Source organism: Micrasema longulum, unplaced genomic scaffold (assembly GCF_059751315.1).
Source record: "Micrasema longulum isolate JH-2025_06_02 unplaced genomic scaffold, ASM5975131v1 h1tg001142l, whole genome shotgun sequence".
Taxonomy (NCBI): domain Eukaryota; kingdom Metazoa; phylum Arthropoda; class Insecta; order Trichoptera; family Brachycentridae; genus Micrasema; species Micrasema longulum.
In genome coordinates, this window is record NW_028278330.1 from 74,011 (window position 1) to 146,099 (window position 72,089).

Here is a 72,089-nt window from a genome sequence, read left to right on the forward strand (position 1 = left end):
GATAAAGTGAGGTAAAAAAAACCCAACAAAATATAAACACTCGTTCAGCAACACAAATGAACTGTATTGTCACATTTGTATCATCCGCTTTTGGTAAAAATCAATATGATGTAATTGCCCCAAAAATATTGGATGATTTATTGCCAAATATAAAAGAGTTAAAATGTAAAACAAATTTTAAAATGAAAATAAGTGCATATATAAATATTGTAGAGAGAATTTTTTTTGAAAGGTATTTGTAAATCAAAAAACTTAATACTTTATATAATTGGTACACATAATATTTATATTTTTATGTATTTCATTGCTTTATATTTGTTCTTATTAAATATTATACTTTATTATTTACGTTTAAGTATCATGTATTTTTGGCACAAAGATAAACTCGTACTTTTTATTTGTATAATAATGATTTTTAATTTCGTTCGTTTGATTAGCTAGGCATTTATAATTAAGAATTTTTTTTATATATATTTTTTTTGATGTTATTGTTTTATAAGTAAAACACTACTCATGCTTTTAGATGGAAATTATCTTAAACAGAGAACACTCTCGTTTTATATAGATTCCCTGTTATTAATATGTATACTCATTTTATGCCATAAATTTATAAAATAAATCAGATAATCCAAACGCAAAAAAATGCAAACACCAAGAAGTACAGATCTTTGTACTATTTACATTTTTTGTAGATAAAACAACTCCACTGGCGTTTGGGTGTATCCTGAAATATCAAACATAATTTTTGTTTATCAATGTACATATTATTTACGAGGATTTTAATAATTTAATTTAATAAAAATAGCCCAGATCTTGTCTTTAGTTAAAAATACAACAGAGATGGGTAATTGGAGAATTAAGGTCATTTTTTTTTATTATTTTAACCCTTTATATACATATACTGTTTATATACATAAAGGGCGGGCAGATTGCCTCAAGTCAATTTCTTTCTACCTACCCAAACCGTTTAGTTTGAGAAAATTACAAGTACATGGACATATTTGATGTTACAATTTTAAACAAAAATTATAAACAAAGATTAAGAAAATAAAAATACAATAAAAAAAATTACAGTCTACTATGAAGAGAGGAGAGGGGATGGGAAGGAAAGAAGAAGGATAAAGGAATCACTTAAATATTTAGATAGTGACATCTCAATATTGACTTAAATGTAAATAAAGAAAAGGCGTCTCTAACATTAGTGGGTAGATTATTTCACAATTGAGAAGCTACTACTGTGAAAGAGGAGGCAAGAAAATTAGAGCTATGAAAGGATATTGAATGGGTTCTCTCGTCACAAGAACGAAGAGATTGTCCGTGTTGTGATAGAGGTTGGAAGAGATCTCTCAGATAAACAGGTGAAGTGGGATTGTTTAAAATATTGTGTCTTTATCTTCTAACAAAATGACAGCCTTACTTTATTTTTATTTCAAGTTTCATATCCGTGTTCACATTGATTAGAAAAAAACCCTTTTAGTCAACTCTTTTAAGGAATTACCGTTAATCATTTTCTGAAAGAAAAAAAAACTTTAAAATAAATCATTAACATTGATTCTATATCAATATATGAATAGTTACCTTTCTCTAGTCCAAGCATCGACGCTACTTTTTGAAACAAGCAATGTTGGACTAATTTAATGTGATTTATACGGTTCACATAGAATGGAGACCAGACCGCGTAAGCATATTCTAGAAGAAGGCGAACAGTTGAACAATAAAGAATTTTGATAGTGCGGACATTAGTAAAATCAGAGGGTATTCTGTTAATGAAGCCAAGTAATTAACTTTATTATCTATATGCCTGTTGTACGTATGTCATTTTATAGTCCAAAACAAATCCTAAATCATGGATAGACTTAATTACATCAACTTCAGAGTTTTGTATTGCTCGGTACTCGAAGGAAATTGGTTGTTTTGTTCTATGAAATGTCATTATTTTGCATTATTTTGCATTTTGCATTATTTTGCACAAAAAAGTTGTCGCAGAGCGTGGTTCGAACCTTGCTCCTCATATCCGTAAGACAACGTCACGATCAAAGGACCATATTCTGATCATTAATATCTCTTTTAAAAATAACGTTGTGTTGTTTTGTATAAATTTGATAGAAAGCTTCACAACAAATCCGTGAGGGTGTCATTTGGGAGGTATAAATGTGTAGGAGCAGATATTATCATACATTTATACCGTAACGTTAAAAGTAGCGATTATTTGCCGTAAAACCATTTTAGAATATCAATTTATTCCGAGGATGGTCACCCTAGTGTGTTAAGCATATAAATGGAAAGTAAGTAGGGTTATTTTATATTTTGAATATTTAAATCTCGAATATAATTTTACCCTTTGCCGCCCTTGTTAAAATAAGTATCTACAAACTATAAAGATCATATTTTTATTTTATAGTTTCAGAAGATCCAAATGTTTGAAGACAGCGTCAAAATTAGCTGTGCAAATATTGATTTATAATTTTTATAATCTGTAAGCGTGTTTTCTATATAAAACTGCTGTTTTATAATATTTACATGTACTACCTACATAATATTATGGACATTAGATGTCAACATAAGATGTGTCCGTTTTTACAAAATTTAAAATAAAACAAATAAGAACAAGCCATCCGTCATTCAAAAAAAATTTTTCTGTTCTACGAGATACTGTATTTTTTTTAACGTTACACATACTACTGAACTTGAATACAAGCATCTACAGGGCTTATGACCTATCATTGGCTGGTTTAATTGGCCACTTTACACAATGTTTAACATTTACCATTCAGCCCATATTTGAACATCTTTATGTCTTTAATTATTTTAACTGTTGATGTTTGTGAAGTTAAAGAGATGAAACCTTTAATAATGCGGGTGAAATTCTTCTAATTGAATTATTTCACCGACATACTAGGCGACGCCTGAATGTTTTTTTTTAAATTTATATACTTCTTCATGGACCAGGTGGATTTATCAAGAATATTTTGAGTATGTCCAACTTTTTGAAAACAAATTTGGATTTGACTCTCCAGGGAGTTGTTAATATAAAGACGTTACAAATGAGATGAAAAACATTTTAGAGAAGGTAATATATAACTTCAACCAGCCAATGACAGGTCATAAGCCCTGTAGATGCCTTGACTTCTATATTACCTTATTACTTTCTCTTAAATATTCTTCATCTTTGTTGTAATATGTTAGTATTAACCAGTTGAATTAACTGAGTTGAATCCAGCCCTTGTGTCCAAAAATTTTGACAAACTCAAAATACTGTTGGTTACAAGCCTTCAAAATGGAATGTTAAGTGGACGAAAGTGAGCATTTTCGACACCTTCTTCTGTTCACGGTCAATCTGGGAAACAAAACAACTGGCGAAGCTGCTCGCGATATTTGTGCAGTGACCTGTAAAGACTCTATGAATAATTGACTTATTTGGTGTAAAAAAGTGCAGGAAAAAAAATTATTAACTAATTTTTTGGTTTTATTTGGGTATTATCATAAGTTGTGTCCATTTTTTTTCCAAATAAATAGAACAAGTGGACAAAAGATTTTTCTTTATATACTTTTGTCTGCTTGACATTACATTTGAAAGGGTCGAAATAAAAAATAATAATATATGTTACCTAAAAACAAATTCGCGGTAGGCAGAAAATTTTCTTTTGAATGACTTAAACCATTTTATTTTTATTTTAGATCCTCATTTTTTAATCTGCAAAAAAATGGACACAACTTTTGTTAACACCAAACACTTTTTACAGTACTGAAATTAAATTAGATTTTATTTATTTTTTTACTTTTTTGTTTAGAGATATAAATAAATAAATTTTTTAGAAAAAATTGAATATTTTCTTTCTTAGAATTTACCTAAATATTCAATTTTGAGGATCATTTTTAACGAGCTCTAAATAACTCAGTATTAGAAAAAGGGAATCAAACTGGGGTAGAGTGAAACTCAAACCTAGCCACGGGACTACAACCCGATTCACCCGACAATTATTTCTAATATTTCTCAATCGTGAAAATCTTTTTAAAAGTTATTTATCTTCTTTTATTTCTGGATGCATTTTAATAATTTAAATAAAAACTTTTATCACCGTGTACATCGGTTTTTATTTTTTATTATTGAAGTTTTTCACCCATAAATTTAGAATGCAATTTATAAAAAAAAAATGTTATTTTCCCAATTTTACAAAAAATAATTTAAAAAGAATCATAATCGCAAATCTATATATATAAATCAAAAAAAATACTGAGGATAAAAAAATAGCGTTCAGTGCATCGAAATATTTTAAAAGACCACCATTAAGAAATGCGAAAATAAATTAATAATTTTCAGAAGTTTAAAACAAAATTATACTTTATTAATAGTATTAATATAAATGAAACTTTTTAAGTCGGAATCATTATTTATTTCACAAATTATGGAAGAGTTTAATAAATCTTCTTCTTTGATACATAAAACATTTTATTGGCTTTTATTACCGTACTTTGCTTTCGGAAACTTTCCGAAATACTTAAAATATCACTTTCCCCGGAACTTAATAAACCAAAATAATTCTCAACTCAATTAATTCCACATAATATTCTTATTTAATTCAAGATGAAAAGATTACCAAAAGTTCTCAAATTATCAAAGAAAATGATTTGAATCAAGTCCTTTAATAATAAATATCACTTAAACAACGACCGAACTCCAGAATTTAGTCTAAGAAGCTTAATAATTAGGGTAAAATCACTAATATTATTTCATTGATTTTGTTTTTTTATTTTATTTTATTCGTGTACACGGCACAAATGCTTGTTATAAGCATGAGCAATATGAACATAAATACATTAAACATAACAGTGTTCTGTAGGAAAATTTAAAAAATAATATAATAACATTTTATTTTTACAGTTTTATGCATTGTACTATATAAAAACGATGCGATTCATTATACTTTAGATACTTAAGCAAAAAAAAAAAAACATTTAAAAAAAGATAACGCAGTTATTTAGAAATAGCGAACATCATTTATTCTTGATTTGTTGGTATTGCTGCAATTTTTTTTTAATGCCCTAGGTATAATACTACGGAATAAGAAATAACTTAGGAGGAATATCGGATTTAACCTACTCTACAGATAAAATATTTTTAAGATTCTCCTAGTGTTTACATAAACCATTATAATTAATGTTTTCATTCATTATTTTCGTTTTCAAAAAAAGGTCTTTCGAAAACGATTGTTTCGTTAGTTGGTAATAAAATTTATCACAATTATACCTCGAATTCATTCATCAGACGTACCTGTAGAAATTATAACGGACTCAGTATTGATGTGCATTTTTAACTGCACGTTGCATTTGTACAGAAAATTTCTTCATGGGGTAGATTATTTGGGATAGTTGCTGAATGTGCATCTTGAGTGGTTTATGCTATGTATATGTGCCGCATGTAATGTATATGTTTGTGTATATTTTATATGTGCGTTCATGTGTGTGCGTGGATGGTTCGGAGTGTACATCCGGTATTTTTATTTATTACCTCCATGGAAAACGCAAATGTCAACAATTATTCTTTTCTCACTTAAAATTCTTATTTATTTTATTTTTTTTGTCACATTTAATGTTTTTATCTTTTTAATTAATGAAAACTTAATTGGTCTTTTATTTTAAAAAATTGTTGTTTTTAATACTTGTTTTGTATGACTGTATGTTTTCTGAATAAAATAAAAGAAAATAAAATAAAGTTTCTCAAATAATGCATTCATTTTAATGTTGGTAATGCCACAGGCCACATAAAGAAATATAAGGAGAGTTGTCTTTGCATATTATCTTAAGCCCCCCCCCCTTACCCACTCCAGTTCCAGGCACTGACAGATGAAAGTGAAAACGGATTACATCTTACATCTCCAATTTTTTAAAGTATTTCATGGTTTTCAACCTCTTCTAAATATTGATTCATTATGATAATGATAAATTCAATTATCAATTTATCATACAATTATAAATCACACTTATAAAACATGGCAAAGCAACAGGTCTGGACCTAAAATAGGGAACTATTTTAAAACACTTGAATTTAAGCGGCGTTGATCTTCTTAAAATTTTAAACAAAATATTTGATACAAGACAGATACCATCAGAATGATTAAAATCAAAATTCATCACACTACTAAAAAACTAAATGCTAAGTCATGTAACGATAACAGATTAGTTTAATGAGTCACGCTTTAAAGCATCTTTTCTTGCACAATTGGCTTTGGAAAAAGATTGATTTGCATAAAAGTGAGACGCAATTTGGTTTTCGTAGAGGTTTTGGCACAAGCGATGCCCTTTTTTATATTTAAATGCTCACTAAAAAATGTCTTGATCAACAAAGAGATGTCTACATGTGTTTATCGACTATGAGAAGGCAATCGATAATGTACGACATGATAAGTTTCTAGACCGTCTTTGGTCTTGGATGGAAAAGACATAAGGATTATCTATAACCTCTATTGGAACCAATCTGCACACATCCGTATAAATGAACTTATAGATGATAACATACATATGCTGAACGGTGTAAGGCAGGGTTGCATACTTTCGCTAATGTTTTTTCACTTATACTCCAAATTTGTATTGATAGAAACCTTGCAAGATGTTGACATAGGAATTAAAATAAATGGTTAATAAATCAATAATATAAGATAGGCTGGTGACACTGCTATTATAACTGATACTGCCGATCATGTACAGCAACTTGGATATTTGCAATTGCAATTGGGATACTTTTTGATAACAAACTTAAATTCAACTCATACTTTGGTCACATATTTTACAATGAGAAATACGCCTTTATTCAACTACTATGGAAGGAAAGATAGAGGACAGGCGGAGTATGGGACGGAAAAGATCATCATGGCTCAGAAATCTTAGACAGTGGCTCAGTGTGCCGGATGCAAAAGCGCTGATTAGACTGGCCAAGATCGTGATGGATCCAGAACGAAGGTCGTCAATCTCCGGTAAAAGCGGAAAAAAAGAAGAAGAGGAAATAATACAAACTGTCTCGTGATCAGAACTCGGGAGTTTTCAACAATTTTAATACATGTTAAAAGTCAAAATAATCGTGCTTTCATGAGAAAATGTATTAATGTAGAAGAAGCAAGGTATATTTGCAAAGACAAACTAAAATGGTGTTTTATCATCTTTTCTCATCCCTATCTATCCTCTCTTCCATTTAAAATTAACAGAAATAAATCAACATAATTTATTTGTTTATATAGCTTCCACTTTATCACCATTCGCTGCACTTATATATATTTATATTATAAGAACGACTATACGTACACTCATAATAAATATCTCTCTTTTTCACTGAGAGAAAATCTCGTAAAAGTGGATTTATGCATGGTTCAGAAAGACTAGAAATATTTACGGCTTCAGGAGCCATGTGATACAATAACCTTTGCTGTATCAACATTATACGGCGTATTATTTTGCTTAGGAAGCACTATTCTTTATGGGAAAAATGCATTCCGGTTCAAATTTCACGCCATAAAACTATTACTAAAACTAGCGGGAAGAAATCTGCATTTTAAAATACATTTATTCATGCATGATTTTTACCGCTTACGGTGAGAGATTTACCGATGTTTGTCGATACAATCATAATTTGTTTATTATGACAACAATGCATCTAACCTCACTTCATCGATGGTGCAATAGTGCAAATTGGACGTAGTTATGAAAAAAACAGTCAGTAAATGAAATATTTGTGGTACCGGGTCTAGAATGATCGATTCTATGTTCTGCTGAAAATGGCTAGGCCGCTTTTATTCTTAAAAAAATGTAAAAATCACCTCCTGAAAATAGTGTTGATCACAAACAACACCACAGAAAATTGTATGTTTAGGGTTGATAATAAACAAGCGCCGTGGCGCAGTTGGTTAGACAGCCAACTTTGAAACTGGCGTCGTGGGTTCGATTCCCGCCAGTTGCAAGAAAAAAATCCAACAAATATATTTTTCTTAATTGGTCTGGGTGTTGTGATGTATTTGTCCCTACCTTTTTTTATATCCCCTCTATCCCACCTGCTGACAAGCCTTAAAATAGAGGCTTAGCGGGTTATTCCTTTAAAAAAAATATATAAAAAATGTTAAAAATGTACACAGGGGGGGTAAGTTGGTGTGGTTCAGAATTTCAGAAAAAGGTGGGAGGGGTTTGACATTGAGTTTAAGGAAACATAATATATTTAATTATTAGATTTTTTGCTTAAATAAATTGAATTTTTAATATTATAAGAATAGTTATTTGCTGTTTTTTTCATTTCAAATATTTTAACACTATTCATTGTATTTTCTTTTTTCATCGTTTGTAAAATTTTCAAAAGTAAATTAATTTTTATTTGAAAAATGTGTAGGATTAAGTAGTTGAGAGTTTGGTTGGAGCTCCTACCCCAGTTAGAGATTGATAGAGAAGACAGAAGGTTGCTGTTTGATGTTTATTTATTACATGAAGAATAAATAATGAATTATGTCGGACGAGTGTTACGTCGATGATGGGTTGAAGAGACTGCACTTGAACTATATGTTAAAGCTGAGTGAACTCCACTGAACATGTTAGGCTGATTAACTGAACGGACTGACTGATGTTGGCTGCGTCTTGTGGTCTCTTTATAGACCAGATTCCTTTGTAGTTCATTTTTTCATGGTGGAGACGATGTGAATGTACTGCAGGGCGACGATCTCGGCTTTATGTGCAATATTGCAAGAGTTGTATTATAAGTTGTATTGGATTCGATAGAAAATGATGACATTGCACGTCGGTCATTAGTCTTCTTCAGGTGAACCAATTTAACACGTGTGTGTCATCGACTATGGACTATGGACCCTACAAATGTGTTTAGCAAACTCCAAACGATATTTTTTTTTGACATTTCAAATTTTATTTTACTTTTAAATGTCCGTCATGTTTTTCGAATGTTAAATAGGAAAAAATCATTTATTTTCATTTTTAAAATCTTCGAGTTTTAAAATTACAATTCAAACATCCTTCTGTACTTAAATAAATAAACTCTGATACCAAAGATCCTTATAAAAATATTCTTACCTTGCATTTCGGGAATTCCTCTTCTATCCTTTTCGCCCTCCACCCCAGCAACGGGGGTATGCAGATAAGTGCTGACATAAGCCACACAGCCGCTATCATGAACACAGCCCGGGCAGGAGTTCTCTTTTTAAGATACTCAACAGCCTGAAAAAAACGAAATTAAAATCACGTGACTGAAATAAAAATTTCATGGTTGAAAATTAACGTAACCGTATAATCTCTAAGTAGCGTTTACAAAAAGCAAATACAATATTTTCCATTCCAGAATTGTAACGTCCTCAGATGAACATAAATTAAGATGGTGGGACAATGGATTTAGACATTGTCCTAGAGGTACGCAAACAGAGAGCAGAAAATAGAAAAAGAGACGCTCGCTCGACGCGTACGTCTCGCTTTCGCGCATTTTTTATGTCGAAATGTATTCTTGAGATGGTATCCGAAAGAAATTTTGAACTGAATATTTACTTCATTTTTATTTATTTATCTATTAGAAAAATCACATAAACAAAATTATAAACAAATATTTAACCTAAACACTAAAGTTAAATCAAGCAAGCAAGAGAGTGCGGCATAACGGTGTACTTTAGAGAATTTATCTCATTTAATTTAAATGCCCTAGCGGGTTTTAACACTATAAAAATACACAAATATAGTAATTTAAAACTACATAGTGATAGCGAGTATACAATAAATGAACACAAAATGGCTAAATGATTTGATAAATTATTCTATCATAAATAAAAGTATTTATTTAAATTAGAATATTGAACAGCAAAAGATATCAATAGAGCTAAATTTATTGAAAAGTTTATGTAGTTATTGCTCATGCTCATTCCGTTTACTTGACATTCTATTTTTAGGGTTTGTAATCAAATGAATAAATAAATTGTTTGGTTAAAGCAAACACAATATCTAAGAGATCAGAAAATTTCCTTTCGAATAAAGTTAAATCTTTAGTATTTTTTTTATACTATTGATTATTTTAAATTCAGAAAAAAACAAACACAACTTATGCTCACACCAAATATAATCATTTTCCAAGATTTAAAAAGTATTTTCTAAGCTAACCTCTACTTTGCTTCGAGTATTTTAAAAATGGCTTTTTTAAACATTTTGAAATACAATTTTAGTAAACACTTAATTTCCTCATGCTCATACCTAATATAATTATTTTCCAAGATTTAAAAAGTATTTTCTAAGTTTATCTTTAGTAAACACTTAGTTAACTCATGCTGCCACCTAATATAATTATTTTCCAAGATTTAAAAAGTATTTTTTAAGCTAATCTTTACTTCGCCACGAGTATTTTAAAAATGGTTTTTTAAAACATTTTAAAGCACAATTTTAGTAAACACTTAATTTCTTAATTTTCCAACTATGATGGTGCGTTTTTCGATACATTTTGTTTTAAGTATGGATTTTTACAACCCTCCGTATTCTGAAAAGTCCGCATCGTAAAAGTATGAAATAGAAGAGGCGAACTTATAAGTAAGATGAAACGTATTGGCCAACTTCCAGAATTTTATTTCACTGCGAACAAACGAATTACTGACAGAAGAAGGAAAACATCGTTAGTATCGACTCAATATGCCAAAATATTTGCCTGAGTTAACATGCGACAGTTTAATAAAATAACCAATTCATTGAATGTTAGTAAATATTTGTATTACCAACTTTTTTTTATCTGAAAGGTCGTATACATATATACAATTCGACAGATATGACAATCCGTTTAAAAAGTCGTTTAAGTATCAAATAGACGAACACGATTGCTGTCTACCTCTGTTGTAATAAATTGATAAAATGAATGTTGTTTGATAAAATTGTCAAAAAAAGAAAAACGCTTACGTTAGGTTTAACAGCGCAAGAGTTAGAACGCTTTCAAGGGAGGTATTTCAGGCTCCAAATCTTGTTGGAATTAATATGAAAAAGAGTCTCCAAGGACCCTTAATAATGTCAATAACCATAACGAAGTATCGGAATAAGAGGTACGAGAGAAAACAGGTAAAGGTTTCTAAACTTATCTGTGAAGTATCATTTAACTTCTCAACTAAAATGATCTAAGATCTTAAATAAACGAACCAAAATGATTGCATTAGCTCTTTCATTACGAATAATTTCACTACATAATAATATTGCATTAAATAATAATAATAATTATTATGGATAACTTATATAACGCCATTTTCGTAATATAATACCTCAAGGGCGCTTTACAAAGTGATTATATAAAGATATAAATTTAATTTTAACTTTTAATTTAAGAAAAATAATGTACTTTTTCATATTACTTTTCCACCACATGCTAAGAATTTATTCAAATGATTTAGAGAACAAGTGGGTTTTAAGTTTCTTCAGAAATATCACTTCATTCTCACAGTTTCGGATTTCTGCTGGGAGAGCATTCCATGCCGTAGGGCCTGCGACCGCAAATGCACGTTCGCCGAATTTAGTGCGCTGTTTGCGTAGAGGTATAATAACGCTAGAAAATATAAACAAATAGCTGAATCTGGCAATTCTTTGCTATTGCTAGATTTGAGTACATGCTCGTTTATATATATTTTATATATTATATTTATTTATAAACACAATCGAAAGTTTGATACCAATTATTGTATTTAGTCCAAATTAAATATGTACGTTTACATTATTATTTTTGTGTTTCGATTTACATAAATAGATGCCTAAGTACTTGTTTATGATTGAATTTCAGAACCTCAAATAATTAATTTTCAAATATAAAAGTATTTTTGCGTATGTCAAACTACATTTTTTATTATCATTTTGTATATTGTTTTGATTATTTTGTATAGTGTTTAATATGTTAATAAGTGTTTTTGATTTAAATATAGAAAAGTCCCGACTTAACACGGAATTTTCTAACATGTAGGGACTTAAAAAATATATAATTGTGCTCAATGATAAAGATGTGTATTTTGTACATTAAATAAATAAATAGTTTCATCTAACATTTTTTAAATTTTGGATTTTGCCGGGTGAGCAAGTAAAACCCTCAAATTTAAAACATCATTACATAGAACTGTTTAAACACAAAAAAACATACACCGATTTGATCAAAAAAATGAGAGATGAACTAAAATGGTTATCTGTAAGAAGGAGAATTAAATTTAATATGTTGATATTTATACATAAAATTTTTCACGATAAATTACCAAAATATTTTAAGAATAAAGTTGTCTTAAACAAAAATTGTCATGAATATGCTACTAGACAAAAGGATAAAATAAGACTACCATTATTGAAAAGAACTGAGTCGCAAAATTGTTTGATGTATAAGGGTTTAGAAATGTATGATGAGATGCCTGAATGTATGAAGAATGAAAAGTGTCTGAAAGAATTTAAAAATAAATGTATAAGTTACTGTAAGGAAATGTAAATATATACATATATAGAAGATGTAAATGTACATAATAGTTAATATTAGTTTTAATATAAGCTAACTTAAGAAATAAATAAAAAAAATAAAAAATAAGCATTTGGTCCAAGAAAAGCGTCGAGATAAATTTATCGGAAAAGTTTTAAAAAACTCGAACAAGATATCAAATGTTTTTTTCTCTCCCAGTCATACGAGGAAATATAATAAAATAAATGCCAAATATTATTACTCTGTTGCTTAATTTACCATACAATTATAAGAGAAGGAAATTCAATCGATTGTTTGTGCTCTTAAAATCAGTTTACATAAATCAAGAATTATTTATTACTTTTATAAGGGATTATCTTAGGCTTCTCAATTCAAAATGGTGCTGCAGCAAGTATTAGTTTCGTTTACAAACTAGAGATATAAATTTCAACTCGAGTAAAGCGTCTTACATCTAATACTGTTTATATTTCAACAATGTTTTGAGTTTGTCCAAATGTTTTCAGACAGGCTGGATTTCCTCCCTGGGGAGTTGTTCAGATCTAAATTTGTTGCAACCAAAAGGAAACATTATTGAGACGTAAATATGAAAGTCTAGGCATTAACAGGGCTTATGACCTGTCGTTTGCTGGTTTAAAATGGCATTTTACACAATCTAACATTTACCATTTTGCCCATGTGTAAACATCCACATTTCCTCAACTCTTCTATCTGTTGACTTTTATGAAGTAAAAGAGCTGAAACCTTTATAAACGGGGGTAGATTCATCCGGCTGAATCGATACATCTACTAGACACCCTCTTCTAGAATTTGCCTCCGTGGTCTGGTCTATATTCTATGTGAATCGCATAAATTTTGCTTCGAAAAGTAGCGTGGGTGCTTGGACTAGAGAGGTAATTATTCTTATTCGGATATAGAGTCGATGTAAAATATTTATAATCTACAAGAACATAAGACAAATATTGACTCCATATACATTTTCAGCAAATTAAATGGTAAAATCGAAAGGCCATCATTACTGAGACAAGTAAAATTCCATATTCTTACGTGTAGGTTGAGAAACAATTAATTACTTTTCATCGATAAGGAAATAACAAACTATGGCCTTAATTCTCTAATGACCCGTTTTTGTCGTATTTTTAACTCGAAACAATGTCTGTACTTTTTTTATCGTTTACAACGATTTAAACGAGCACTAAAAAAATTGTCCAGGGTACGTATTTTGATGGAAAGTTAAATTTTATCATAAATTTTATCTACAAAGTAAAATTATGTTTTCTGTATTAAAAACATAATTATTTTACATTTTTTTTTTCTAAATATATTCAATTACCGGTAACCGACGAAGATTCTTTGAATTTCCAATCAAATATACACACGTTCATGCATAAATATCGACATTAGTTTAGACCGTCTCAGTATATACCGATGAAGATAGCCGTTCATAATCGCGGCCCAGATCTTGTTTCAATGTCCCTAACGATTTTCAATGCTTCTCTTCTTTTATGAAATAAGGTTTTTACCATTCTTATATCGTAATATTAAAACCATTTAAATTGTATTATTAGTTAATAAATAAATAAGCAAAGTCTAAAAACAGAAGAGTTGAGGATATGTGGATGTTTAAAGATGGGCAAAATAGTAAATGTTAATCAGTGTCTAAAATGACCACTTAAACCAGCTAACGACAGGTCATAAGCCCTGTAAATGCCTAGAATTCCATATTATCTTCTCAAAAATGTTTTATTTTCCATACATATATTATTTACATAGAAATATAATTACAAAAAAACAATTTGGAACAATGCATCTTAAAATAAGTATATTGTAAATTGGAAAAAATGCCTACAAAGACTGAAGTCTCCACGTATACCTCTACGCAAACAGCGCACTAAATTCGGCGAACGTGCATTTGCGGTCGCAGGCCCTACGGCATGGAATGCTCTCCCAGCAGAAATTTGAAACTGTGAGAGTGAAGTGATATTTCGGAAGAAACTTAAAACCCACTTGTTCTCTAAATCATTTGAATAAATTCTTAGCATGTGGTGGAAAAGTAATATGAAAAAGTAAATGCCTACAAAGACTTCAGCGTCTGAGCGTGGACCATTCTTTTTTTTAATTATTAAAAAGTTTATAGCATATAAATATGGTATGACATGACCATGAAAAGAAAAGAAAAGAAAAAGAAAAGAAAAACCAAATTAACATATGCTGATATTACGAAAACATGATTTATTTGCAGTGTGCATTTATGTTTAATTTATTTTTAAAGAATGTGTCTATCTATCAGGGGCGAACCGTGTATTGAAGCGATTATGCGCAGCTTACCATCATCTTTGACTAACCATAATAATGTTTTATTGTAACTTTATTTACAGAAAAACAAATAAATAATTAGCATTTATTTTAAATCATTTCCACTGTTTGTATTTTCCTCCTAATATAAATATATATTTTTATAAAGCGCGCCCAGCGCCTGCGGTGAGCCAAGAAACTAGCCGATTATTCCAGCTTATTTTTTCATACAAATAAGTCTACTATATTTTGAACGTATTAACCCCAGTGCGGTTTTTTTTCCTAGACTTCTAGACTTGCAGATTACACAAATTATTTGAAGATTCTTGATTTGGAAAACAGCATTTCAAACATTGTTTCCCAAGGGCTATTTTTCTTTGAGATGGTACTTTTGTCATAGACCATAATTACTTTCATGCGTCATTATGTAGGACATATGGCGCTCAACGCGGCCGTTTTTAACACTTTTAATTTCTAGAACAATTCGGCCAGTTGACATTTTAATTGAATACCTAATATCGACTGAATTCATAGTGCTATTTTTTATTTATTCTTTAATGAGTTATGTGTCAAAGTAATGGATAATATATCTTTATAATATAATATGTCACGAAATCGTTTGAGTTGATTTCATGGATGAGAGTTGTTGTATCACACAGAACCACAGAAAAATATTAATTTATAGTTTATATTACTTACATTATATTATGTACCTACCTCATATGTAAGTACAAATATATGTTTTTTGTTTACAGCTTACCTGTAAATAAAATCACCATTCGCCACTGCTATCTATTCTCTCTACTGCAACAAATTTAGATCTGATTTTATTTATTTTATCGGAACTGTTTAACTCAAAAACAGTTTATATTTGTTTTATCGTTTATTTCAAACAAATGAAAAACTATTTTTTTATTCGTGGTAAAATGAGGTGATATTTGAATGTACACAACACTTAAGTCATAATATATAGTAAAAATATTTAAATGCTCTAGTCTTAATTCTTAAATTTTTCATGATGATAAGTAAGTACCTATAGTTATAATTTATCTATTTTATACATAAACATGGTCATACATATTTTACTGTAGGAGTATTTGCCTCTTAAAAATAGTTTCACTGATGTGAAAAATGTCGATCTCTAACGAAAAAATGTTCAGCTACCTGACTGCTCTTCAAACCGACATAACTAGAGGTAGGTTGGTTCAGAAAGCTGGATGATTCAACAGTCCGTGCTGAATCTTTAAGGTGCTGAGTTTTCAGGTGTCCAAGTGGTTTTGGACAAACTCAAAATAGCATTGTTCAAGAAATTCCTCATAATAATATAACATCACTATTGACCGCTTTGAATCAGCAATAATAGCTTTCACAATCTAAAGGTCAAACACTGTTCCTCAAAATTTTGTAGTATCATTGTCTATAGCAGAGGTTTGCAATTTTTCTAAAAAAGGACTAAATAAAAAAACTTACAAAACGAGCCAGGATAAAAAATACTTCAGTTTTTTTACTATCATTTTTATTTTTTGTTTTTCTTTACACCATAGCAGGTCAGAAGACCAGGAACAGGAGTGGTGTATGGGAGCAAAGTATGGACTTGGAAAACAGGGATGAAAGTAGGCTGAATGCTGTTGAAATGCGATCTCTCAGGCGAATGTGTGGTAAAACTACGTACGATAGATGCACAAATGTTGAGATCCGTTATGTACGGCTGAGATAAGCATTATCGTCAAAATCGAGAAAAGAGCTCTGCATTGATTTGAACGTGTAGAGCGAATGGACAGCGAAAAAACTGCAATTTTGATGGATGCAGAAATAAAAGGAAACCGAGAAAGACATGGCATGACTAAATCTAGCGAATACCGGAATATGGACATGTTAAAAGTCGGAATCATCGGCGCGCGTGCATGAGAAGATGTATGAATGTAGAGAAAGCAAGATATGTATGCAAAGATAGAGCGATCTGGCGTTCTGTCTTGTCTGCTCACCCTTACGGGGAAATGGCGTGATAGTTTGTTTGGATTATGGCATAAAACCCCTAGGCTTGAGAAAAACCACAGTTATTTTTTTAGTTCTCAACGGGAATCGAACCTGGAACCTTTCATGCGTATGTCAAGTGACTTAGCCAATGCAATGTAAAGGCCGACTGTTTGCAGCTTGTTACTTGATTTCGACTTGGGACTTTGACAGATGGCATTCGGACGCCATTTCAGCCAGTTTTTTCAAAATGGTAGCCCACCCACGACAGCGCCGGGAATTTATTATACAGAATGACTTCATTTTTTATTATTTGTACAAGCTTTTTTGCTCATTTTTATGTTTTGTGCATATTTATTAAAAATAAAAAAACAAAACCATTTAGGGGTTTAAAAGGATGGGGATGAAGTGTCAGTCTCTTTCCAAACATCTTTCTTACCTCTCATTGTCTGCATAAAGTTTTTATTTCTTAGGAATAATTTAGTTAACCTTCCTCTATACAGAGTTGACACAGAGTCCCTTTATATTCTATATATCACAGTTTCGGTTGGATAGTGCTCTTTTGGGTCCTTTTAGCCCATTTAGTCCAAACTTTTTTCGCATTTTGCGAGAAGTAACGAGCTACTTTAAGGACCTTTCAGCGTCATCTAACCTTAAAATACCATCCGAGCACGTAATGTAAATAGTTTTCCAAAAAAACAATTAAAAATTATATCTCAAAGCATTGTTATTTTACTGAAGGAAAATTTTATTTTTGTAACTGTCCCGACGATCTCATTTCCTGTAAATAAAAATTGTATTTTCAAAAGATTTTGATGTTTTTAAAATATATATATTGATGATAACAATTTTATACCTAAGTCTTTTGATGTAACTGGCGTGGCGTGGCGTTGCAATTTGCCTTTAATTATTTAATATCTCGCCAACTGCTTTGAATAAAAACACGTTTTTTTACAATCTTTGAGTGAATCTCAACAAATAAAAAAAATAATTCATCAGATATTTTGGTATATTAAATAATTTCTTATTCGAAAAAATATTGAGTACCCTAGGACAAATACATGAAACGTTTACTTAGAGAAAAAAATGTAATCTAATTAGATCACTAGGCAAGACACACACATAATTTTAATAAGGAGACTGTGATTATCCGGTGATCATTTCCTTATCTATTATATTCACCCATTCTCCTCGACGGATGCGAATCGTGGCACCTTACTATAGTTTTAAACAGAAAAACAGTTTTGGGAATAGGTTTCACATAAGAATCTTGGGTATGCGGTGGTTTAACTTTGTGAGGAATGTAGTAAAAAGAGAAAGGACGCAGTGAATTCCAGTGACAACTGTCATCAAGCGAAGGCGAAACGGTTAGCTGGCCATATACTGCAAATGCTTCCTGAGAGCCTTAACCACGCTCGCCTATTTTACAAGGCAGCAGGTTCTCGACGTTCTAGACGTCCACTGCTGACTGTTAGTCGGCAGTTTATGTCAAAATTTTGGGACGAGAACCTAAGTTGGGAGGACGCAAAGAAATTTGCCGCCGATGGAGATGCCTAGAGGCTTTTGGTGGATACCATATGCTCAGGCTAGGGAGCGGACATGGAATGATGATTATGATGATTTTCTAACCTGAAGTTACTTATGGTTAACCTAAGGTAACTCTAGGCAATGTTTCACACAGTGACTAAGAGGGTTTGTGCACACATTGAGTTAAAGGTGTAAAAAAAATAGATGTTATCAGATAATGGTATTGACTGATGGATTCTTAAGAAAACGTTATACTTTAACAAGTATATCGATTCGAAAAAAATGCAACAAGTCCATTTTTAAGCCCGTTTAATGACAACTGATAGAACCAAATGCGTGATATTTACATTTTATAGTGAAAAATAGCCAAAACCGTCTTAAAACATAGTTTTTAAACAACATTTCAGTGTTATAAAAAATCGTGAATTGATTTGATAAATGATGATTGATGTATCCCAAATGAAAACATTTGAATCAAATGAAGGGTACACTGCAAAAACGGGCTAATTAAAAAATAACGAATTTTACAGAAGAGCTGGTGTACTCTGTATCGACGTTTCGCATCGCATAACAGCATCCATTATAATGTTTGATGTTATTTGTGTTGATCTACTGTGAAATGTTATGTATTTGGGATTTGTACCGTGAGGCAGTCGTTGCTGACTACAGCTTGTTGATTTTAAATCAGCGACGCTTAATAGTCTACGCCTTAGAAATTTAACGTCATATATATTTTTACATTCATCCACAGAAAAAATTTCTTCTTTATATTTTAATTATTTCTTGAACTGACAAAACGAGTTTATGTTTCAGCGCTGCGGAACAGCGTTTTCTGTGTATTTGGTAAAATGTTATAATAAATTACCTACTAAGTCTAGAGACTTTCCGATTTGTCACAGCAATTGCCACATTTTGACGTTTTTTCGCCGTTACCCCATATTTATTTCCTACAATTCATAAGACAAAATGTCACATTATGTATGTTTCGAACATTTCATTCTATTAAACTCATTCAGGAGAAGAAAATGACATCAATATTACGAGAATCGAATAAATGGAACGAGCCTGTTTTAACCGCGTACTATTGAAATGCCTTGGACCAAAACAAATAAAGACCTCGATTGAAAAACATAAAAAATTACCCAAAACTATATGATTATAGTGTATTATTAAATACCCTCTGGTTTTACAAATGTTTACATTAATAAAACTTTTTTTTGCTCAACTGTTTGCCCTTTTCTAGGATATGCCTCCGCGGTCTGATCTCCATTCTATGTCAATCGTATAAATCACATTGAATCAGTCCAACATAGCTTGCTCCGAAAAGTAGCGTGGATGCTTAGACTGGAGAGAGGATACTATTCAATTACTGAAATAAATTCAATGTTTAATATTTCTTGTCTACAAAAATGTAGAGCTAATATTGTTCTGTATAATCGATGTGCCATCATTACTGGGACAGGAAAAATTCTGTTTTCCGACTCGTAGGTTGAGAAAAAATGAAAAATTGTTCATTGATCAGCGTAGAATAAACCATGGCCTAAATTATCTAATGACCCATCGTTTTCGTAATGTTGACTCAAGACAAAATCAGGATTTTTTGCTTTAAGTTTACAACGATTTAAACGAGCACTAAATAAATAGTCCAGATCTTGTTTCGATGTCCCTTGTGTTTGTCAATGCTTTTTTTTAAAAATGTTTTTAACTGTTCTGATGTTGAAATATTTATCCCCATTCATTGCACAAAGGGACGATGTCCGTGAATAAATAAATAAATTATTTGAATGGATTATTTTCTCTCTATTCGTTTATACAACCATTCTAATTTTTTTTATTATTCAGTCTTAAAAAAGTACAAACATTATACACGAATGTCCTAATATTAAGTTATATCCGATATTCATTAACATTTTTAAACAATATACAGTAAAACCCCGTTTTTACGTTCCTCAATTTAACGTTTTCCCGCTTTATAAGCCGAAATGTTTGGGTCCCATTTTTTTTATAGATTCTCTTTCAAATATTTCCTGTTTTCCATAACCTCGGTTTTACATTGAAAACTTTTCGAAATTCATGTTATCGGTCAAAAGACGCGAAACTTCTAAGTTTTCGTAAGATTTTTAAAAAACCCTGATAATTTTTTTCCAAAAACTCATTTAAAAAAAAAAAATATCATTTCAAAATGAATTACCCAAATCTTTAATTTCTTAGATAAGCATCACTTTCACAAATCCCTACCCCTCTTTAGTAAAAAAAAAATTGAGATAAAATTATTTTTATATTTTTATTTTGTTAATCTTTGTTTTTAATTATGTATAAATTGTAAATATTTTTTAATATGTCCATGTACTTGTAATTTTCTCGATCTGAACGGTTAAGGAAGGTAGAAAAAAAAATATTTATAAAAATATGCCCGCCCTTATGTGTACATAAATTGTATATGTTAGTGTTAAATAAATAATCAAAAATATTTAACCAACGAAGCGATACGCACAAGTTACGGACAAGTGAAACGAGTGAGTAAGAGAGGGGTAGGGGTTTGTGGATTAACTGCTTGTCCGAGAAATTAAGAATTTACTATATTTTGAGATCTAATTTTTTTTTTAATGACTTTTTGGAAAATATTTACTAGGATTTTTTTTAAGTTCACCATAAGGAATGTTTCTCTGAAATTTCGCGATCTGCCCCTTAAAAACCGTGTATATTGCTAGCCCAAAATAACGGTCAGATAAACCAAAAATTATTGATTTTGAGATACACACGCAGATATGTGAGTAAATTAAGAAAATCAATGTTTTAAAACGATAAAATATGGAATTTAGATGTTTTGAATTTGTAAAAATATGGTTTTCATAATCTACTTCAAATAATTCAATTAATTACAATATTTTGAGTTTGTCCAAGTTTTTGTAGACAATGACTGGATTCAACTCCCTGGGGAGCAGTTATTATCATCATATTACAACAGAGATTAAGAACATTTTAGAGAAGTTAATATAGAAGTCTAGGCATCTACAGGGCTGATGACCTGTAATTGGCTGCTTTAACTGGCCACTTTACACACTGTGTCACATTCACCATTCTGCCCATATTTAAACAACTATATTTATTTATTTATTCATATTTTTCGTTTACAAACGAAACTATATTTAATATTAAAAATAATGTGACCTCACAGGGGTTTCCTGTGCCGAGGACACTTAACAATTTAGTTTTTTGAAATTACATTTGAGAATAAACTAAGACTAACTTAAAAAACAAACATAATTATTAAATATTCAGACAGTTTTAAAAACAAGGTATTTATGTACATCTATATTATTTATATTACAAAACACACAATGAAAATAACAAAAACCTAGCATAAGCTTTACAGTTGTGGAGCAGTTGATTCAGTATTGGTATAGGCGAATGAGAAAATCCATTTTACTTCTACCTAGCTCCTCTATCCAATTTTTTATAGCCTTTTTAAACATTTTCTCATTACTTATTGCTTTAATACGTAGTGGAAGTAGGTTATAGATTTTATCTAAATAATACTCAAAATCCCTTTGTCCGAAAGTGGTATTAGTTTGTATTTGTTTAAGTTGTCTATGTGTTGAGAATCTAGTGATTATATTATTTGTATGTGATGTATTGTGGGAGTCATGTCTTTCATTTGAGTAAGAGTAGTTTTTGAATCTTAAATGAGTATTGTTTTAGCGTATAATTGTTTTGGTGTCATAAGTTGTGATTTATGGAATATTTCTTAAGTAGATGTCTGTATATCCTTTCAAATCTTTCATCTGTTGATGTTTGTTCACCTGTAGATGCCTAGACTTCTATATTACCTTCTCTAAAATGTTCTTCATCTCTTCTGTAGTATGTTAATTCAATTCTCTTTGCACACCTCAAAGTCCGATTATGTCAAAATATTTAACTTTGGGCTAACGATACGAGGCCCAGTTCAAGACCTCACACACATGTTTTAAATACTCCCCATTGGAGGCGCCCTATGTACACTAATATTTTATTGAATTTCTAGCGGACCCGACAGACGCTGTCCGGTCCAAACGTTGGCTTGCCTGCTATTAGCTTGGAAAAAGACTTGTCATTGATAATTAGGTACCTCGTTACTTTAAAAAATAAAAAAATAAAAAATAAAAAAGACGTACTTGTAAATTATTGAATCCCAAAATCAAAAATCATTAATATTCAAATATTGAATTCTTTTTGCAAATGTCAAACTCGGCTCTTCTCACTAACAGGGGGGCATATTTTTCATTAACGTGAATTTCAAAAATGTATTAAATGTCAGTTAAGATTATTTTAGTATTACCAAAAATCCAGTTTTAAAAATTGAATGGATTGAAATTATAAAAAAATTTAAAGAAAAAATCTAATTGAAATCCACAAAAAACAAATGCTGTTTGTAAACAATGTCCTTTCATTTTTTACATTTAATAATAATTTATATTTACAATATTTTCATACAGTTTTACAGCAGTACATTTCTATAAAGTGCACTTCCATGATTTGATTCCAATTCATATCAACAATTAAATTTGCTAAGTGGCGACATTATCGAGTCTTTTTTTTAAATTAAAAATTTTGTTCCGAAAACGGGGAAAATTCCAATGAACAAAGCTTACGTAAAAACTTAAATATATTATATGCAACTACAATAGGAAACAGGAAATCAAAATGACATAAATAGACTATACAGATAGCAGAATAAAATATTAAAGTTAGTATTTGACATTCCCTATCTAACAGCAACTAAAATATTGTTTGAACAAACCAAGCAATTAAATGTTATTGAACTCTTTAAACTAAAATCCTTTAAATTTATTCATTAACTATCCACTGATGTAATTGTAGACGAAGAATCAAAACTTGAAAAAAACTGTTATCAACATGGACATAATACGAGAATATCAGAAAAATATAATATCAGTCGAGACTTATAAACCAGGGACTAAAATTATAAAATTAACTACCAGACAAAATATTAGTGCTCTATATTAATTTGTTAACTATTATAATATATTAAAATTTAATTGACTAGCTTGGAACGGGGTATGTACCCTTGTTAGCTGGGCAAAGTGAACATGGAATTGTATTTAGATAAAAAAAAAAACCTAACAAAAGACTCAGACAACCTTTACAAAAGATGTTAAAAATATTATCATTCACAGTAGAATATGAGTTTTAAAAGTTAAAATATTTTGTCAAATGTATGTAACCCGTAAGGGTTTATCAATATTTTTTTTAATAAATAAAGGGTAAAATCCTGGTATTCAGTTTATACACTATCTTAAAAAAAATATGCTTTGTCACATTTGAGGTTATAAAACAAGGTTTTTAGTAACAATCGCGACCTATTTTTGTGCTCGTTGCCTAACTTGTGACTTCAATCCAATTCGTAGATATAAATATACTAACGTACAAAAAATAAAATATTCAAATGGGATCAAAATTTAATAGACGGCCCGTGGGCCGCAGTTTACCAATTCCTGGTACAGAATTGTGTCAATTGTATGACAAATGATCTATGCTTTGTTTGCGTTTCCTGTAAATCATCTTTCGTGCCCAGGAATCAAAGATTCATATTATACATAATAATATATGTATGTACATTCTTATTGAATATCCGTCTTCAGTTCAGAAGACTACTGAATAGGCTCAGAACACAATGATAAATACTTGTACCATGTTTCTTTGTTGCATTCAAAAGACCAGTTGAGAGATTTTCAATTCGCCAAACGATTATAATATTACATTCAGACAGAAATTAAGTTAGCCCTTTGTATGTTTAACATGAAATATTTTCTGTTTTTTCGCAGCAGAATATTTAAGGAAAAATCTATAAATATATTTTAATATGCGTGGGCAAAGAATACCTACAGTTTATTTTAATTTAAAAAATAAATTAAACTTCAGCTTAATGTTGGAAAAACAAAATACATGGAGTTAGGAAGAAAAAAGCCAAACCCAAGGATGAATGTACTTATTGATAATGAAACCATAGAAAAGGTTCATGAAATGAAATATTTGGGGATAATACTTGATTCAAAATTGACATTAAATGCAAATTTTGAACACGTTAATAAAAAAATATCAAAAAAAAATTTTTTCCTTAGTAGATTGAGAAATAAATTAAATAAAGATACTGCAGAACTAATTTACAAAACAATCATTCTTCCACATATAGATTACTGCTCAACAATATTATTGTTAGCAAACGAAGGAAATTTAAATAAACTAGAAATTTTACAAAATAAAGCGATGAGAATAGTTCTTAAGAAAAATAAATATAGCAATGTAAAAAAAGTGAGAGATGAACTAAAATGGTTATCTGTAAGAAGGAGACTTAAATTTAATATGTTGATATTTATACATAATTTTTTTCACTATAAATTACCAAAATATTTTAAGGATAAAGTCGTCTTAAACAAAAATTGTCATGAATATGCTACTAGACAAAATGATAAAATAAGACTACCATTATTGAAAAGAGCTGAGTCGCAAAATTGTTTGATGTATTAGGGTTTAAAAATGTATGATGAGATGCCTGAATGTATGAAGAATGAAAAGTGTCTGAAAGAATTTAAAAATAAATGTATAAGTTACTGTAAGGAAATGTAAATATATATAGATGATGTAAATTTACATAATAGTTTATATTAGTTTTAATATAAGCTAACTTAAGAAATAAATAAAAAAGTATATATACATATATAATGCATTAACTTTTGGGTCAAACATTTTAATAAATGTTTTTAAATATTTTTTAATGTTTGTACGTTTGTTTGTTTGTGCAAATAATGAAGGGTTAAAAGTAAATAATATGGAAATATTTCACATCAGGAAAGCTTTAAAAAATAATGTTCCTTTGATAAATAATCCAACAAACTTCCAAAATAGTCCTTTATACGATGTTCCACTGTAATGGTCACCCTATTAAACCTATTAAACTAACCCTCTTTCTCCATGCCTTCTACTTTTTTTATTAATTCTTAAACAACATAATATGTTCATATTTTAATCAGTTCATGTTTGTCCTAATCAGTGCATGTGCTTATTAAAATGCATGTCGTGTTGGTTTTATATTTTTGTGCAACAACTTTGGTGAAGGTGTATAGGGGGTTTTGCATGTTGATTTGCATGTTGGTTTAATTGGTGTCCTGACAAAGAGACGGGTACGTCTCGAAACCGGTAGACAAAGAAAAGTCGGGAAGTGGTTATATACAAATATTCAATAACATTTATTAAAAAATAAATGTTTATACATTTAATGATTCTGATAAAATTATAAGTAAAGTTATCAATTAAAATTCTTGGTTAAGATTAACTTTTTTTTTATTTTTATTATTTATTAACCAAGAGCTATAATTATCTCATATGTATATAACAAAACAAATAACAAATAAGCCAATTACAGGTTTTCACAAGTAGCATCACGGTAAGTTAAAAAAGATTCTCGAACATAAAATGAATAGTAATTAAATGTAAATTCAAAAGAAAAGAAAAAAATACTACGAGTTATTTCGAAAGCAAACGCCGCACGTTATTAAGATTATTTGCAAATAAATCAATGTTAAATGATTTATTTATTACATTAAAATCATTAAAAGTTCGCCATAAATATGAATTTTGCCTACAATTAGATGAAACAAGAGGTATGTGAAGAAGAGGGTTATTTCTTAAAACTTTGGAAGGAACATTGATAGAAAGTTTGCAAAGTAGTTCAGGACAGTCAATTGAACCAGAGGCAATTTTATGTAAATAAATTATATCCGCTATTTCGCGACGTTTTTGCAGAGGCAGTAGGTGATGTTTTTTACATATATGAATATACTGGTCAGATTTAAACTCAAGTTCCGACCGGAAACACATGAACTTTACGATTTTTTTAAAAATATTTTCAATGCGTGATATCTGCACATTGTACATAGAATTCCATATTTGTGATGCATATTCTAAGTTGCTTCGCACTAATGTACAGTAAATGATTTTAAGTGTCTTTGCCATAGTGAACGACGTAGAGCTACGCATAATAAAGCCAAGAGCACGCAATGACTTTTTTATGATGCTGTCAACATGGCCGTCAAAAAGTAATTTACCATCATGGAAGACACCTAGATCCTTTGCACATAATGAGCGTTGGAGGTTTTGACCCTTAAGCACATAGTTAGTACGTAAAAATTTTACTTTGCGACTAAATGTAATAACTGAACACTTGGAAGGATTAAGGTCCAAGCAGTTGGAGTTGCAGTAATCCTCTAGACGGTCGAGATCTGACTGCAGATCAAAGGCGTCAGCTGGGGTCTTGATTGTTGCAAAAATTTTCATGTCGTCAGCAAAACAAAGCAAACGCGAAGAGGTTAAGCATTTATCAATGTCGTTTACAAAAATTATGAAGAGCAAAGGTCCCAGAAGAGACCCTTGAGGCACCCCGCTGGGGACCCGTACCCAACTAGAAATAAAATCATTAACCACTACCGCTTGCGACCTGTTGTCTATATAAGATGAAAACCATCTGAATTAAATAAGATTAGAACTAACATTCAAGTCCGAGAACGGACGCAGCAGACTTTTTTAACAAACGTCTTGAGGATGCAGTGGAGAACCTATACCCAAGTGGCCTCTTCCTTAAACCTGCGGGTCAGGCCGTCCTGAAGGGCTATCGATAACGATCGTTCGATTTTATTCGGTGGAACTTAGGAGCGCCGGATTGACGTGGGGGGAGGCGAGAGTGCTGGCTGGCAAAATGCTATCCTGGAGGCAACTGGTGATGTCGACATAATCCACTTAGGAGCCGATGTGGAAAAGAGAAGAGAGAGACAAAAATTGTAAGTTTGATTACGAAATGTACATAAATAGTTCATTAAATAATTAACACCTTCGCACGAATGCATGCTTTGAATAAATTATCCTCTTTCACGACTACCGAGTTTTTTGCTCGCATACAAAATTGCAGAATTTTTATTTCCATGTAATAATAATTACCGCTTCAGGGCTCCACTCGCTCGAGGGCGTGGTAAAAGTATGCACTCTTGTTATAACTTGAGAATGAAACACGTATGTCCCTCATACACTTTTCTCTCCATTATGCTTGTTAAGAATACTTAGTTAAAATAAGGAAATGAAAGCATCGGAAGCAAAAACAGCAACATCCAAATTGTAATTTTGGAGACAATCATAACCTCCATGGAAACGGAAATGTAAACAATTATTCTTTTATCAACATATTACAACAGAGGTGAGAAACATATAAGAGAAGGTAATATAGAAGTCTAGGCTTTTACAGGGCTTATGACCTGTCAATGGCTGGTTTAAATAGCCACTTTACACACTCTGTAACATTTATCATTCTGCCTATATTTGAACGTCTATATTCCTTCAATTCTTTCATCTGCTGATGTTTGAAAGATCTGAAATCTTTATTTATGCGGGTGAGATTCATATAATTGAATTATTTCACCTACATACTAGGCAACACCTGAAAATGTTATTTTTTCAATTTCTATACTTCTTCATGGACCAGGTGGATTTATCGACAATATTTTGAGTTTGTCTAAATTTTCATTGTCAATGACTGGATTCAACTCCCTGGGGAGCTGTTAACATTAACATATTACAACAGAGATGAGAAGGATTTAATATAAGGTAATATAGAAGTCTAGGCATCTACAGGGCTTATGACCTGTCAATGGCTGGTTTAAGTGGTTAAGGGACTTTGTTCCAGTCTTTGTCTACAAAAATTTTGACAAACTCATAATATTGTTGAATTATTCTTTTCTTACTTGAGTTTCTTATTTATATAAATTTTTTGTCACATTTAGTGTTGAAATCTTATTAGTCTTTTTATGTTAGAAAATCGTTCGTTTTTTATTTTTTAAGTACTTTTTTTATAAAAAGAAATATTTACGTTCTTATGATTTACCCAAATATTTCATTTTTGAGGGCCATTTTCAACGAGTTGTAGAAAATAGGAACCAAGTTAGGGCAGATTAGGATTCGAACCACGGACCTTTGGTCCGTGAGTCCGAGACACTAGCCCCAGGACCATAACCCGATTCGAAAGTATGACTTTATGTTTTCTGAATAAAATAAAATAAATCAAAAGATAAGTCCTGTAAATGCCTAGACTTCTATATTCTCTTCTCTAAAATGCTCTGCATCTCTGTTGTAATATGTTAATGTTAACATCTCCCTAGGGGGTTGAATTCAGTTCAAGTCCGCAAAAATTTAGACAAACTCAAAACATTTTTGATATGTGGTTGTCAACAATATTTGGAATATGTCTAAATCTTTGTCAACTGGTTGTAAATTTAACCCTTCCTGTTAAGATATCGACAAATCACAAAAAAAATTAAGTATTAAAAAGTAATGTTAGAGCTAAGGAAAAACTGTATTTCTGGAGGTTGGTTGTTTTGCTTCTAATGCCTTTAAAGGTTGAAATTTAAATGCATTTTTTAGACTAAAGTTTCAAGCATGTGGTTTCGTTTTTTTAACTTTAAAATAAAAATATATACTTTGTGAAAAAATCACCTCACAACTTCAATTATTAGATTCTATGTTTTCTTAATATCGCCCGGGCACGGGCAAAATACTTTAACATTTTTCAACAATATTTTGAGCTTGTCCTAATTTTTGTAGACTTAGACTGGATTTGACTCCATAAATAGTTATTAAGATTAGCATAATGCGACAAAATAGATAACAATTTTGTAGAATGAAATATTGAGGGGTTTTGCCTTGTCATGTTGATTAATCCAACTGGTCAATGAATTTATTTTTTTTTAATTTCAGGGGTCGCTTAGTATTTAGGTGAAATACTTCAGTGAGATGAATTTTACCGGCAACAATAAAGGTTCTAGTTCTCCTTTTTCACACCGTGAAAGAATCGAAGTAATGTAGATGTTCAAACATAATCGAAATTGTGAATGTTACACTGTGTGCAAAGTTGCCACTCAAACTAGCCAATGACAGGTCATACACCCTGTAAATGCTCGAACTTCCATTCTGAATACTTTTTTAATGATCTCTTTTAAATGTGGATGATCTAACCACAGGCGCCGCCGCTAGATGGCTCTACATATCAACGCGAAGTTGCCATAAATTAGAATACTACGTATGGTTTATATTTTGCCGCCTTTTCTAATAAAAATAGCGGCGCCTGGCGGTCGTGACCCGAACCAGACAGATATTCAAATACTCTACACTTGGACTAAGTGCTAGGAAATATTAACGACACTTAAGAAATTTTATTTATTTATTTATCGACCTTATACCCCCGGAGGGCTTTTATATACAAGGTGTGAAAAATAATATCAAAGGCTTTTATGGTCAAACAAGTTTATATATAAATACAAATTAAATAAACAAATATAAAAATAAATTAATAAAAAACGTATTTATTTACTTCCATTTATGTATTTATTTACGGTTCTATGCATTTTTTACATGATAACAATAAAATCAGTTTAAAAAATATATAGCTGCCAACTACTGCTTTACAAAATTATGACAGGAATGGTTGACTGTACAAAGCTGCTTGGTTTAATAACAATACATGTGCCAGCCAGGATTTGTAGACGGTACTACTTGTTTCATGTACCAATAAGTAAAACATCGTATGTTAAAAATGCTTTTTTTCGTCGGACTTTTTCAATGTACAATACAAAATTTAAAATTAAAGATTACACAAACATCACTCTGTCAGATTTAAAATTTACACTAAAAATGTATTTCTTAACTTAGTAGACATTATAATAATAAATATGTACATCTCCCCTCCCCTCCTTATCCTCTCCTCAAGCATTTTTGTCTTTATCCCGCCTTATTTACAGTAACTTAATGTTCTTAAAATAAATATTTTTAAAATCTTCGATTATTGAGTACATGAATATAACATTTTTATATGTATAAATTGTATGTATTTATTTGATATGTAATATATTTTATTTACTAACTTTGTATACTATGTAGAAATCTGTTATTATTTCTGAATTTAAACACTATATCTGTTTGTTTACTAAAAATTTGTATGTAGAACTGTTGATTTCCCAAATAAAAAAAAATAAAATATCGAAAAATAGCATAATATTAAAGAAGAACAAAAACATCGGCAAAAACGTACAATAGTAAACAGTATTTATAGAGAAAAAGAAATATCACATCTGTAACAAATATAAATATTTACCTGTATAAAACGTTTTTTTTTTTTTAAATGCCTTGTAAGCTTTTACATGTTTTACATATATTTATATGTAAAAAACAGACATGTGTTTTACACAGAAGTATCAAAAAATTGAAATGAAGTAATAAGAATAAAAAAATAAAAATATATAAAAACTTATCTTACATATAGTACATACATACATATATTCCAGTAGAGAGAACAGAAGTTCATTTTTCCCATCGGTTATATTAGAAAAATTTTAAAATTAGAAGAAGTTAAATTAGAAAAAATAATAATTAAGAATACAGATATCAGTTGATAAAAGGTATACAATTTTAAACTACATATTATTTTTATTTAAGTATTTAAATTTGGAGATTATAAATTGATACACTGCCTTTCAAAATTTAAAAGTGTTATATTAAATATATTTATATCATTCGCGTATTCATTCGCAAACACATGAATTCTCCTTATGGGCGAGTGTGCACTGTAGTTAGTTGTGGTACATATGTGGTATAATGGTAAGCTGCGCATAATCGCTTCTATACACGGTTCGCCCCTGGTGGAGACAAGTCCACCTTGTTATGTAGTGGTTGACACGTTTGCCTACCATTCTTGAGGTTCTGGGTTCGATTCCAGACAGGGTGGACATGAAATATTGATTTTTATTTTTTTTTTTAACTTAACGCACTTAAGGTGTGTGTTAACTTCATGTAACAGATGATTAAACTTCGCTTAATTTGGTTTACCAATGCAGTGTCCTATGCACTACCGGTACATTTATATCGAAGAATTTATTAAATCGAGTAATCCAGACGGGCACTCGCAAGTTAATTAAAACAGTCAAATACTGAATTTCATGTTTTAAATATAAATAACAAATCATTTAACTTTCTTCTAGTTTAAAATAAAGGTTAGTTAAAGAAAATAGCCGGAGAGTCAAAAAATTTAAATCATGGTTTATGTAAATATTAATGTTAAAGAAAAAAATATTAAAAAAAATAATTAATAACACGTGACTAAAGAATTTAAACATAAGTAAAAAACTGATCATTCTTCAATTTTCAATTTTTTTTTTGAAATACGGTATTTTATCAACATTGGCGTGGTATAAAATAAATCAATTTAATTTTCTACCACGCCACTGTCAAATCAAATTTTGTTTTAGTAAATAATCGTTTAGAAATAGAATCCAGATTACATGTCCTGCAGCTACAGATCGCAAGCTTTCTTAATTATAAATAATCACTTAATTAATTTGTTTTAATAACTTTCAAAATAATTTTATTATTTTGTTGTTTTTTTTTTTATCTGGCTGACGCCACAACTTAAAATATGCATTTTGCAAAAAACAGCCAGATCTAATATGGAATGATACTTTTTCAAACTTTAAATGTATACGGAGATATTCTGTATAAAAACATGTATTTTCATAACTGGTATTTTCAAATTAATGAATTTACAAAATCAAAATAAGAGAATTTTTAGGGGTGTTAATTTTCCCATCAGCAATAATACCGTAAGATTTATTCTAGTGCTGTGGGTGTTTTCTGCAAATTGAGAAATGCCGTGTTTGTGATCAACACTGTTTTCAGAAGGTAATTATTGCATTTTTTGCACTAAAGTGACATGACTGTTTTCAACAGAATATAGAATTAACTTTACAGCACTTGAAAACACAATATTTCTACTATTTTGATAGTAAAAGAAAACATCAGAATAGCATATCTGGGACAACTGAAGTTTTTTGCATTAAAACAAGGCGGACTTTTAAGATTTTTATTTCAACCTAAAAAAAAGCATTATTATAAAGAATGTGAAAATGTGTGTGTTATTCACGTATAAAATGGCTTATTGCGATGATTTCAGCGTTTTAATTTTTTTTTGTTACATGAAGGTAAGATGATCAGTATTACGCTCTAGGTTCCAGTCCAGGGACAATGAAGTATTCTCGTGTAAAAATCACCTTTTAAATAAATATTTCATATGTCGGGAATCGAACCCGAGGCCTCTCGCATAGTTGGCAAACGCGCTGACCATAACACCATGAGGCCGACAAATTAAAAAAAAAAACGTATATAGAGCCTAGTATTAAACTGGGATGCAACATATCGGAAATTGGAAGCATGTATATTATTGATGAATACTAAAAATAAAAAATATTTCACAAAAATAAATTTCACGCTTAGTAATATATAAATCTATGCAATGGTTTCTTCCCTCAGACAAAATCCAAACTTATACACTACTCCTGAAAAAGGCCTACGTTTTGGAGAAATTAATATGTTTATCCAAGACATTGAACTCTGTTGTTCATCTTACATTCATGTAAAAAAAAAAGACCAAGATTCGCTGCGATTGGTGTACCAATGCAGTGCCTTATGCACCATTAGGTGCGGAAAAATAATTATTATGATGATTATAATGTAGGAAAACAATGATTTTATTAAAAATAAACTACTTTGAATGACGTCACGAGCTCTTGTGAATCAACCAAAAATAAAGTGTTTTATATTATTTATTGTTTCAGCATTTACTTTGTGGAAAGACATTTTGAATTTATTTAAAATAAAACACTTTGTAAAGTTTATATTTACACCTGAGGATGGGTAATACTGATTACCCGAAACTAGTCGTGGTTTTAATGTAATAAACTCTTGTGTGGTAAATTTACAAAGTGTTTTATTTTAAATAAATTTAAAGTGTTTTGTTTGTGTTCCAGTTCACGAGAAGCTAAATCACCAATCAGCAGAACTCACCGATAAGAACTTGTGACGTTATAGGCAGAGTAATTTTAAAACTTCGAAAACTTATAGCACTGATAAAAGGAAACATAAAAAAAAAAAAATTTTTTGCGTAGTTTTAGTATTATCAAAGAAAAAAAAAACTAAAAAGAACAACCTCCACTGTTCATAAAGTAAAATCATTTTTTCCACCGAAATTCGCATATTAAAAAAAATATATACGAGTATATCTTTGTTGGATGTTTGTAGTAAGACGTGTTTAAAAATACATTTTATTAATAAACTTAATTTTTTAACAGAACATGCGATTTTACTGTTTAGACAATTTATTTTATTTACTCCGTTCACATCCTATTATTATAAGGACTCTTGATGGCGTGATTTCGGAAATACTGTTTTATATCTAAAAAGAGATCAAGAGGGTTTAAGTGAAATGAATTTAGAAGTCTAGACATTCACAAAACTTATGACCTGTCTTTGCCCTTTTTAAATGGCCGTTTCACACAAAGTGTAACATTTACCATTTTGTCAATGTTTTAAACATTTTAAACCAGGTGTTTTGTATAAAAAAATCATGTCTGTTGTAATATGCTATGTACGTATGTCAAATGTGTTTTTATAATAAACTTTATTTCTTATCTTTTAATTTTATATATTGTTGCTTCTCATCTGTTCTATTTTTAATTCCAAAAAATATTTTTTTCCGTTTTTGAAAGTGTTTTTCGCAATTTGGCATGTTTTTAATACTTACTTAACATATTACAACAGAGATAAAGAACATTTTAAAGAAGGAAATATAGAAGTCTAAACCTCCACAGGGCTTATGACAATTTTTTACATTTTTTTTGCACCACAACAGGCCAGGAAGCCCAATTACAGTAGTGAATTACATTACAGAACAACAAGGCTTGAGAAAAATCACATTTTTAATTATTGTGTTCTCACCGGGAATCGAACCCGGAACCTTCCGTGCGTGAGTCAAGCGTCTTGACCACTACAACACAGAGGCCGCCTGTCATTAGCTGGTTTTAGTGGCCACTCCACACACTGTGTAACATTTACCATTCTGCCCATAATTGGACATCTATATTATTTCATTCTTTTATCTGTTGATGTTTGTGAAGTTAAAGAGCTGCAACTTTTATTTATGCGAGTGAGATTCATCTTATTGAACTATTTCACCTACATACTAGGCAACGCCTAATTATTTTTTTTCAATTTTTATACTTCTCCATAGACCAGGTGGATTTGTCGACAATGTTTTGAGATTGTCCAAATTTTTGTAGACAAAGACTAGATTCAACTTTTTGGGGAGCTGTTAACATTAACATATTACAACAGAGATGAAGAACATTTTAAAGAATGAAATATATAAGTCTAGGCCTCTACGGGCCTATGACCTGTCATTGGCTAGTTTAAGAGGCCACTCTACACAATGTGTAACATCCACCATTCTGCTCATATTTAAACATCTACATTACTTCAATTACCAACTTATTTCAATTATTTTTTAAAAATTACTTTTAGTGTGGTTTTTCATTTCTAATATTACTTTCACTAATTTAAATACTGATTAGATACTATTAATATAATTCTTTTACATGATGTTTTTGGGTTATTTCAAATATTGTTTTTTTCATACGTATTACAGAAAATAATAATAACGTATTCTTAACTCTATGAGGCCAAAAGCCCTGTGTTGAGTTGTTATATAACACAATAGAAAGTTGAAGCAAATACATTATTAAATAAAAGCAAAAAAAAAAAAAAAAAGATTACATTAATAAAATAATTCAATAAACATAAACGTAAGAACAAATTAATATATGTAATATTTCGCAGAAGTTTCTTGCAATGGTCTTTTCCCTTACACAAAATCGAAACTTGTACTTCAACGTAATTTGATGATTTCAATGAGATTAATTTTAATTTATATTTAAATTAGTTTTGTTATTTTTTTTGTTATTCTATTAGTTTTGTTTTTTTTCCTTAAAAAATAATTTTAAAATTTAAAACAATAAAAACAGTCAATTGATAACCTTAGCTTGTAATATAACATGAAAACTTCCCTGGTCTATTAAAATTCAGTAATATTTTTTTTACTCTTAATCTATGAAATTGTACTGTACGTTTTCTGAATATAAGAAAAACAAATAAATAAAAATAAATAATTAAACAAATAATATCTTTTTTGAAAGGTGGTCACCCTCTTTGTAACCCTTTTATACACATAGACAATGGCGAACTTTCCTTTCGTTTATGGGCTTGAATAATTAAAACTTCCTTCGCCTGTCGCCAGAGAGAAAAGGCATAATTTTGTGCCATTTTTTGTTTCATCTTCCTACATTCAAAATACAGGGGCGCTACGTGTCTAATTCGATTTTTTACTTTTTTGAACGGATCGCAAAACAAGATGGCCGCCAAAGTAGGCCAGCTTCTGCTTATCTTAATAAAGATAATGTGAATAATTCGATTAACAACTTTATCATACAGGCGGGAAATTCGAATTAGCTTTGAAACATTCCATAATTTTAAAAAGTATTTATGCAAAATTTGTTTAAAAAATCCTAATATAAAAGTCATACTTAATCAGAGCCTATGAACAAATTTTTCGAAAAATTTTCGAAATTATTTTATTTAAGTTATTTTACATTATAATATTTTTGAAAAGTCGAAACAGTCATATTCCTAATTATTTTATACATTTAAGATTTAGTTTCATTTTAAAGTATATTCATAAAGTTATAACGGCTTTTTAGGCTGTGTCCATGTTAAGCCATTATAATTAGCAGGGGGAAAATATAGACATGGTTAATACATTTAAGAGGGTGTTTTACACTAGAATATATCATAGTCTCTTGACTGGTACCTTAAGCGTAAAATTAATAAGCTTACCTTCATGTAACAAAAACGATCAAAATACGCTGCGATTGGTGTAATAATTCAGTGTCATATGCACCATTAGGTGCGGAATAATATGATAAAATATAATACACAGTTTATTATGCATTTTTTATGGAAGTTTTAACTCCATGGAACTAAAAGTCCAGTGTCGAGGAAAATAAATTAAAATGAAAAAAAAAGTTTTTTTTGAATCACCAATAACTTTGTGGTATAACATAATTAAATTCACTGAATTAAAGATGGTGTTTTTGAACTCAAGCGATATGAAAACAAAGTGTTTTAAATCTATTTATTTCAGAAGACAAGAAATTAAAAATGCATAACATGTGTATCATTCAATATTTACAAAACTCATATGAAAAGAAAAAATAATGCTTCTTAGTAATTGAGATGCCTAAAAATATAAAAAATGAAAGCAAACTTATAAATTTTCAAAAAAGAGTTTTGTGTTTACTGTAATAATGTAGAACATTAAAAATTATCATGTAGGTTTTTAACAAAAAATATTTTTTTATGTAATATAAACGAACTTAAATAAATGAACAAATAATAAATAAAACACCAAAAACAAATTCAAGCATACATTAAATAGAAGATCAATTTATATTTCTTGTTCAAAAACGATTTTAGACGTATTTATCAATCAATTAGTTTTTATCGTCAGTTTTAACGAAAAACCAAACGGTACTTTTAAATGGAACGATATTTTTAAGTTTCTAAGCATCAAGTATCAGATAAAAAATATTTCATCTCGCAGTCAATTTAATTGGTTTATTTTAACTTTTGGCCTACGACCAAACAGTTTGGAAAGAACATTCGAGAAGCGAGAAGAACATCCCCTTTAAGTGCTTTTTTATATAAACCTGTTATCTTGCAACACTTAGCTAAATGGAATAAAAAATAAAACGATAATTTTTGAGAAATTTTCAATTAGTTCTGTGGAAAATTAAGCCATTACGTTATTAAAATAATAATAATAACAATAGTAGTTTATTAACAAAAATTACAAATTCTTTATCTACAAAATACACACTTATGTAATAGATTTCTCTGGATTATGTCTAGTCTACCTAAATAGGTACAACATGTTTTAAGGCAGACCTTTTTTATGTTAAAATAAAAACATCACTATTTTCTAGTTAATTTATTATAAAGTTATACAAAATATGTACCATTTTTTATTTAAGAATGTTTTTGAATGAAGTTATCCGAATTTCCTCTACCAAAATTCAGTGACCATTTTATTGCAAATTTATTTAATTGAATTCAAGTCATGGTTTTGTAATGTTCGGGTAACATATTGAATATTTTGGGGCCCAGAAACCTGAAATTTTTAAATATTGAAAAGAGTTTGTGGTAGACCCCATGACCCATCCTGTAGTTTGACTTCTGGTAGTGTGGGGGTGTTTTTTTTTTGGGATTTGGTAGAATAATTTGCTTTCACAAACAAAATTATTCTCGATATATTAGATATAAAGCAATTATACAACTTGACGCTGGGGTACCTGAAGGGCTTTTCAAAATTATTTTGATAATAGATTTTTGAGCAGATTCAAGAGGTTTTAATATTGATTTATTCGTAATATATCTTCTTCTTTTCTTAGTACTCTGTCAGGTATCTCCAACGTTGGCAATCACTCTCGCAAAAGTATATTTGTCTTGCGCTGCCCGGAAAATCTGCTCTACAGTCCGGTCCAGTCTCGTATATTTCGCAATAAGGACATTTGTCTTCATCCAGCCCTTCGGTGACCCTTAATTTTGCCTTTCAAAATTAAATGAAACAACTGGTACTTTTCTCCACGCATTTAATGCCCCAGATACAAAATTTTGAAATTTTTTATGGTGGTTAAGAGTTTTCTATTTGTTCTAGTTTGACTTAAAACGTTATATTCAAAATTATTTATTTTTATAAATATTTTATCTCATCTTTATCAAAGATGTTTTTTGAAAAGGGAAAATGGTGGTTTGGGCATTATCAGAGATAATCGCTTATCGCGTGTTACCAACTGGTTAACGTGATCAAATTGAATACAACTTATACAAATATTTGGAATTTTAAACTTGTTGTGTTTTTTTTAATAAATAAAAAATGAAAACTGCAACCAGTGTTTCTCAAAACTGGCGATTACGTCTTCTTGAGGGCGTTAAAAGTCTTCGAAGGGGTGGTAAAAAACCAAAACAAAATTAGGGAGCATTGAAACGGTCAAGGGAACGATGTCTGATTTTTTAAAAAGTCAAAAATTATGTTTTCTTGATATTTTGTGCATATGTTTTCATAGCCCTTTTATGCACTACTGAGTACGTATAGTAAAATGATGATGATGATATATGATAATGATTTCGTTTTTTTTGTTTTAAAAATAAACGTTTCAAAATGTCACTTAAAAATAATTGTAATTATTATAAATCATGTGAAAAGTTCTTACCTGAGTTATGCTCCAGTACCTATCTAACGAAATAAGGCACAAGTTCATGATGCTGGCTGTGGATAGAAGCACATCCATCGCAGAATATATTTCACACCACCAGTATCCAAATATCCAATACCCCATCAGCTCATTGGCCAAGGAAAACGGCATGATCACCAACCCCAAGAAGAAGTCTGACACGGCTAACGAAGCTATGAACCAGTTCTGAATGTTTTCAGCGCCTTCTCCGTTGCGATCGCTATAATCACCAGCATATTTCCAACAACGACCATTATCATCAGAATCGTCACGATAAACGAGGCTATAATGATGTGCAGCAAGGAATAACCACTGGGGTACCAAGTGTTGAAAACCAGAAGGGTCTGGTTCAGAGGGTAGCTGTCGTTATATGATCCAGACAGGGTGAGGTTCAAATCTTGGCTTGTCCCATTTCCCGGACCTTGTAAAGCCATGTACTCGTCTTGGGTCAGAAACGATGGAGGAAAAGAACTGTAGTTGGCTAAATTGGAGTAGGTTCCGTTAGGCATTTTTAATTTGGGTGAATCACCCTTCACCCTTTTTGGTTTGATTGCTTTCTTGATCACAATATTCATTCAAACGTCTTAGAGCGGAAACAACATGTGTATTTTTAATTAATTATCTAACGATTTAGGCACAGCTTCAGTATTTATTATATTTTGTTCTTAAGTGTTACAAGCGTTCACAGTTCGTACGTATTGGAAGAGATCGATTAGAATTATGTTTTTATTTTATTTTTTGAGGTTAAGTTAAATTATGTAACGAAATTAGTTTGGTCCCAAATAAGGAGAGTATTCAAATACAAATCACAATAAAATTACTCATAGTTTACACCAATAAATTTAATTACGCTAAATGTGAGACAGATTACCCTTAAATTGCTTATATTCAATTAAATATATTTATATTAACTTTATTAATAAAGATATATCTTTAATGTCTACGTAATAAAATTTCTAAACACGCAAACAGTTTTTAAAAACAGCTCAAACGAATTTCGCTAACTACTTTCTTATGATCATTAACGAATAGATAGTTAAAATGGTATTAATTACAATTTGAGATATATTTCTAACAAATATTAACAATAATACAGTACAGTCGTATAATTAATGGTACGTTTTTATAAACATTTATTTGTAATTATTAATTTTTATATGATAATGATAGTGATTACTTATCTGCTAAGATTAATTATATTCTACTTATGATTTAACCCGTTTTTCCGAACGACCAGCTTCTTTTCAGAAAGCTTCGAACTTTTAAAAGTAAATATAAGAAATAATTTTTAGTATGTTACAGTGGAAAACTAAATATATCTATTTTGTACAATTAAGGGAAGATTATAAATAATTAAATTCTAATTCGTTATGTTCAAATTGCTGCTTAGTTGTAAAATTGAATAATAACAGACGCCACATACAAATATTTATTACAAAACCTTTATTTGAACGCATATGAACGCGTTGAATTTACAAAGTCTCAATTTAAAACAAAGACTACTGTACAATTAATTTGAGAATTTCTGACAATTTAAGCGTATATATTGGTTCCTTCAAATCCTAAAATACTTTATATATATATATATATAGTATGCAGCCTTCAATTGTATACAAAAAGTGTTCAATCCCTTCACAGTAATTCAAACATACAAATAAAGATATTTTTCATAATATAATCAAATAAAGACGTGCCTTAATAGCGAGGTCAAGGAAGCGAATGTTTTTACTGGGGAAAAGTGTGTTTTAAATAGTCAGAAAGTGAAATTTTCCATGAATATTCCGTAAAATACGCGTTAGTAAAATCATTTGCTTGAAAAAAGATAAGGTTTGTTCCACACAAAGTGGAAATGTAACAAAAATGGTGTTTGACGGTTGAGAGATCGATCGTTGTAAGATATAATGCTTTCGTTCCGGCCAAAGTAGGGAATATTAAATACCAAAACCAATTTCACAGAACACTCCCGTATTTAATGACGTTCCGAGTCTCGCTATTTTAGCTCAAAAACAATTGCGAATGAATTATTTCAGCTTTTCCGAAAGCTTTTATGTCTCTATTTACCCTCGAAGCTTTTGAAAAGCTCGGCGCAAGATGAACTTTGACAAATTATTACGCTATATTTGCGCGATTTGGCTCTACGGATCCCGCACTATTAAATGAAACAATTAAAACTGGGAGGTGTTTTCGTTTTGTGACGAGTATGGTTTTGCTATTCAAGGGGCTTTGCCGGATAGTTTTAGGCGGAAATGTTTCTGAAATGTAGGCAGAAGCTGAAATTACTGAAACTGAAATAGTCTGCTTCAAATTTTTCGCCTTATTTCACGGATCAACTAGAATTAGACGAAGCGGTGGAAAAAAGCAGAGGTCGAGAGATATTTACGCGTAGGATTTCTTTGTCGGAAGCTGCGTAGAATCTATGGTTTAATGTTTCGGTCTTTCATAATGAGAATTCGAGATGAGGAAGACTTTCTTTCGTAATTAAGTCTCTCTTCTCCAGTTCACAACATCTGGGCGCGACACTTTAAGAAAATTTCATACAAAATTAATTGAAAGCTTTCAAAACGTATTAAACATAATTATTTTAATAATTTAAACTAAATTCATCAACGACAAATTAAATTTCACTTTCTTTCTTCAACACACCCTAATATAATCTTTATCGAAACATTTATCCTAAGCTTTTACAAACACTCGCAAAAAAACAAACGTAATAAAAGCATACATTATTTTATTATTGCTCGATTAAGGGATTGATGTTTTATTTGTACACTTACATTACCGTATATCTAATACATCGACTGCACTTAAATGTTCTTTAACGTACAAAAAATATTTACATTTGAACGATACTTTAATTATAAGAACGCAAGCAGATTCGTTTCTTTCAAATCCATAAGCAAAAATATCAGTATTAAAGGAGTTGAAAGTTTTGTTTAGAGAAATAACTATTTTTCGCGTGCTTTAATGATAATGTTGATATTTTATAAACTGTTTCTTTTATGTTTGATCGTTCAAACGTTCAATTCAATCTTTCAAGTTGATTGCGCGATATCACTTTGAATTAACTTTCTCCGTGTTAATGTCAGAACAATAAATCTCTTTAAGTCCGAGATAAGCACCAGACACAAGCGGAATACGTAGTAGATTCACATTCTTGAAAATTGCCTCATTTTGCCACTATTGTGGCCCATATCTTTGGTCTTTAATAATCTGATTATCCAGTTTTTCAATGGAACCTTTTGCAATCAATCATACTGCAGTTTTCCGAAAAGATAAACAAACCAGGTGTTTCTTTACAATTCCTTCTTTAAAGCCTGTAACAGGAACCTTATATTCTCCACTTTCCTTCACCTTTAATGCGTTTTTTTCTCCTCCGCGCTTTTCTCAACCCCTGTCACACTGTTAGATTTCCCTCACTTCCACTCTTTCGCAATATTACTCATTGTGAATTTCGCCTAACATATCAAAGGTGTCCTTTATGATCACGAAAATGAATTAAACACTTTAGTTTATTCTTTTTAAAAATATGTAAACCTCAATTGAATTCATTATTTTTCACTTAAATTATGATATTGCGAAGCCTCGGTTTTAAAATTAAAATGAATTATCTTTTGAGTTATCTTCGCAGGGAGTCCTGAAAACCTTCCTTTGGGATTAGTAGTCCGGTAAAGGATATAGCGAGGTAAGAAGAGCCAACTCGTATCGGGGACATATTTCTGGTTATTTTTCCAGGACACATTTTTAACACTCTGCCACCCACAGATGTCAGTCTGAAAAAAACAGAAAAAACACATTATTAATTTATTAGTTATTTACCATGTACGCTCAAAGGACTCTAACATGACAGTTACAAAATTAAAATTCAAGTGGTTCATTGTATTACAAGTCATAAATATGAATCTTATGACCGTATTTGTATTTTAAGTATCGAATTACATTACGCTTTTTTGATTTATATTTCAATAAGATAAAATATTGCATAAAAGTTGGAAGGTACATAATAAATGTTTGTAAAAAATTATAACAAATTTAGGCTAAAATTGAAGTATACGGTGGGTATTATTAATTGAAGTGTAGGTAAGTAAAATACAAAAAAAAAGTGATTTTTACAGAAAGTTATTTAGATTAACGGCAATAATGCCGTTAGCATTTCTCATAGTGGAAAATGAAACAAATCTATTCTTCCATATTTGTTTCTGAACCGGTGAAGTCTGAAGATTGGAGAATTTACAAAATAATTATGTCTACCAGACACCACAAAAAAAGTGCACTGCAATCTTGCATGTCTATTTGGTACTTTGATACTTGTCAGATTCGTCAAAACAGTGTGCTATTTGCCATTTTATAAAAATTGATTGTGCTAGTAAGAATTTTTTGCTAAAAAAGGGATGACAAGTTTGAAGTTTAAGTAAAAAGTTAAAGTCGATCGGTTCAATAATACAAAAACATGTTTTTATTGCAATCATCTACGGTTAAAAAAATCGAAGGCATTATCAATTTAACCTAATGGATTAAAATTAACTTTTCCATTTTTCTTCTGATTAAACACGTGCTTTAATTAAAAGGAGCCGTTTAAAGCTTATTATATTCGCTTTTATAGAGATTCTGAAAATTTCTATTTAAACTGCACTTTTGAACCAAGAAAGGTCTCATAAAAGCTTCCTAAACTTTCATTGACGATCGTTTTAATCTTTTAATTAGCCTTACAACGCTATTCATGATTCAGTGCACTGAATTTTCAATGCAGCTTTTAAATATTTTTTTATTTAATTCAACTTGAAACTCAGAATTTATTAAGCAAACGTGGTCTCATTTTTTTTTATTTGCCAAAATATTTTTTTTAATTCAGAAAAAACATGAAATTAGCTTGTCATTAAGATTACAAAACGTTTAAATATTGCATTTTTTTAACAAAACGTAAATTATACATTGACGGATCCAACCAACCAAAAAAAATAATTATTTATATAATTTGAAGTACAAAACGTATTTAATCAAAAATAAAATAAAAAAGCTAAAGACAAACAAAATTAATTACAAAAGTATTAGTTATTAATTATCTTTAATCAGTACTATAATTCAATGGAAAGGGGGAATGAAGAGCAATGAGGAATGAAAGATAGATCAAGATAGGGAAAGCAGGATTCTTCAGATGTAATTAATTTAAACATATATACTGTGAAAATATCTTTGAAAGTGGATGGGAGATGATTCCACAGTTGAGCCGCGTGGACACTATATAAGTTAAAGAATATAACTATGCTTAAACGACTCTATCTCTATCGCGAATAGATGCTGCTTGTTCAGACCTGGGACTCTCAACGAATATGAGCAAAACTAAGCTCATGATCATTGATCGAGCAAATAAAGTAGCGCCATTATCCTTGCTGCGCAACTTAGAAAGAGTCAACAATTTCATGTATCTAGGTTCTCTCATCAGCTATGGTGGTGGGTGTGAAAAGGAAATATGGCAATGTATTTTCCAAAAGTGCTATGACTCTGCTGGTGAAGATTTCGAAGAATCGCCAACAGTTATTCCTACGTATCGAATGTATTTAGTGTAGGGTATTGTTCCTATAGAACAAACCTTTTGAACTTTTACAAAGATGGTGAATGGTAATTAAATTTATTTATTTGTACATTTTATAATGTATACAATTTTTGTTCGCTTTGCCCAGATGTATGAAACAGTACTTACGATTTTCTTTTTATATTACTTTAAAATATATCATTTAAGAATTTGTGTTTTACATTTATTCTTAAATAATTTAAACTTTCTACTTAATATGTTGTATAATTTTTAGTTAATTTTTTTAAAATAAATCTTGGGTAAAAGGAAATTTTTGTTTTTTTTTTTAAATATTAAGTCAAATATTTTAGTACTATAAATTTTTGTAAAAGGCAGATTTTCCGTTTATGTTTATAAAATAATATTAAAAAAAACACCAAAAAGAGACTGGCGAAAGCCTTGGTTTTCTCAGTGTACGGTGTGAAGTGTTGGACACTGAGGGAATCTGAAAATAACTAACATCCATGTGCGAGAAAGAAATCCTGCAGTTCTTTAGACAAATTTCCTGGGGGAACTCTGATAGCTTAGAGAAAACTATTCACATACTAGGCTTTGTCTATGAGCATTTGGACAAACTAAAATATTGTTTGAAAGAAAATTTTCTGCTCTATTCTACAATATACTGAAAGAGATCAATTTGTATGTTACTAATAATTATACTAGAGCAAGATATCATGCACTGTTTTACACACCCAGAAGGCGTACTAATGCAAGTCAGAAATCACTCATTAATAAGGCAATTCACTTGCTGAATACGAATTCTGCGGAAAACTTAAATTTATATTTACAGTCTGCGTAAGGTAATGTGTAAAACAGCCCGTAAATCAATTCCGACTGTAATTTGTCAAATAAATAAATTAATACGTTGTGTTTGCTTTTGCGTTACATTGAATATTTTATTAATTTACACGTGTTTAAAATAGAATGTCAAGTAGACGAAAGTGAGCATTTTTAATACCTCTTTCTGTTCGAGTTCAACCGCAGGAAAAAAGATGAAATAAATAATTGACCAAAATACTGTTTTTTTATTATTTATTGTATCTTATTGTTCTCTTTATTTGGGAAAAAACTAACACAACTTATGTTTACCCCTAAAACATTGTATTTTAACGGGTGTTTTATATCAGTATGCGAAAAAAATACCAGTTGCAAAAATTCATTTCATTTAGTAAAAAATAATATTTTTTATGAAATATTTTTTTACTCATACATAGTTTCTATACTTAAATCTTATTTTATCTCTAATTCTTATTTTTTTTTTTACATTTTTGACACTTGTGCAATAATATTTACACACATTTTCCACCCTCATTCCATTATACCACCCACTCTCACACACTTACACTAACACAAACACACTAGCATGTATCGTACGAATATTTAATGTATTTTTCTGTATGTTTTATTTGTCATATTTGTATTATTGTTGACATCTCTAATAAATAAAATAAAAAATTAAAAAAACATTTTTAGAAAACACATCAATTTAAACATTTTCAGTTTCAAGTTCAGAAACAAGTTTTCAGGGCAGTTGTCATTTGACCTTAAATAATGGAAACAATAACGAGTAAAGTCAGATGCTCTAACGAGAGTCAAGTTGTCAAATGTAATTGCTGTTTTAGGCGGGACTTATTCCCCGAAAAATAAAATAAAAGTATATCTGGTAAAATTATTACCCTGTAAACTCATATCTCAACCACTTTCCATCAAATCCACCGACAAACTTCTTTTTATAGACCATACGTCTTGGGTTTACGGACAAGTGGATACAAATAAATCTTTTTGATATGTGTTTCTATATGATGGATTGTGGAATCCGTCATAAAAAGATGTATCTTATCCAATGAGATTTGGGGGTTGCGCGGTACTGCCGACAACCCTAAAATTATGCGGAGCATTAGCTTTTATGTTCCAGATGGACCTTAGACTGTTCCACATTCTAAAATACAAGACCAACCTGCCAATGGTTATGCCTGTTGGAAGGATTACCTCTTAGTGAATAATATTTCTATGAACGTTGATACTTTTCACGTCTCTGGGGGTGATTTTGTAAAAAGATTATTTTATTTTTTAATCATATTTTCAAGATATGTATTAGTTATTTTAAAATATAAATAATTTTACAAACCTTTTTTATTAAACGTATTTTTATAAAGTAAAATTTTCTATTTTGTAGTGTACGTATCGAGTCATAATCGGCAGAACATCGTTAGCGACATTTTTGGCGAATTGCGTTTTTTTACGGAAAAGTTATCCTTATTGCCCCCTGAACAAATATAGCCATAAAGGTCACCTGCCACATTTCAGGATATATGTTTTTATTTTTTTATTAAATGAAAACAATAGCCATTATAGCAAAAAAAAAACAATATTTACAAGTAAACAAAAATTATAGGCCAATTGAACGTAGTTATGCAGAAAACAGCCAGCCATAGAAAAGTGATACCGAGATAACAGCACTTTTATGAAATAATGGAATAATTAAATCTACACAATAGTTGAAATGTTTTTGACTTCAAAAAATGATAAACAATGATTACATTCGTTTTTTTTACATTTAAAACAAGAATCTAATTATGTATTTGACCAGTATTAATGATTTTCAAAGTACTTTAAGATTTTTCAAGTGCTGTGGGTGTTTTGTGCAAATTGAGAAATTTCGTTTTTGTGATCGACACCATTTTCAAAGGGTGATTTTTTGTATCAAAGCGGTCTGGCTATTTTTAGTAGAACATAGAATTGACCTTACTGCACCCGATTACATCAATATCGCCATTTTTCAAAAACATCGACTGGCTGCTTTCTGCATAACTACATTCAATTAGAGTTTTCTATGTATAACTCCGCATCATTCCACTGTCAAAAAAAAAACCCATGTTGACTCATTATTTTTAAGCTAAGCAAAACAACGTAACCGATGACAATGTTGGCGGTTACGCTAGCTCGCACCAGTCATAAAGGCAAAATAGCTTTACTTAAACAATTTGGCTATCATTTTAGTATTGGCAGAAACCAACCATTATAAATCCCATTTACCGAATTATTTAAAAAAATATTTTTAGAACAAAAATTTAAAAAAACCTTCTTCTGCACAATTCACCTTTTGTCGCTTACTTTGTTCTGCCGATTGTGGCTCAATAAACATTAAAAATAAAAATCAAAACAGATTAAATATAATGCATGTACTTCAGATAACAATAAAGCTGTATTTTATGTTCAACATATTACAACAGAGATAGAGAACATTTTAAGGAATGGAATATGTATGTTTAGATATTTACAGGATTTAGACACAAGACCGGATTTCACTCCCGAGGGAGTCATTAGGAATAACAAATTACTGCAGGAATAAAGCACATTTTGGAGAAAGGAATATGGAACACACGTCATTTAAAGGCTTATGACCTGTCGTTTGCTGGTTTAAGTGGACACATTACACACTGTGTCACATTTACTTTTCTGCCAAAATGTTTTATCTCTTGTCGCAACAAATTTAGATCTAAATATCTCCCTATGGAAGAAATCCAGCCTGTCTGCAAACATTTTAACATACTCAAAACATTTTTGATTATTAAATTGCACCTAACTTTGATTAATTATTTTTCAGTTTTTTAAGATGTAAATAAACCTTTGTCTTACTTGTCAGGAATTTTAAATGACAGAAAAATAAATCATCCCTTGCCAAATTAGGCAGAAAATTCGTACTTCTCATGTATTTATATATAAATGTACAAGTATTAAAAGGTTTATTATGAACGAACTATTAATCTTCTGGAAGACAGTTTCCTAATTTAAATATGGAATGAAATACAATCTCGTTTTTAATTCAAATTTTTATTATTATATTTAAAACCAAACTGTTTCGAAGATCAGTGAAAACAAAAACGTTGAAAAGGTACATAAAAATTGGAAAAATATTTTTACTTTCCAGTATTTTAAGTTTACCAAATTTTTAGTAGACTAGAACTATATTCAATATGGCGACTTCCGCGGTGTTGTGGTCGAGATGCTTGACTCACACACGGAAGGTTCCGGGTTCGATTCCCGGAGAAAACACAAAAAAAAAAAAGTGATTTTTCTCAAGCCTGGGTGTTCTGTGATATAATTCACCACTGTAATTGGGTCTGGCCTCCTGACCCGTTGTGATGCAAAAAAATTAAATAAAAAAATAAAAAATAAATTTTAAAAGTAAAATAATAATTTTTTTGAAATTTAAAAAATAAAAATGAAATAAAACACTTTTGGGAGTTATTTATGTCTTAATTTACTTGACAATTGTATTTTGCATTTCTTTACGGGCTGTTTAACTCAACAAGGAATTCAAACTATAAACATAAGAAATTAATGAAAAGAAAACAGACAGCTGCTAAACTACCGATATGTACAGAAAAATAGATCCATTTTATCCGCAGAAACCGTACTCAGCAAGCAAATTGCTATATCAATGGTTGGATTCTTACTTGCATAAGTGTGCGTGCTTCTGGGTGTATAAAACAGTGCGTGAGATCTCGCTCTAGTAAAATTATTGGGAACATACAAACTGATCTCTTTCAGTATAGGTATTTGGATTGTATATTCATACACTCAGGAATCAGCATATAGATTTTTTTTCTAGTAAATGTATATTACAACAGAAATGATAAATATTAACAGAGCATTTCAGTTCAGTTCAATTCGGTTAATGTCTATGAAAATTCAGATTGACTCAAAATATCGTTGACCAAACCGGCTGGTCCAAGAAGAAGTATAATTGAAAAATATTTTCAGAAGTTGCCTATTATGTTGGTGAAATCATTTGATAATCCATATATAAAAAGGTTTTAGCTCTTAAACTTAATAAATATCAGCAGATGGAAGAATTAAAGGAAGTTTGATGTTCAAACTTAAAAATTCCTAAATTTCTCACAAGTCGTGGTCAAAATAATTTAGTTTTCAAAGGAATAAATAAAAATAATAATCTTCTCAGTTAATTAAAGAAATATATTTCACTTAACAAATTTAAAGTAGTGGAAGAGTAAAAACAAGGTTCTTTTTTCATTAGTATTACTGTATTATTATTTTAGGTTTTTATGGTATTTCGTATAATTTTTCATTTTAATTCTCATGTTTGTTCGAAATTATTTAATAAATATAACAGTATAAGCCAAGCACAAGAGCTAGTCTCTTTTTTGGAAAGTTACAGGATAAGATCAAGTAAATATATTAAAGAAGGATGTAATAGAAAAAATGAAAAACATGTGTCATGTTGTGTAATTATTTTAATTTACAAAAATAAAAATATGAAAATAATAAAAAGAATGGTGATTGTTACGCAGTGCGTAAAATGGCGACTTAAACCATTTAACGACAGGTGGTAAGCACTGTAAATGCCTAGACTTCTATATTCCCTTCTTTAAAATGTTCTTCATCTCTGTTGTTTAATGTAAATACACACACCCTCACCTCTACATTTACTCTCACGCACAAACACATACTTTTACATATATATACGCACGCGCCCATTTAATAGTCTACAGTCTGCCATAATGGAATATGTATAATTTTTATTGAGAAACTTTGCTGGTCTATACCTTATCTCTATTACAAAATTTAATATTTTTTTAATGTTTCTGTAAAATAAATAATTAAAGAAATAACTTTATCATCGTCTTTTCATTTTTAACTATGTAAGGATTTTAATCCAATTATTTTCTACAAAAACTTGGACAAACTCAAATTTTATGAAATGAGTAGTGTAGTGTCAATGACTGACATTTGTCATTTTAGTTGAAATTTTTATAACTGATTCTGATAGATTTTGACTCATACTTTTCAATGGTACTATCTATGGGTTACAGAAACAGATAAAAGGTATAGAAAAACGCCATCAAAAATCAGTGTTTAGTTCAAAATTGGACTCTTACATACCAGTTTAGTTCCAAAATTAGACACCTGTACAACCAACCAATCAGAAGCCGGTATCTGGGTAACGTGATTAGTAAACTGTCATGGCGGATAGTGTGTTCCTGTCAGTTATTTGTTGTCATGCGATTCGCTCAAAATTTTGTTATTTTATGGTAAAAAACAGTTTATTTAACTAGAAATAATATTGACATGGATCAAGCAATTAGACATGCTAGCGATAACAACGTTAGAAAGAGAAAATCTCAATCTGAAAAGTGGAAAAAGAACATCGATTTAGAGGGCGGAAGAGATGATGACAATATGGTAACCTTTATAATTAAGAATAGTCCAAAAGAAGCGTAGAATCATATTTGAATACATCGGACTGTGTCCAATAATTCCCCCACTTAGACACATTTTCGCCGCGCGCATACTTAAAATCTTTCTAAAATTTTATTGTGAACTCGGAAACATTGATTGACACAACAGGGTAATAAGTAAAGGGTCAAATGAATTTTGTATTTAAAATTTAAAACAAATTTTATTTTACATAAATCGAATATTTTTGTATCATGTTAACTAATATTTGATGTATTCAAGATAATGTCGGTCAAATGTCCACCACTGCGTTGTTTAATCCTAGGTTTAATTTTCATCATTCATCTTATTATATCAGCAAAATAGGGTAAAAAAGTTTACTACCCTGGCAACACTAACGAAATTTTCATTTGTTTCTTTGATAATCTGACAGATGGAAAAATAATTCAATTTTTAAGTAATGCATTTGTCACATACATATTCATTTGCTAATTACACATGAAATGTGATTGCATCCTGTTTCTTTAAGATCCTAGCAGTATTTCTACACTTTAAGAGGACACAACACGGCATGGTTAAATTTTAATCAGGAGTTGCGTACTGAGCGACGTCTACAAAGAAACTAATGGGTCAAAACGTAAACCAACTCACTTATGAGTAGTTTAGTCGCCTTCTGTTTGATGTGCGTATGCGGTTTTTGGACTATTCTTAAGTCTATGTAGTAACCGCTGTTTTGTTATATTAAAAAGACTTGTAATAATTTAGGTTTTAATTTTTTTATTAAAATTAAAGGTTTTCTAAGTAAAATTTTGTTTTCATTTATTATTTTAAAAAACATTACCACAATACCAAATCTACACCTGACAATAAATTAGAATGGTTGGACTAAAAACGGACATCTGTGACTGAGTTTGTGTCAAAGGCGGACATCTACAAGTTTTTTAATCAAAAGCTGACAACTGATTTTTTACAGTTAAATTAAATCAACTAGTAATGAAGTATTGATATTTTTAACTCAAAATATGTATTTTGATATATACAATTAAAGTATTGGGATAGAAAACAAAAACAATCTATCAATAGCTCTATCAGGGTTAAAAGGTGAGTGTAGCTAAAAATCATCTAGATGATCCGTCTTTGATACTACACTACTCAAATGTATCTTTTTAACTACATCGAAAATTGAACCCGAGACCTGTTAAATGGTAAACAAACGCGCTTTTCAATAAACCACGAGATAAACGACGAACAAGAAAAGAAATAAAAAAAATTAAAAAATACTGAAATTTGTAAATACATATGTTAATACTAACTGAGCGTAAATAACCTAACAAATGAAATGAAAAAAACTTTGGGGTGTATTTGAAAGGGGTTGAAACTTCTTAGGAAATGTAAGTTTATTTACATAGAAAAGAATACAAAACCTTTTGATTTCGTAAATACAAGAAACAATCGAGAATAAAAAAAACAATTCAAATAAAATCTCCAAACATCGAATGATAACTACGAGTATATCAAGTTCGCATACAATTTCCGATATTATTTGAATAACTTATTCTGTTTTTGGAAGTATAGATATTGGAATTTTCGGCTCGTACATGAATTTATAGAGCATGAAAAAATGAAGACTTTTGTATTAAAGTGGGACTAAAACCATTTTGGTACTTTTTTCAGAAGAGATGATTTTCTGTTTCGGATATACAAGAAACTAATATTATATATTTAAATATTACGGCAGATTTAAAAAACATTTTAGAGAAAGTAATCAAGAAGTTTGGACATCCACAAGACTTATGACTTGGCTGGTTCAAGTGGCTACTTTACACACAATGTAACATCCATCATTCTGCTAATATTTTAACATATATATTGCTTTGATTCATTCAGCGCAACGCCTGAAAACACTTTTTTGATAACGCTTCAGCTACCAGTCCAGGAACTATGAAATATTCTGGAGTGAAAAGACCCTTTTAAATCAATATTTCACATCAACCATGTCAGGAATTGAAGTCCAAACATGTCGCATTGTAGACAAACGAGCAGACCATTGCACTACGAGGCCGACAGAAAATAAAAAAAAGTCGGTAAGTGGTTATATACAAATATTTAATAACATTTAGTAAAATTTTTAACCGCAAAGTTAATACTTTAAATGATTTTATATATAATTAAAATATTTAATTTAATTATTTTATAGCCCTTGTTTGTCTTTTCTATTTAGTGAAAATATAACTAAATGTGAGATCAGTGTGAACGGAGATAATTTGAATCAGGTAGAAAAATTTGTGTACCTGGGAAGTATGTTTAATAGGGATAGAAAGACCGAGAGAGACATTGAAAGGAGGATAAGTGCCGAAAACAGGTTAAACGGTGCACTAAAATCTACTTTGGCAAACAAATGTTTATCGCAGGAGGCTAAACTAGCAGTTCACAACGGAGTTTTAGTGCCACCTCTAATGTATGGGAGCGAGGTATAGAATTGAAAAAATTATGATGAAAGTAGGTTAAATGCTGTCGAAATGCGATCCCTCAGGCAAATGTGTGGTAAAACGATATATGATAGGTGCACAAATGTCGAGATCTGTGAAGTGTGTAAGGCTGAGACATGCATTATCGACAGAATCAAGAAAGGGGTGCTGCGTTGGTTTGGACATGAAGAGCGAATGGTCAGCGAAAAAACGGCTAAAAGGATCTACGATGCGAATGTTGATGGATGCAGAAAACGAGGAAGACCGAAAAAGACATGGCACGATCAAGTCTATCAAATACTTGAAGATGGACATGTCGAAATTAGGAATAATCGGCGTGCGTGCATGATAAGATGAATGAATAATATGTCGTTCTATCCTTTCTGCCTACCCCTACGGGCAAACGGCGTGATGGTTTGTTTGTGAGTTTGTTTGTATATTAATAAACATATAACATGCCCATCATGCGAGTATTTTATTACTGTCTTCTTTAGAGGCGTTCAGATCGCGGAACACGAAGCTCTGAAAACTGAACTCCTGAAACTGAAAACACTGAAAACCGCTGAAAAAGAACTGAGTGGCACTTTTCATAAGTTCAGGGACTCGTAGGACCATTAATATAAAGCCTGAAACGTTTGAAAGGCATTCATATCTCAAATATGGAACCTTAGACACGCGTTGGGTTTATCGTGAAAAGGAAAACTTGAAAAGGCGCAAAGAAATAATACTCTTCATCAATACTACGATGCGTATTTTCATACAAAACGAAAATGTGTTTATTATTAATATTCAAAGCATTAACTTTGTGGTCCAACATTTTAAAATTATGTAAATAAAATTTGTATAAAACCACTCACCGACTTATCTGTCTACCGGTTTCGAGACGTAACCCGTCTCTTCGTCAGGACAACAACACTACACCAACATGCAAATACCACTACACACCTTCACCATAGTAGATTTGCAAAAATATAAAATCGACATGCAGGTTAGACACATGCTTAACTACACATTATTAACCCTCGGTGGTGGCATAGTAACTTTAAATTTAACTTATTTATTATTTTTTCCGGTTATAATTTTCTGCTTAAAATGCTTAGTAAAATAACAGATGTTTAATTTTTTGAGCATTTCATCTTTACATATACATTGGAACCTCGTTTAACATGGTTTTGAAATAAGACCTTTTAAAAATCGAAAAAAAAATAATTTGAACATTAATTCTGCGTTGATAAGGAAAAGGAAGATAACTCAACGAATATATTAAAAAATATTAATTGACTTATGAACCTTTTAAAAATAATTTTAAATTACAACACTTCTAAACAATCTTAAAATCTATTAAAATATACAAAAGGTATTTATTATTTATGGCATAATTTAGGCGACATGGCAAGTGTGTCGTCGCGAGTCTGGAGTGACAACATCGCTTGCTTCTTGAATGCTCGCATCTGCTGTAGAAACACATTGATAGTACCGTTTTATAACATTTTGTTCACTGTTTTGAGGATCTTTGTCAGAGTACAAAAGAATCCAATGTTGGTTTTATAATTTCCCAAAGCAAAGACAGCATTGGTACATAAGTTACGGTTAAGTACATTAAGGTTAATCTGAGCAAGAATATCATGGGCATCTATACACTTAGATATTAATTTGTACAAGAATATCAAACCATCCAAAATTCTTCTCAATTCTAAGCTAAAGGTATAAAAGTACTCTAGACCATCATAATAATTATGTATGAAAGTAATTGAGCCAATTCTAAATATTAACGATACTTAAAATTTATATTGCACCAATTCAATCCACGTTTTATGAATATTATAATTAGAGATCATATTAGAGATCTAAGTTCAAGCAAGCTACTTTTACCTAATCAATACAGAATTTATGATTTTAATTAAATTTAAATTTTCATTTTAAAAGAGGAGGAAATAATTTTTGAGAAGAGAATATGAATGTCTATACATTTACCGGGCTTATGACCTATGCGCCAAATATTGAAAAAGAACATAAAAATTAACTCACTAATCAAAAGTTTAAAAAAATATGCAAAATCAATATTTTAAACCCAATATTTGTTCTGTCAGCATATCAAACTTTTAATAAAACTTTTTGAAACTCATGTAATCGTCATTTATTTACTTTATTGAAATAAACGGCACTTAGTGCCTTTTACATATTAGTTACAAATACAATTAAATATACATACATGTAAGCATAATTATAAGTAATACAGAGCATTTAGAACAATATTGTTAATTAACTAATTAAGAAAGACTTAAAAAGATAAACTATATAAAAAAAAATGTGACCAATTATTGAATTATCGATAAAAAATGATTTTTTGGTTTTCAAAATACTTTGAACTAGTTAAAAAAAAACTATTTTTATCGAAAACTAATACTTAGGTAAATAGGTTATATTTGTGTATAAAAATATATAATGATGTAAGAAAAAAAATGATGAAGAGAAATATTTTGTACTTATAAATAAATTCAAGAAAAGAAATGAAAAAAGAAAAGAAAAACTCAAATAGAGAATAACAAATTACAATAGCGATGGAGAATACCCTTAAAAGGGAATCTGGAAGTCAAGGCATTTACAGGGCTTATGACCTGTCATTGGCTGGTTTAAGTGGCCACTTTACACACTGTGTAACATTCACCATTCTGCCAATGTTTGAGCATCCATATTTCTTAAATTCTTCCATTTGTTGATTTTAGTGAAGGGACAAAGCTGAAACCTTTGTTGTTGTAAAGAGATCCATCTGACTGATCTATTTCACATACTAGGCAACGCCTGAAAACAATGTTCATTTTTAAATAGTTACCTAGAACTATTACCAATAAAATAAAGAAGAAGAGCCGTTCTTTATGGAGTAAATTTCATGTGAAATGAGTCACCAAGGTCCTGGTTTTCATTGCCTAGAGTGTGAAGTCTATTGATGACTGCATTTTTACCATATGATGTCGAAGTATTGTTGCCACAGTATTGGTAGGTTTGCCGAGTTGTCCTAGACCTTTTTAGAAAAATAACAAAATGAAGAGCACCTTTGTTGAAAAACGACTTCCTCTGAAGACATTATTATTTTAATTTTCAAATTATATTCCACATTCGCTTTTTCCCAGATTCCAGTGTAATTTATGGCAGTTTACTTGACTTTTTTCCACGACTGGGAAAACAAAATTTACGATTTGAAGGGAAAATTTACACAGAGATATGGAAAAACGAAGAAAACCGATTCCTTAATTCACACACTTGTAATTTTTCTTTGCAAATTTCAAATTATTTCCAAAAAAAAAAATTAATGTAATTTACGACTTAACCCTTTGCTTCCTGATGGTACAAATTTGTCCTAGCATAAAAAAATATGTTTCAGAAAACTGCTTGTTTTCCTTAGATTTGGCTATTTTAAAGTTATAATTATGATAAAATTAAAAATAAACTTATTAATAAAACTTCTTGGTTTAGTTTAACTTTTTATTATTTTGACCAATGAGCGCTTTCGCCTAAGTAAGCATCTTCAAGACTGGTGAATTGTTTACAACGTTTGCAGTTTTTATAATATTCTTAACATATTTTGGACAAAAATTCCCAAAAATTAACCGTTTAGCAAACTAGTTGTAAATATGTATATTTTCTGTCCCTTGTTAAAATACTTATCTGATGTCAGTTCCAAAATATGTTAAGAATAGTATAAAAGCTGTAAACAATTCACCAGTCATGAAGATGCCTACTTAAGCGAAAGCGCTCGTTTGTCAAAATAATAAAAAGTTAAACTCAACCAAAAAATTTCATTGATAAGCTTATTTATAAGTTTATTATAATCATTAACTATGGAGTTTTATCGAGAAATATCAACAAAAAACATCAATATCATTTTAAAGTAATTTATTCCAAAAAATAACTCCTGAGCATCAGTTTTGCGTAGAGCTGACTTCCATTTAGTTAGTGGTGCAAAAAAAAATGTAAAAAATACATGCGTTGATAAAAGACTACTCTTAAAAAAAATATTATTAATTATTTTCACTATTTTGCACCACAACAGGCACGGAGGCCTAATTACATTGGTTTATTACAGCACAGTACACCCAGGCTTGCGAAAAATCATTGTTATTTGTGTTCTCGCCGGGAATTGAACCCGGGACCTTCAGTGTGTGAGTCAAACGTTTTAACCACTACACTACGGAGACTTCCATACAATTATTATGGAGGCTGCCATTAAAAATACACAAAAAAAATCTCAATATTTTTGTTTTTTTGGTTGGTTTTTCATTTATTTTTGCAAATATGTCGCATTGAAAAAATATCTTGTTTGTTTATTTTGCAATTCCATGATGGTACAAATTTGAAACTTTTTTTTTTTAATACATGGAGTATAAAAAAAAAGAAATTATTTTAAAGCTGAAAATAGCGCGATTAAAAAAGAAAAAGTTCAAAAACTCAATATTATCGTTGAATTCGTAATGCCAAATTTAAATACAATGCTCAATACGTAATATAAAATTTGTTGTACCCCGGCGGATAAACAATACAGTTCTGTGTGAGAAATAGAACCGGAACCAAGGACGAATGTTTTCGGCTCGAAGGCTGCGCTCGGGTAAAAATCCTGAACAAGGAAATCAAGTAGATCTAAATCCGCGTCCTAAGGTCCTGGGTTTGATTTCTGGCAGATTGGACGTGAAATACTGATTTTAAGGGTTGTCGAACTGCAATATTTCATCGTTTTTGGACTGGTACCTTAAGCGTATTACTGATCACCTTACTTTCATGATTTTTTCAGATTGATCCTTGGTTTTACGATCAACGTAATGGAGAGTATTTTTTACTATATTCCTTTTTTTGTTTTCACCACGACAGACCAGGAGGCCCAATTAAAGTGGTGAATTAAATCACAAAACACCCAGGCTTGGTGAAAATCACATTAAATTTATCTGTTCTCACCGGGAATCAAACCCGGAACCTTCCGTGTACGTCAAGCGTCTTGACCACTACACCACGGAGGCCACCTTTTATATATATATATATATATATATATATAATTTCTAATGACTATCTTCGACGTAGACTGCTTAGAAAAGTTTTATCATCCTGCTAGCAGAACCAACTTGCCAATGGTGATGCCCGTAGGAAAAGCAATGTCTTTACTCAACCGTATCTCTTCGGATATCGACGTCTTTTGCATAACTAAAGAAATTTAAGAGAAGATAGTTTTCTTTTACTCTTAAAGTATCTTTATTATACCATTTTTTTATATTCAAATAGTATTGCTATTTTTTTCCGTTTTGCGTAGGCCTTAAATAAATGTTTTAAATAAATCTATTGATAAAACAAATAAAGCGCCCTATGCACCACTGGTTGTGGATAAGGAATTGATGACAATGCTGAATATGAAACTAGGTACAACTATTGATCCTGTTAACGACTTGTTTCGATATTATCTCATACGCATGAAAATATCCGGGCAGCCCACCCCCAGGGTTGTCATTTCATCTTATATTTATTTACTTTCCCCTCCATTCTACTCGGATCACTCTCCTCCTCTACACAGCCCTGCTTTCCCCCTCCCTCCCAGTCTTCAACCCTTAGTAGCCGGATGTACCCACACACCTTAACATTCCCACACGGGAAGGAAATAGACCTACATAAAAACTGATATACGTAAATCTGGAAATAATATAAGATGGAGTTTTTTATAAAAAAAATTGTGAAATGAAGCAAAAAAACTTTATATATTAATACTTATAGTCAGATATTAATTAGTAACATCACCATATTAAACTATCGATTCTATACGGATAGTTATGTACATATCTATCGATTCGATTAAATAAGTTTGTAAAAAAATAGTAACTAGATTTTGGTAGAGAAAAAAAGGAGGTAATATTGTTATTGTTTACTTTGCATAAAAATGTCTGCCTTAAAACAGGTTATACCTATAGTCCTTTAAATGTAACATGATTAGAATTACAGTTGTCAGAAAAAGTGACGACATAACTTTGTAGTAACGTCAAAAGAGTTATTTATATTGACACACGAAAAATCATTTGTATCTGGCGTGTGAATTTATTTTTATTATAATGTTTGAAACATAAATCAACATTGATAATGTATGAAATCAGCTTAAAACTAAAAGAAAACTTAAATAAACCTAATTATTAACGACGTTCTTACAAGGTTACATCATTTTGCCAAAACGTTAGAGATGGGACAAATTGATCAATGTTAATTGATCGAATAAAAAAATAATTTATTTGATGTTGTTTGTGAAAAACGTATAAATGTCTCATTTTTTGGTGAATAATTGTGTTTAACACATTATAAAAGGCTTGTTTTTGCGTTTTTATATCAATTTTTGGAAACAGAGTTTCACGATTGCATGAAATAACTGATAAAATCGATTTAATCAGTGATCAGTAAATTCCCATCACTAATGAAATTAGTTTGACAGCTGTCCTTCTAATCAAGTTTTATTTTGAGGACTATAGTTAGGCAGACTAGACGTGATCTAGAGAAATTTATTACCTAAGTGTGTATGTAGTAGATTAAAAAAAAGTATTTTTGTAAATGAACCATGGTTATTATTATTATTATTATTATTATTATATACAAAAACAGTGATTGAAATCTCAGATTGTAATTTTTCAAATCTCATTAGAAATAAATGTAGGAACCGTTAAATGCCTTTTTTGTCATGCTCTGTGAGCCTGTTATAGATATTTTATTAAAAAATAATTAAATTATCCCAAATCAAATGAGTTAATAATCATGTATGTAAATACATGAAAACCATTTAAAAGTACATAAATTTTCAATTTAATTCGATCAAACATTGAAAATATTTTGATACGCTTGTAGGAGGAGAGAGTTATAGCCCATTGATCGATGATCCACAAACGTGCAATGATTTCACCTGAAATTTAGAGCGACGACCGATGAATCAAGAAACAATTTTATATTGATTGCAATTCTGCAATATTAACAGTATTTCACATAAAACTTCCGTTTACATAAGAGCAACGTTTTGCAGTTCATGTACCTATTAAGAGACCACAGAGCGTGGTAACGCCCAGTTAACCTGACAAGTCAGCTCAAGCAAGTCAGCCCAAAGAGTTAGCCCAACCAAGTCAGCTCAATGCAGTCACTTCTATTCCTCACCCCTTTACTCTCAAGCGTCACAGCAAAACGTCTTTGGAATAGCAATATAGTTTCTTCTGTCCACCTTTAACTAGGGTAGGATCACCCACACTACCTTAAATCCTACACACTGAATCCGCATTCTCTTTGGCGTACATCGTGGCATCAAAAAAAATCTATCAACACATTTATTGATTTGTGAGTTCGGAAAAATATTTTGAGCTGGACGCACGTCAGAATGAGTTTTTAAAAAAAAAAAAAAAATGTTAAATTTGGGACTGTGTAAGTACGGAAAATAGAAAGTTTATAACTATGCCAATATTTATTATAAAAAACAAACTAAATATCATAAGGTTGAGAACATTTGTCCGCATTTTAACTCACGTACGAATAACTTGATTCTGATCGGCTGGTTTTATATACATCTCCGTAATAGATGTAAAATATTCACCAATTTACATAGCGACTTAACATGGTAACCCAAATGAAGGGTACAGTATGTAAAGGATGTGTGTCAATTGTGTTTCAAACTAATAATGGCATCTGACAGCAGTTTACATGATATATTTATTAATCATATTAAAATACCGTAAGCTTGAAACTGACAGATAAAACTGGGCGCTTTTGTCAGTTTTTGGATGGTTCTCACTACCACAAAAAGTATTTAAAAAACAAACAAAATCGTGTAAACACGCCAATGGCAAATATCTATCATCACCAATCACTTTCCGCACCTAATGGTGCTTAGCGCACTGCATTGGTACATCAATCGCAGTGTGTCTTGATCATTTTTGTAACATAAAAGTAAGATGATCAGTCTTACGCTTTAGGTGCCAGTCCAGGGACTATGAAATAATATTCTAGTGTAAAAACACAATTTAAAATAAACATTTTATGTCAACCATGTTGGAAATCGAACCTGAGACCTCTTGCATGGTAGGTTGCGTCGACTAATACACCATGAAGCCGATAAATCTATTGTGTGTAAGAAAATCACTGCTTAGTACTATACTCCAGAAAGAAAATACGGGAATACGTTTATTTATTTATTTTTTCATTCAAAATTACACTAGTTTAAATATTAAGGCTTTTTGGCTATGCCCGTGTCAAGCCATAATAAATAACAATAAAAATACATAGTAAAATTAATTAGATTAAATTGTAATGACATGTGATGCAATAGAATAACAATCTAGAAAAAAGGGTATAAGTAATAAATAATAAAATTCCAAAGAATACAATGAAAAAAAGAAAATCAGAAATAATTTCTAACATATAAATTATACAAATTAAGAATCACACTTAATCAAATTTACAAAATTATGGTGTCATTAAAAAGGATAGTAAAATATAGTAGTATGAAAAAAAACAAAATAAGAGTATCATTGAAATCAACAGAAAAAGAATTTATGTAAAAAAACATAATTGAAATGATAATTGAGATATGTTTTCTAGAAACTCATTCAATATTTCAGTAAGAAATATAGAAAATAGGAGCAAAATAGGAGTTTGTATGAAGAAAAGTCAAACCGCGTTTTCTTTCGTCAAACTTAGCGGCTACGCGTGGTACATCCCGAGCGCCGATAAATTTGGACGGCACAAAGCTATCGTGATTAAAACGAAGAATTAAAATTTTACTTCAAAGCGTAGGGGGTCAAATGGGTTCAGTCCCTCACTAAAAATGTGTACTTGCCTAATGATTTTTTACGTTTCACTCAGCTACTCAAAATTAAAAATAATGATTCCAAAATGGTTATTTTTACGCCATAAAATAAATACGGGCGATATTAATCTATCATTACCTAAATCATATACAAATATTTAGTGAGATAAACATGTGCGTTATTTTTAATCTAATGTATGCTTACTACATAATATTTACAAAATCCTTACGTCAGCGTCTTCCTATATCTTTCAGTACTTTATTTATACAACTCTTACTCAACACTTTTAACTATGTAACAATCAATTAACACGCACAATCCTAACAATATACCATATATCAATAATATAATCACAAGATCTTCAACACAAAGACAACTTTAACAAATACGGACTGACACCACTTTCGGTTCTTATTCTTTATCCTTCAAAAGATCTTAAGATCTGTTATATGGAAACTTAGTTGCTCTCCTGAGATGATGAGATCAAAAATATTTCATGATTTAAGCCAAGTATAAAATACTAAAATGTAAAAGAAATTTTTAAATAAAAATAACTGCACATAGAAATAGTGGAGAGATTTTTTTTTAAATATATGTAAATTAAAAAACGTAGTACTTTATATAATTGGGATACATATTATTTATATTTTTATATATTTCATTGCTTTATTTATTTTTTTCATTCATATCATACTATATTATTTATGCTTAAGTAACAAGGTCATTGGCACATACATACATATACTTCATATTTGTATAATAACGATTTTTAATCACTTACATTTGATTAGCTATGCAAATATAATTAAGTAGTTCTATATTTTTTTATGTTATTGTTTTATCCGCATAAGACTACTTATGCTCTAAAAGATAAAAAATCTCCATCTTAGAACAGGCTGAGCCATGTAAGATGGAGACTATCATAAACAGAGAACACTCCGTTTTCATTTTATATTAATTAGTTTTATAAAGATTTCTTGTTATTAAACATGTATACTAATTTTATGCAATAAATTTATAAAATAACAAAATAATTGGTCATGGAGCATTTTTCCAGCAATGTACTCTAAGACCTTCATTTCATAAGTTCTGAGTAATCTTTTGGTATGGTGTCAGCTCGTGCTTTTGCAGAAATCATTTGGGTCTCATACGTACCTTTCAGTTTGATGAATGAAAAAAAACCCTTTTTCATAAATAAACGCATGAATTAAATGACGCAGCAACCTCCAGTAACAACTGTCATCGAGCGGAGGCAAAAGGGGTGTCTAGATCATATATTTTGGATGCCTCCTTCAGCCTTAACCACGCTTGCCTATTTTACAGGGCATCAGGTTCTTGCTGTTCTGGACGTCTCCGGCTGTCAATCCATCGGCAGTTTACACCTGAACTACGGGATATACTGTGATATATACGGGAGTTAACCGAAGATAGAGAAGTCTGGAAAGATTTCGTAGACACCATATGCTCCTCCTAGGGAGCCGACATGGATTTAACAAGTAAATAAACGCTGCTGTGCGGCACTGAACTAAACATAACTGGTTTGAATAAACAAAAACATGAAATTTAAATAATATTGACGTCACGTCGTGCCGTGATTTAATTTACGTAAAGCGTTAAAAAGCGACAATTTTAATTAAATATTCCATCGCAAGTCTTAAGGGATGCTTAAAATCTATTTTTAATTAAACGTTTATTTCTTTCTTACAATACGACCATTTATAAAAGCTTTTTTATATTTGCTTCAAAATCATGACGTCATCACCATTGAAACCGTTGTTTGAATACGGTTGTATTTTTCAAGTTATTGACATCAAACATAAATACCTTTTTAATATTTCAAAATTATTTTAGAAATAGTGCTTAATTAAACACAAAATTAACATTGGAGTTTAAAAAGGCAATGCAGATTTAACAAACATCTTTCTAGAATAAACCTTTCTGAAGTTTTAAGATGTTGGTGCAGGTGAAGAACCATCTAAAATTATTCTATATTAATATCATGCTTTACACCTTAAAGAAGCCTTATTCTCATATAGTGTCAACGTCCAACGGGGGGCAGAATTACCACCTCACCATATTTCGACAGTGGTGACCCCTGCTTAAGAACCCCTGACATGCTCCACTGAGATACCAGGGCCTCGATTATGATGAGCAGATAAAGTCGTTATACTTTCACATTGATGGACTACTAAGATACACTACCGATCCCCCACCATTAAGTTTTGATATAAGTATTTATCGCAGCTCATTTATGTTTTGAGTAATCGTATAAGTCTGTTAATCCCATTGATGCGGGCATACACAAGTAACATTTTCGCATATAAATCGTAAAATGAACAAAAATGCATTTATACTCTCGTTTCCACCCTTTAAAGAAATATCAATCTGCCTCAAATTGTATCGTGTTCAGTGGCGGTATTTCCATAGAAGCCCATGAGCCGGGTCCGTCTATTAATTTTATTTCAAAATAACTAAATTTGGACCAAATGCTTAAAACAATTCATATCGTTGTTTAAATTTCACGCCGCATGAGAATTATATACCTGTTCGACGTTCGTACTGTTTGCATCTAGAGATCCGAATAGTATGAAATCCATGTGCGCGAACGACACTATGTCTTTTTATCTCGCTCACTCGTATTAGGTTTGTATGCAGGTTTTTTCAAAGCGCAATTTGCATGTGATGCAAACAGTAAACTCGTAAAATGTTTTCTGTATATGTTGCGTTTTAAAAAGGAATCAGAAGCCAGCTTCATTAGGGTAAAGTTAGCAAAGAGCGCCTCTGGTATTTTGTAACGAACGTACTTTACAATTGTTTATTATGCTTTTTTTACGGAATTTAATAAATTGAAACAGTTATTTTTATACTAATTGATTAAAAACCCGTGCTAATTAAGAATTACAATAATTCTCCAGCATTTTTGTACAACCGTTAAATATAAAATAAGCTCGTAGATGGCCAACGTTCCGTTTTTATTTGCCTGTCGTCAATCAATCTTTTCCTATATCCTATGGGTTACGATGATTTTTTTTCAATTCTACGCATGCTATATTATATTGATGTTCTTTTTCTTTTCCACGTCCGCTCCTAAGAGGATGAGCATGTGGATATCACCAGTTGCCTCCAGGAGACCCTATCGCCAGCCAGCACTCTCGCTTCTTCTCATGTCAATCCAGCGCCCCTTAATTCCGCCAAATAAAGTATTTAGATCGTCATTGGCCTTCCAGGATGGCGTGATCCCGCAGGTTTAAAGAAGAGGCAACTAGGGTTTAGGTTCTCCTGAGGCATACGCAGTACGTGTCCAAGCCAGGTCTACCGCCGCATCCTCAAGACACTCGTTATAGGAGGCTGCTGCGTCTGTTCTCGGACTTCAATGTTAGTTATAAAATCGAACCACTTACCTAATATTCTTCTCAAGCACTTACTCTCAAAACTCAGAAGTTTAGTGTTTTTAGCTTTGGTAAGGTGCCAAGATTCGCACCCATATAGGAGAACTGGCATTTTACAAGAATACAATAATTGGCATTTAATTTTGACCGAGTAAAGATAGACTAGAGTTCCATACAACACGCTCCATGTTAAAAGTTGCTCCAGCAATTCCTAGGTAGGTTGCGAACTCTTTATTTATTTATTTATTTATAAACGGCATTTCTGCCATTTACATATATGTGGTATAAAGAGTGCTTAGAAATAAAAAGATTAAAAATAAAAAAAATCGAGTATGAAATATTAATATACTCGTACTATACACATTATTAATTACTTGAAATACATATATATTTTAAAGAAATTATACAATAACGAAATACATTAATCAATCAAATTATAACTATTCCAACCCAATCTTCTGAAGATGATTTGCTCTTTTTGATAAAAATATGTTGGTCACTTTATTTTTTAAGTTAGGCAGAGATAAACTAAATATATCAAAATGTGATGCATATTCATTCCCGGTATTCTGTAATCTAACAATAGGTGAGTAATATTGAGCTACCGTTCGAGAATTTTGACAATAAAATATTGTAGATGTTCTGCTTAATCTAGGTGGTACATAGAATGAAATCAATTTCAGTAGATCATGCATGCTTCCATCCTCAGTTATGTGTACTCCTAAGTATTTAAAGCTGTCAACTTTCTTAATCTTCTGTTCATTATTATAGAGAGGCTGATCGGGGTCAAGGCGAAATTTGTTGCACATAATCTGAGTCTTTTTTGTATTAATATTAAGACCCAGACGAGTTGAGTTTTCCTGCAGTGTGTCAACAATTTCTAGAAAATCACCAACAGACTTTTGATTTATTGATGTATATTGATGTTACTTATTAGTAATGGTTGATATCTGAGAAATAACTTTGATATAAAATAAAATTGTGTTTTCTTTATTTTGTTTATCTTAACAAACTCAGAAAGATTATCTTATTTTTTATTTTTTTTATTTTATTTTATTTAATTTTACAATACGCCCAAGGGGCATTTACAAAAAATATACAGTTAAGTACAAACATAGTGCGTTAAAATTTAAAAGATAAACAATGCTTTTATTAAGAAGCGTACTGCAATGCAAAATAAAAAGTGAAACTTTACATAGTAAAAAAGAAAAAAAATAATTTATATGGATATAATAAAAGTAATTGAATTAAAAAGCAAATTGTAAATAACTTGTAAAGAATTCAAAAAAAAAAAAAAAACATTTTCATATACTTATAAGTATAAAAAAAATGGTATCAACAAATTATTGTTAAAAACAAATAATGAAAATTAGTTAACAGTAAGTATATATGTGAAAATAATATGATATACGGTACACAAAAATATTTGATTAATATTATTAATCAATTTTTAATTAATATCAGAAAGAGATAAGATAATAATAATACACATCATTATGCATAAGGCATTGTTATTATTCGTCATAATATGCTTTATGGATGCTTTTTAAACTGTACAACTGTAGTGTAGAAAGCCGACATCATGTTTTTACACAAGTGAATTCAACATCATTCCCTTTCCGCACCTAATGGTGCATAGATCACTGCATTGTTACACCAACCGCAGTGTATTTGAACCATTTCTGTTCTGGTAAGATGATCAGTGTTACGCTTCAGGTACCAGCCCAGGGACTATGACATATTCTAGTGTAAAAACACCTTTTGCAATAAATATTTCATGTCAACCATGTTAGGAATCGAACCCGAGACCTTTTGCATGGTAGGCTAACGCGCTGACCACTATACTACGAGGCCGTCAGGTGAATTACACCACAAGTGAATTAAACTAATATAATTATGGGCTTGCCTTACTGGTAAACCCCAGGCACGCTACTGATCGTGTCGTGTGGAATTTGATTTTTACTAAAGTGTAAAATAAGTCAAACTGCACAAGATCTTACCCAAGAGCTCGTACCATTTTTTGACCCATGTAATACAGTGTTTATGAGGGTATATAAATAAAATAATTTTTTTTTTTTAAATGCTAATTTCGTTTTCATTATGTATTTTTTTGTTTTTTGCTCTAACGACACAACGATTCACAGCCCTTTGTTTGAAGTTTCTTTTCAAATATAATTTTAAGGTTTGTAAATGCTTTTTAATAACGGTGACAAGAAACAGGGTGCCCAGAAAAAAGTTCCTTAAAAATTTAACGAACGTAATTGAATGCGAAAAAATAAGTTTAACAAAAGCTTTTTACTATACAAACGAATTTAGGTATTTAAAAAGTAACTCATTTTCCTAACAATGAAAAAAATTCCTTTACCTTTACCTTTCAGAAACCATTTTTAAATTGTGGAGTTTATTTTTGTTTGAGTAAGAATATTTTTTCTGTGGCCAGGCGGGTGAAGAATATGTTTATAGCGTGAAATATAATCAAAATCCTGAACAAGTGATTTCAGCTCGATGGCTGTTCTTGCGTAAAATCCTGAATAAAGAAACCAAGAAGAGAAAAGTTGACCTCGTGATATAGTTATTGGCGCATTCGCCAACCATTTTTGAGGTCCTTGGTTAGATTCCTGAGAAAGTAGATGGTTACGCGTGAATGTTTACTGCCATTTATGTGTTTTGGTTGTCGGCTTTTCCTTGAGAAGTAGGAACCTGAGCAGCCTGGCAGTACCTACCGCATTGCAATAGTTCACAAATTCCATTTTCAAATAAAATTGACAGATATATTTTTCCTTAAAACAAATGATGGCTTCTGTGATCCGCACTATAAACTAACAACAACAAATAATATTCGTACCGCTATCTTGCTATAGGAAGTTACTGCTTAAGTGTCAGAATTAATATCATCACCGCAACCAATATCTAATCCTGATACACCAAACAGAATAAGAAAGAACTTGACATCCGCATCATTCCCGCATTAATATCTGGTGGAGCAAGGGGGAACACTTCAACACAGGTGAGTCGATTTCAATTACATATTAAGTGGCAGAAAACGTTCTTAGTAACGTGTGTGTTGGTTGACCTTGTTGGACCATCTTGGATCTGTTCATGCGCTCTCTAAGCTATCGAGGAATTAACTTTTGCACCTCCCTCTCGCGTCACCAGTAGATATGAAATATTGATTATAATGATGGATTTAAATATCGATACTAATATTATAAATGCGAAACTGTGTTTGATTATTTGTTTGTGTTTCCTTCACATTAAAACGGAGCGATTGATTGACACATTTTTTTGCATGGATAGCCGAAGAGGTGAAAAGTAAAATATGATACCTATTCTTCGTCGCAAATAAAAACAAATAAATACAGTGAAAAAAAAAAATATTTCAACTATCAGATTGTCAACATTTCAAAGAAAACGTCCAAAATCTGTAGATTTATTTTGCGAATATCTAAACCATTCAAAAGCCCGAAAATTGCAACAACATTGTATAAATCATTTGTTAGTAGTTTATTTAAATTTAATTCTATAATATGTTCTCCTAACTATAATATTCATATAACGCGGATAGAATCAGTGCAACGTTAATTTTTAAAATCGTTAATATATAAAATCGGATCAATTACTTTCATGATTAACTATTTTGATCGTCTAGACTACCTTCATATCTTAAGTTTAGAATTCAGAGAGATTTTGGCTAGTTTGATATTCTTGCACAAGTTTATATCTAACTGTATAGATGCCTAAGATATCCTTGCTCGGATAAACTTTAATGTACCTCACCGTAACTTGCGTACCAATCTTGTCTTTGCTGTAAAAAAATATAAAACTAACATCGGATTCTTTTCTTTTTTGTCAAGGATCCTCAGAACAGTGAACCAATTATCATTAAATGGTACTGTCGATGTGTTCCTACAGCAAGAGCAGGCATTCAAGAAGCAAGCGGTGTTGTCACTCCAGACTCGCGATGACGCATTTGCCATGTCCGCCTTGATTATGCCATATTTATACTGATTGTACATTTTAATAGGTTTTAAGATTGTTTAGATTGAGTATTACTCATTAATGCCAATCTGTTAGAACTTACTTAAGCCTGTTGATTGGTTTTAAAAATATAAAAAAAGAAGTATGAGAAGACTCGGACTGAGGTGAGAAGATGACGTCAGTTGAAACGCTGCAGAACAGCTTTACAGGTAGCAAATTGGAAAAAGGCTGCTGAGGACAGGCGATACAAAGGTTGAAAGAGACTAAGTTTTGATTTGAAAGATTAAGTTTTTGTACAAATAGTTAATAACATTTAGAAATACTACCTAGAGACGCGTCAATTGGACAACTAACACAGGGCCTACTATGAGTACTAAATCAGTTTAAAATAAAAGGATACATATTTGAGTCCTAGCATCGATTGTCTAAACTGAACTCTCGTCTCTCTGTGTTGTTCTTGTCTCATAGAAGGAAAGTGGTAAATTACCAATCTAAACAGTAGACTAACTCAAGAGAACCACGCACCGACCATGCTCTAGGACCCGTTTCGCCTGCTCTAAAGTCTGAGAGATTGTTAGGACGATTAAGGTCTTCGCATAGGATTGTTTCTACTGTTAGTATTAGAAAAATTAAGGTTTTTGCGAGAGATTCAGTAATATGACGAGAAGTAATTTCGCCTGAGTTTGATAGGGATTATGTTAGGATCTGTTTTAGGATTTTGCCAGAAATGTCTTGATAGTTTGATGTTCCTCTGTGATTTGGTAAAGGTACGTATTGTTTTTCTTCTGTTGCCTGAGTGCATGTTGTATAGGACAAATTATTTTAATGTTTACTATATGTATTTGGGTTTTGTGTCGTTGTTTGATTTGTTTGTATTACTACGTTCTTCTTCCTTTCCGAGGCGGGATCTGGAGCGTGCGGCCGCGGTCTCAATTTAGAACTAACACTTTCATGTCATACTGGAAAATTAGAAAAATGTGATTATACTGACCATATATATATTTTCTTCAATTTGAAAATTTATTTATAAACCCTTACGGATTATTACATTCATTTTACCAAAATAATATAAACATTTTTCATTCATACTCTGTTGTTCAAAACAATATTTTTTATATCTTCTGAAAAGTTTGTCTTGAGTCTTTTGTTTAGTTTTGTCTGGTAGTTTATTGTATAATTTCAGTCCCTGGTTCATGAGTCTTGAAATTTATTTGATTGATCACAAATTGACAAAACTGCAGTGAGGGGTTAAATGGAAGCAAAGTTTCTTTTGTTTTTTGTTTGGTTATTTCCGCGGTTTGATTTTAAATTACTAATACATTTTCGCTTAATTAGTTTTTTTAAAATTGGTAGTGATATGCGAAACCGAAAAAAAACACAAGTCTTTCATTGTACTAACACAGTATCTTATGCACCAGTAGGTGTGGATATAGAAACGAACCATTATTTTCATTCCAAATGTAATTATCTGTAATAATGAGAGTCTGAAAAGGTACTGGTGAAGGAAATACACGACAGCACTTCTCGTAAGGATTTAATTGTTCTTTCAGTTCAAGGCTAAATTTATCTGACAGTTTATTCTCAAGAAATGTGAAAACCCTTTTTGTAGATTGAGAAATAAAAGTTACAAACGCTGGCGGCGTTTCCTCAAAACTTCCAATTTCGGACTTTTTCATTAACTTCCACAGACGTCCTCATTTCTGGGTCTAGTGACCATAAAAGCTGCTCGCTTACTCAACTCGTAAAATATTAATTAATTTTTATTTATTTACGATAATAACTACAATTTTAAAACTAAAAACAAACCCAAAATAAATCTTTAATGAAATTAGTCGAAAAAGTCTTAATACATTTTCTAAAGTAAATGTCTCAGCGCTGCAAAACAGCGTTTTTTGTGAATTTTGGTAACTTACTATAATTAATTAGACATAAATTAACAAATCTAAAGACTTTTCTTTTAGGCACAATTTTTAAAGACGGGTTTTTTTACACACCGACATATTTTTATTTATTTTTTATCTGTTATTTTATTTTTATTTACTACCTAAAAAAAATTATCAAAAAAAGTAATTTAAGAATTTAAGTAAATAAATTAATTTCCATCCATGGATATGGATTTGTATACAGATCTCGCTTTCTCTACATTCAAAAATCGTCTCATGCACGCGCGCCGATTATTCTCACTTTTGACATGTCCATCTTCAAGTATTTGTTCGATTTGGTCATGCCATGTCTTTCTTGGTCGTCCTCTATTTCTGCATCCATCAACATTCGCATTATAAATATTTTTAGCCCTTCTTTTGCTGTCCATTTGCTTTCATGATTTTGTCAAGAATGCCTATCTCAGCTTATCTCATAATGTATAGATCTCGACATTTGTGCATCTATTGTACATAGTTTTACCACACATTCGCCTGAAAGATCGCATTTCGACAGCATTTAGCCTACTTTCATCCCTGTTTTTCCATGTTCGTACATCGCTCCCATACATCAGTGTCGGGACTAGGACTCCACATTGAACTGCTAATTTGGCCTCTTTTTAGTATAATATTATGATAAACAAAAATGTTTTGAGTATGTTAAAATGTTTGCGTTTCGCCAGATGAATCTTACCCATATAAATAAAGATTTCAGCTTCTTCACTTCATAATAATCAACAGATTAAAAAGTATAGGAAATATGGATGTTCACACATAGGTAAAATACTAAATGTCATACGGCGAAGCGGCTACTTAATCCAGTTTATGACAGGTCATAAGCATAGATGTTCATTTTCCCTTTTGGAAATGTTTTTCGTCTCTATTTAGATAATGTCTAGGTGCTAACATAAGTAATGTGCAACACAACATAAAAATTTATTATTTTTTTTACAAAATCATCATATTTCCGCAACTAGTGGTGCAAAGGGCAATGCATTAGTACGCAAATCGCAGCGTACCTTGATATTTTTTGTAACATGATCGGTCTAACGTTTCAGGTGCCATTCTAGGGAGTATGAAATATTCTAGTATAAAAACACCTTCTGAAATAAATATTTCATGTCAACCATGTCGGTAATCGAACGCGAGACCTCTCGTATGGTAGGCAAATACGCTGACCACTATACCCCCAGGCCGACTTATTTTCACTCCAGCTCAAAAACATTAATATTCTCAAGGTTTAAAATGTAGTTACCCTA

The 72,089-nt window shown here is 30.7% G+C and overlaps 1 protein-coding gene across 1 annotated transcript; it reads right to left on the minus strand.

The window, feature by feature from the left end:
• Nucleotides 1-7,521: 7,521 nt before the first annotated feature.
• Nucleotides 7,522-39,063, minus strand: Octalpha2R (alpha2-adrenergic-like octopamine receptor). Its single transcript, XM_088233699.1, is given in 4 exon segments — nucleotides 7,522-7,536; nucleotides 9,058-9,201; nucleotides 38,482-38,699; nucleotides 38,702-39,063. Coding segments are annotated over 4 exon segments (687 nt in total). The 5' UTR covers nucleotides 39,012-39,063.
• Nucleotides 39,064-72,089: the final 33,026 nt, after the last annotated feature.